We start from the raw sequence: 72,089 nt of genomic DNA on the forward strand, positions 1-72,089 counted from the left end.
TAAAAGGAGTGAAACACCGCCCCACCCCCCCTCCCGCGGTGGTTGGGATGGGGTCCCAAGGGAGGGGTTGGAACTCTGGTGGAGGGAGGAAGTTGAGTGTTTTCCTGTACAATCCACTGGGAAACATGATAGAAAGAGGCACCCTAAAATTTCCTCTTTTTTTTTTTGGCCAAATTGAGGGCTGGAAAATCCAAGAAATTTGGACTTTAAAAGGTATCTGGGTTGAGACTCTTAGGCTCAATAAATCTGGACTTTGAAAAGTGGCTGGGTTGAGAGTCTGAGTTTCTGAGAGCCTGGGCTTTGAAGGGTTGCTGGGTTGAGAGTAAAAACATCTAAGATTAACCAATAACATAAGAGACCTTAAAAATACACGAGAGGATATTAATAAGTAATCTGAAAAGAGAAGGCACCAAATTTTGTGTCATTCGGTTGTGAGTGGGAGAGAGTGAGAGAGAGAAATATTGAAGAAATAAAATTGAGTATAATGAATTAAAGTAAATGTAATATGGGTTGCTAATACCCGGTTTGACTTTATTTTCTGGAGGGGTGGTGCATTGTAATGTATTGTACTGTAAAATATTAGAAGAAAGTGTTGTGTGCCTGAGGTGGGGGGAGGGGAAGGTGGAGTATAGGTGGTTAGGGAAAGAGGAAAACAGGAGTAAGAGACGAATAGATAAAATCTTGGAAAATGGGACAGAAAACAAGCAAGTTAGGTTCAGAGAAGAAAAAGGAGGTAAGAAAATACCAAAAGAAATTCCCCGAGATAGCCCTTGGGGGTCATGTTAGCTAACTGGGATAATAACCCTAGTACAAGAAAGAAAGACAAAGTAAAGATGATACAGTTTTGTGTCATAGAATGGGCAAAAAAGGAAATAAGATCAGACCATGTGTATTGGCCCAGATATGGATCTACGGAAGTGTGGATTTGTCAAGCTTTAAACATATTTGTAAATTCAAAAGAACCATTTAATCCAGAAGAAAACGAGTATACTGCATGCTGGATAGGAGACACAGATGCTATGGAGATAAAAATTTGTTAAGTGGCAGAGACCCCCAAGACAAAACAAGAAGAAAAACAGAGGGAAAAAAGATGGGACCCCATGGAAGTGCTGCCTCCCTTATGCCTTCCTTGTTCCTGCCAGCCGCCCCGCCCGTCCTGGCTCCCATGCAAGCTCCTGCCCCCCTTTGCACGGCGGACTCGCTCTGCCCCAATCCTGTGCCGGCTCCTGCCCCCCCACATCCAGCCGCTCCAGTGGCTCCCGCCTCTATGCAGGCTTTTCCCCCGCCGCTCACGGCCACTCCACTCGGCCCCGATCCCGTGCCGGCCTCTGCCCTGCCTTTCACGGCTGTCCCGTTGCTGTGCCCGCTCCGCCCGCGCCTCCGCCTGCCCTGGCCTTGGCCTTGGCCCCGGCTGCGTGGTCTGTGACACCCCGGCCAGACACCACCCCACCCAGTCCCAGTCCCAGCCACGTGGTCCACGGAAGCCCTGCGGTCCCCATTAAAGATCCCGTCTGTGCCAGCTACGGCCGCTCCGGCCACCCCACCCCTGGCCATGTCCCCCATAGCTGTTCCCGCCGCCCCCAGCCCGATTGCTTTGTCTATGTCGGCAGCAGCCGCCATGAGAACGGTTCGTGTCCCGGTTTGGTTTCCGCCGGAAACCCCCGCCCCTTCGGCGGCTCCGGGCGCAGCCGCCACTTACACCCCCCCCTTCCCCGCCCCCACCCCTCCTTTTCTGACAACCCCAGCAAACCCCGCCTCTGCTGTCATTTCCTTGGCAACGACAGCTCCTGCTGTGCAGGGAAATCCCCTTTTTAAAGAAGATAGAAAATTGACAGAGGGATATGATACAAAGTGGACCAAGGAAGATGATGTTAAATTAGAAGATTTGAAGCTAAAACTGGCCTCAGAATCAGCTTTAAGCTTACCCTCATTAGAAAAAACATTTCATCTACATGTAAATGTGGAAAGTGGAGTAGCTCAGAGTTTTAGTTCAGGAGTGGAGAGGAGTGAAGAGACCAATAGCTTATTTGTCAAAGATGCTAGATCCTGTTAGTCATGGCTGGCCAGTATGTATACGAGCGATAGCAGCTACTGCAATCCTGGTAGAAGAAAGCCATAAGCTTACTTTTGGAAGTAAACTAATTGTGTGTACCCCTCATGCAGTCCAAAATGTGTTAAATCAGAAAGCTGAAAAATGGTTAACAGACTTTAGGATGCTAAAGTATGAAGCAATCCTAATAGACGGTGATGACTTGACACTAGTGGTAAACAAAAGTTTAAATCCTGCTCAATTCCTATATGGAGAACCAGAAAGTAACCTTACACATAATTGTTTAGATAGTATCCAATACCAAACTAAAGTCTGGGAAGATCTTGAAGAACAAGCCCTCCCAGAAGGGGAAACAATATATGTGGATCATTCTTCCAGGTGTTTACAAGGAAAAAGAATGGCAGGGTGGATGGGAAAAAATTGCAAACCCTGGAAAAAGGAAAATTACCTTCAAACTGGTCAGCTCAAACTTGTGAATTATTTGCTCTAAAAAGAGCATTGGGATATTTAGCACATAAGAAAGAGACCACATATACTGATTGAAAGTATGCTTTTGGAGTAGTACATACCTTTGGGAAAAAATGGGAAGAAAAGGGATTACTTAATTCAAAGACAAAGAGATTGATACATCAAGGACTCATTTTAGAGGTTTTAGAGGCATTAAAATTACCTGAAGAAATAGCTATTGTACATATTAAGGGACACCAAAAAGAAATGACCCCAGAAATAAGAGGAAATAATTTGGCAGATCAAGAAACTAAGGATGCAGCTGAGAATGGGATCCAAAGAGTTATGTTAATTTTGACCTCAAACAAGGAAGAATTGGAAATTCCAAAGTTTAGTGAAGCAGAAGAAAAAGAATTAAGTAAGAAAGGGGGAGAGCCAGATGAATCTGGGAAATGGAAACTTCCTGATGGGAGACAGTTACTTAATAAGCCACTCACTAGGAAAATATTAGAAAACATGCATCAAAAAACTCATTGGGGTACCCAAGCATTGTGCGATCATTTCCTAAGGAATTATCGGTGTATTGGAGTTTTTAGGTTGGCAAAACAAGTAACTGAAAGATGTATAATTTGTCAAAAAGTAAACAAAAAGGTAATGAGAAAAACAGCCTTAGGAGGACGAGAATTAGCTCTTCAACTATTTCAAAGTATCCAATTAGACTTCACAGAACTTTCCCAAGTATAGAGGTGGAAATTTCTATTAGTAATAACAGACCATCTAACTCCTTAGGTAGAAGCAGTTCCCACTGTCAGACCTACAGCCAATGTGGTAAGTAAAACTCTTTTAGAACAAATTATTCCTAAGTATGGAATGGTTAATAGAATAGACTCAGACAGAGGAACACACTTCACGTCAAAAGTTTTACAGTAAATAACCCGAGCTTTGGGAATAAAGTGGGAATTGCATACCCCATGGCATCCACAAAGTTCAGGCCGGGTAGAGAGGATGAACCAAACTTTAAAAAGAACTCTAACAAAATTATTGATTGAAACCCAAACGTTGTGGGTAAGATGTCTACCTTTGGCTCTATTGAGGGTCCGAACACAACCCAGGTCAGACCTGGGAGTGTCACCCTATGAGATGATGTTTGGGTTACCCTTTCTAACCACCCAACACAAAACTGCTACCTATGAAGTAGAAGAAATGAGTATTAAAGAATATGTTAAAACAATTGCAAAGACCCTTGAAAATTTGCGAGTAAAAGGGATAATCCCTCAAACCACACCTTTAGACTTTAAAATCCATAATTTCCATCCAGGGGAGTGGGTATTAGTGAAAACATGGAAAGAACAATCTTTAACTCCACAATGGGAAGGTCCTTTTTCAGGTATTGCTGACGACAGAGGCTGCAACCCGGACCAGGGAACAAGGGTGGATCCACACCAGCAGAATCAAAGGACTCCTAAAAGAACTTAAGGAGTGGACTATAACATCTCAACCAGGTGATACGAAATTAACTCTTAAGCGGGGACTGGGTGGTAATGAACTGGGAGAACCTAAATGAACCAAGAAATACACAGAGAATCACACCTAAATGGGAAATAAGACCAAGCTTGTATCAGTGGTTTCAAGTACTGTCTGGACAAATTCTGAGACGCCTCTGATACCCCCCTTGGAGAGGAATACTGCCACTTCAAACAGGAGGATCAGGACTGTTTCAGTCGGAGAGTTCCCATATTCTGGCTTTAGCCTGTGACTTATACAAAGAAGAATTACAACTTCCATCAGTGTCATATCATATACCCTGCCTGATTCATCCTAATACTGGACATGCTAGCTGAGTTAAATGCAAATGTTTAAATTTTAAAAAATTGGTATTGCAGTTCACTAAGACGACACTCTCACTGCATAAAGTGTCAAGTGTTAAATCTATTCCCCATCCAGGTAGAACTAAGAACAGCCGAAATAGTAACTCTGCTTTGTGGATAAGAATTATTAGTGCCTGTTGAGTGAGAAATACTTGAGGAACAGTGAGAAATTACAGTTAAGAAGTGTCAAAGACAATTTGCCTGGAAATTAGCAAAAAGGAAGTGACAAAGAAATAGAGGGCAAGACAAGGATGGCTGCTGTACTTGCCACTGAGATGATCATATACACCTGCTATGGGCAGCAACCCTATAGACAGGGAAGGTGGAGGTATAAGCCATACCAGAACTCTGTTATTCCTTTTATTGTCACTCATTTTTTGTCTTTTCCTTCCTGGGATACCGGCAAAGTCATGTCACAGTGAAACATGATATTGGAAATTAGAGGATATTAATCATAGAAATTAGAAAAAGTTCATTAAAAGAGTGAGCATTCAAATGATGTATTGCTGTCCTTAGAAGTAGAAAAACAGAAGTATGTAGGAATGCAAGGATGCTTGATAAGAAGGAGAATGCTTACCCAAAGCAGGAGACAAGAATGCAAGTGAACCAAAGATACTAAGATAACAGGCACCTTGCACCCCCAGGGACAGATAAAACTGACCTTACAGCTTGAACTATGACCAGAGCACCAGTGAGCATGCGCAAGGCAGCAGGGTCAAAAGTTCATCTCGAGAGGATTCGAGAGGAAGACTTCTTCCTTCATCGCCGAGACCCCCAGAGACCACCACCAGAGAGAACTGCGCAGGCGCAAAAGACTGATGAGCTAATTAGCATACAAAGCGGAGAGGGGGGGAGCCAAAGGATGAATATGCATGAGGGTATTGTGAAACTCAACACATGTAACATTCCAGAGGATAAAAGAAAAATGTAAAGTGAGTGAGGCACGTGCCTTTGAGAATTATCTCACATGGCGTCCAGTGCAGAATAAACCTCATACCTACTTTAGAACTCGCTCTGCCTCCAAGTTTTAGAGTCTTTTCCGCGCGTCAACAGGTGTTACCGAAAGCTGTATATGGAAAGACACCAAGGTCCTTTTTTTATCACACACACTCATGTCAACAGCCACTGTTACAACCCATCCAAATTAAGTAATTGAGTGCACAACGGGAAGAAATACTGGATTGTAGAAAACTTAGGAACAAGTGGTAACAGGTTGGGAAATGAGTGCCCAAAAGGTGACGGATGGATTTGTTTCACATATGCTATTGGGAATAAAGCCCAAGATTTAGTAAAAAAATAACTAGTAAACAAAAAAAGCAAAACTAGCACATCAACTTAATTTTGTGCCAATCTCACTCGGAGATTTGTATACAAAACTTGAACAGCAACTAGAAAAAGATATAGATATCTCAAGACTAGGAAAAAATCTGTGCAATTGGGGGAAAAAATAAGTAAGGGACTTAACCAATTGTTGGGTCTGTGGAGGGGCTTTGATGTCAGAAGAATGGCCATGGAAAGGCAGCAGCTTAGGCCCGATTGAACTCCTTAAGTGGAACCAGATGACTACAGGGGGGAAAGATCAACCAGAAGGGTGGATTTTAAGCTCAACAGTGATAGGGGAAGAATGTCTCTGGAGCACTGGGAAAAATTTCCTTAAAGAAGTGGGAAATACTCCTTGTAAAAGATATAAAATCAGTAATAGAACCTTAACGTGGTGGATCCCAGAGGAATCAACTCTACACTGGACAGAGGGAAAAATAAAAGGAGGAAATTGTAAATATAACAAAATTAGGCTTTTTCAGTCTAATGATACAGGCAAAAATCCTTACTTTAGGATCCCAGAAATCTCCAAATTTTGAGAAAATATGAATCAACAGATGTTATGGGTTAACACAGTTTGGTTTTTAGGTAAAGAAGAATATGGACTATTGCCCTGTTAGGACCTTGGATTTCTTTAGAAAAGCCAAGGACCTATCAAGGGCCAGTTCTTGACTATGGGCATGTGGTTTAACCACTGAGAAAACAGAATGCAACTTTTGGTAATACCCATATAAAACTGGAGCTTTGTTCGAGCCCTCCCTCTCTTTTCTCCCAGTGAGCCACCAGGTAGCATGGTGGGCCACGGCAGGGCCCACCTTGGGCCCACTCCACCTTGCTGCTGCCGCGGGGAGCTGCCCGGGCGGCTGAGCTGAGCTCCTCTTCTCCCTGGCTGCCAGAGGAGGAGACGGGAGGCTCTGGCTTGGCAGGGCTGGCCGCATGCTAGAAACTACAGCAGAGGGGGCCAGGCCATAGCCGGGCCCGGTAGCAGGTGGCAGTGAGGAAAAGGAGCTTGCAGACTCTAATGACAGCCCTGAGCCGAGCTACCTTGGATCAGCTGGAGGGGTGGAAAAGAAAGCATCCACCAGCCTCCTCTACAGGCATGGCTTTGAGATCTTGGCAACTGCCACCCGGTGAGATCACATGACCACTGCAGGCCTGGGCAAGTTTTAACTCTCGCCAGCACATGGAACTCTCAGAGCACTGCCCTTTCCTGGAGTGAGGACAGACAAAGTGATTGAACTATACAGGGACATAGCATGAAACTGTGAAAAATGCATATTATATGGCTCTACGCAGATATTTACTATATGTATTATGCTAGGTTGGAAAGTTATGCTGTATTAACATTTGAATAATATAGTAAATGTAGTTTTGTAATTAAAATTAAGCTTTAGTAGTTAAAATAGAAACTATGTGTGTGAGGTATTCTTTTTATTAGCTCAAGAAAAGGCGAAGATAACCAAGAAATTCTTCGCACAGAGATAACAATTACAGAAACCCCTAAATTTTCCAGAGGAGAGGAATTTATGACTTTCCTTATCAACAGAAACGAACCTCTTCAAGCCTGACTTAGACTCAAAGGCGCCTGGGGGGATTAACAGAAAATTTTTGACAAGTACCAGATGAATTTCTTGTTTTAAATAAAATATATGCATAATCATGAAGTGTTTTGTATATGCAATAGGTTACTCCTCTTAAGGAGTAAATTCTCTTTTAACGGTGTCCTTTTCCTGGCTCGCTTTCGTCCAGGAAGAGGTACCCAGCCCAGGGTGTAACTCTTTGCTATTATTGTCTCATTAATTGTCTTAACTCTAATTGTTTAACCTTTATTACTATATTTGTATTATTATTTTTATAACCATTTTATTTTTATTAAACTTTTATAAATTTCTAAAACAAGCAATTGGTGTTTATTACAAAACTGAAGTCGGTGAAGAGAGAGTGAAAAGATTATTTGAGACAAAGGAAGAGGAGTGGCCTAATTTGGCTGGACATCTCTAGTAAACTATGGATAACAGACCTTTTATTCCCTTGTAACATATGAATGTTTTTGGAGGGGATGTAAAGCTCTAGTTAAAAGTGATATGAAGCTCTCTGCTCTTAAGGAAAAGATTTCTAGGTTTTGAGATGAAGATGATTTTGGAAATAGAAGAGAATCTTTGATTTATACTAGAAGAGGCATCCTTAAACAGTACCCCTAATAAGCAGATATGGCCCATATGCAGTGTTGAGAAAGCTGCTATTGAGAAGGACCTCACAAAGGCAGGTTCTTGGACAGCTGTCTTTGTGAGAGATGAGAGCCACAAGACAACTTTTGTGTTGTTAGTGGAGAAATTCCATAGAAGTTTCTAAGAGAGACTCCTTTCCTAAAAGAACTGATGAAAGATGATTTCTGAATGGTGAAACTGACTGAAAATCACAAGTTTTGTCTCTGTTGTATGTGAGAAAGTAAACCATTGGGGGGGAAGAAGTGCTTTGAAAGGTTTAGTTTTTTTGTTGTTGTTGTTGTTGTTTTTCTTTCCCTCTTTCTTTTGGTGTGTGTTAATAAATCTATTTTTTTATCTTTTAAGTTGAGCCTGTTTTGCCTTTTTCTCCTAATCTTATTTTCACAATAAGAAAATATTTAAACCACTACATTAAATTTAACAAGCAAAGTTCAGCGAAGGTGAAACCTCTACATAATTTGGTGTTTCTGCCCAGTTTTGAATTTAAAACCTTTAGAACAGAGAAATTACTATTAGAAAGCACCAGATGGTTTATTTTGGATATGTAGAAAAAGAGCATACCCAAAACTCCCCTCCTGGTGGAAAGGGAGTTGTACTCTGGGAATCATACAACCAGGGTTTTTTCTTTTACCAAGACCAAATGGAGATCAGTTAGAGGTACCAGTTTATGAAGACCTAAAAAGAAATAAAAGCTATTTGATTGGGGGATTCTAAAAGTGGGGAGATGATAAATGGCCCCCTGAAGGCATATTGGAAAAAGATAGGCCAGGCACCTAAGCACAAGATGTGAGTTGGGGATATCGAACCCCCATTTATATGCTGAATCGCATTATAAGACTCCAGGCTGTTGTAGAAATAATAAAAAACAAAAATAGTCAGGCAATGGAATTAACATTGAGTCAACAACGCCAAACAAGGGCAGAATTATATCAAAATAGGTCAGCTTAGAGTATTTGTTAGCTGTTAGGTGTTTGTAAGAAATTTAATACATCAGATTGTTGTTTAAAAATAGATGACAATGGGGATGCTGTTCTGGATATAGTCAATGATATCAGAAAAATAGCCCATGTACCGGTTCAAAAATGGGAATCAATTCTAAAAGCCAGCTGGTGGGATAAACTATTTGGAACAGAATGGTGGAAGAAGCTAGGCTTCTTCCTTTTGTGCGCTACAGCTAGTTTGATATTTCTTCCTTGTTTGATCCCCTGTTTTATTCGGCTAATCACCAGTGCTGTCTAAGGTATTGTCATGGGTTAACACTGGCCAGATGTTAATGTACCCATGAGTGTATGTTTTTCCTAATGAGCTACTGTGAGATGTGGTCAAGAACAGAGCAGAGCAGGCCAAAAACTTGAAAACAGAGAACAAAACTCTATTACATTACATAAGAACAGAAATAGAAAGGAAAACTCTAAACACACACAAAACCAGAAATGAAACCTTCCCAGAACATTTCTTCTCCTCCCCCAATTTCCACCCCCTACACGTTACCCTCCATAGACCAAAACCTTGGGTTTTAAATCAAACAATCACCACTCAAAAAAACTAATCTTCAGTTCAGCAAGGGAGTCTCTCTCGCACCACAGACTGCTCCTCAGAAAACACAGGTCCACCCCTTATGGGTTTCCATGTCACCCGTGGCACCGCCCGGAGAAGTCTCTTTTCCATGTCCAGTGCTCTCACCACTGTCCATGGGCCAAAGGTGCATATAGGACTCTTTTAAGGATGCTTGCATGCTGAGCTCTCCCCATCTTTCCCCTGGGGCCGAGGGTTCCAAGAGCAGGTTTCCCCTGAGGGCAGAGGGCGCCACCACACCCTCCCCCTCTCTTCTCTGTTTGCTCTGATGCCTTAGGGCTGGGTTTTTCTGTTTTGTCTGATAGCACTGAGTGGTGCTAAGATCTTCACGGGGTGATGGGGGTAGGGCAGTCTTGTTCAAGGACATTGTCTCCAAGCTCCAGGCCGGAGCACAAACAACCCGGAAGAGAAGGGCAAGCCGAGAGGATGGTGTTCGGTGATTCGGGGTTATTGATTGGACGGTGCATTGCTATATGCAAATGAATGCAAACTTGTAAAAGGGGTAAGATCTGGGGACAAGCCCCTTTTTTAGTCTCCATCTTGGAAATATTCGGGCTGGGCCACTTCTGTGGGTCTGGAGACGCAAGGGCATGGGCTTGAATAAACACTCATTTTGTTCCTTTCACTCTGTCTAGCCTCTGTTTCAGCCTCAAGGCATCAGCTCTACTCTTAAAGTGCCAGTCACTGTAGCAAAAGCAGAGGCAGCTGTATCCACCCAAATGCAGTTTATGTTCAAAAGAGACTTGAGTTCAGTCTATGGCTAACATTATGCAAGAAAAGTCCAGCTCAGAAGCCATTCCTCTTCAATCTCTGCCCATCTAAGGTTCTTTTCAGTCGTGCTTTATCATCTCGGTCCCAAGCTGTTTCTCTTTCTCTTCTGAAACCACTAGCCATGAGAATCAATGTCTGGGAAAAAGTTTCCTTCTGCCAAGAAAGGGTTAACAGTTACTGGCTCCCGGCAGGGTCCCAGACTGGGCACCTCTTTACACAGCCGGGAACTTATCCTCTCCCCTCCCCCTGCTCTTTCTTCGCTGCTGGCTGCTGCCAATGTTCGAAACTCTGAAGCAGCAGTCTCTCTCCTTGGGGGATGGGGGGGGCACCTTCACAGTTTTCCACCCCTCCATCCTGGATGGGGCCAGCTCAGCTCCAGTCTCATTCACCCTCTTCCCCCCCTCCCTGGGCATCGGCTTACCTCAGCCCGGTCGCATGGTTCCCCTCCCCCACCCAGCCTAGTAAACTGGGCAGGGGAGGAGGAGATGTTTCCCTGCTGAAACCGGAACCCAAAAGAGGCACACCTTCGGGGACTCCTTGCTTTTAACCCCTTGTGTTCTCAGAGGCGTGTCCAAACCTCCCAGTGGCTACTCTAGGTGCCAGCATAAAACCTGACCACTGATTGGTTTGCCCACAACTTCCTGGAAAAGTCACCTCCCCCTCAACCACGACAGGTATGCAAGTGGTAACAATGCCCATAGACCCAAAACTGGCTACATCTAGAACGGCACAAAAGATCACGGTGTTAAAGAAACAGAATAATATAGAAGACCCTTTTGAAGAAGCAAGAGTGATTTGTGAAAAAATGAAAGAATGATGGAGGCAAGAAAACAAAGAATATTGCTCAAGCCAAATGATTTATAAAAGAGAGAGAGGATTGTTAAAAATGCATATTGTGTGATTGGCTTTTTGCAGATAATAAAATGAATATCCCATGTGTTATGTTGGGAAGTTATGCTGTATTCATATAGTTTCTTTCAGTAATATAGTAAATGTAGTTTATGGTTATAGCATAATAGTAAAATAGAACCTATGTTATGTAAAGATGCTTTTGTAATTAGCTCGAGAAACAGAAAAGATAACCAAAGAAATTTTTTTCACAGTATCCTAGCTGGATAAGAGATAGCAGCAACAACTCTAAAAAGGCTCTGAGGAAAGATTTATGGCATAGCCCGGGCGACAGTATGGAGCCATGAGAAAGCCAGATTTATAGATGGAAGGGAGAAGGGGGGGAGTTGAGATTAAACAGAAACTCCTAAAATTTGAAAGGAATGTTTGAATCATGTAGGTAATGTATAAATATTCAACACACTAGTGTGGCGGTGTGTGAAATTTAGTTTATTAAGTTTGTTATATTTTCCTTTGTTTCCTCCCTAGCCACGTGTACCCCTGTGGCAAGTGACGTAACTGTCAGTTTTCTGTCACTCACAAAGCCCGCGAGTTTTGTATTTCTCCCTGTCCCCTGGTTGGCAAAAGTTGAATATTGCACCTGTCTAACGGTCCCTATAACTCCCTCTATTGGTTGTTTCACCTTTACCCCTCCCTGACACCATCTGTATAAAGGTGTACGCAGAACCACCCTCGGGGCAGTTGCGAGAGCAGACGCAGGCGCGAATATCGCCCTTGCCGCACAATAAACGGTGCTACCTCACTGCCTCCCATCCTGCCTCTGCTTCGTCACTTTAAGACCGCTGCCAAAGATCTCTCGAAACAAGAACCCACAGGAATCAGTATCGTCACACGGCGCACGAACTGATCCTCATCCCGTGTCGCGGTGTCCTGGGCTTGCCGTGCGTGGAGACTCTGAGCACCATGACATAAATTGTGGTGCCCAACGTGAGGCAACAGCAGCAACGACCCTGAGACAAGGATGGACCTAGGTAACACCACCTCAGTGCCTCTCCCCCACCACGCAGAGACCTCGTAAGCCATCACGCTGCCGTTCCACCACCGCAGACCAGCCCAGCGCGGGCCTGGGTCCCAGCCCTTTTGGGCCCCGGCCAGCCTCAGTGCTGCTCGGGCTGCGCAGCCCCGCTGTGTCGAGGCTCCGGCGTGAGCCCCAGCACGGCAGGACCTCTGCTGAGCCGGGGCGGCTCGGCCCCGGCCCGCCACAGCCCGGCGCTGGCGGCGCAGCCCCCTGCTGCCCGGCGCGGGCGGCAAGAGCCCCGGCAGAGAGACAGCCGCGGCACGGGCTGCGAAGCGGTGGCGCAGCGCGAGCACAAAGGCTGCGTGGTGGAGTGGCCCCGGCCCGGCGGGACCGCGCCTCAGTGCGGGGCAGTCCTGGCTCGAGCCAACGCGTGGCCCCGGCCCCGCCGCAGCGCGCACGTGGGCCCCAGCACCTGGAGAACCAGCGCGGAGAACAGGTGCCCCTCCCCCCGCCTGGCAACAGCAGCGAAAAGAGTCCAAGCCCTGCACCTCCCAAACCTCGGTTTTATAAATTCTGTAACCTCCTTCCTCACCCTTACTCCCTCCTTCCCTCGCTGCTCCTTCTCCCTAACCCTATTTCCCTTAACAAACCCCTGAGAGTTAACCCCTTCCTGCTAAACCCTGCACGGCATGGCTAGTGCCATGTGCGATGTGACCGCATGGCCACCATGGCCACGTGCTCTCAGTCCCACCTTCCGCTTTCCAGGTCCCACAAGGTAAACGCTAAGAAACCAAACCGCAAAGCTAAAGTGAATTTGTAATACCAGTTTTACAGCCTTGCATAATTGTTAATTCTACTTTCCCCATGAAGTAGTTTTACAATTATGCCTTTCTAGTTTTTGTGTGTGTTCATATTGCAGATTCACCTGTTTTCTGTTTTAGAAAGCAGAGGCCTTTTCAGGTCACAAGGGTGGATCCAAGGGAAGCAGTTTTTGAATTGTCTTCTTGTAAGGCGTGATTCAGTGGTAGACTATTGAATCAGTAACGCTTTGGGGTTTATGCTGCCCTCAGTTAGTTCTGAGGGTGACTGATAACCTAATATGGTGTCTGAGAAAGTATTTGATGGTTTTTGTAGTTTTTTTTCTTTTTGTTTTTCTTTTGATGACCTAAAACTGGGGGTTTTTTGGTTGAACCAGTTGGAAAGTGAAAGGAGTGATTTGGCTCAGATCCCTGAGTGTCAGTGACTTGCTGTTCAGGCCTTACGGGATCCCGTGGCAAATCAGTGGTAGCTTGAGTTGATTTAAATTCCTCACTGCCCCTGCCCGGCCCCAATGGGGGAACTGCAGCAGGCCACCTGGAGAATCTGAGGCCGTGTGTGGAGCCTGGGGAACTCCACGTGTTTTCCTGTCCCTAGAGTGGGAGCAGAGGTCAGGGCCTCAGACCTAAAACTGGGGGCTGTGGTGGTCTGAAAAGCCAGTTGGAAAAGGCGAGACACTATTAGGCCAGTCACGCTGGAAAGGCTTTGTCAAATTTGTTAATTTGTTTGTATTTGCAATATGAATCCACATAACCCGTCTGCTGCAATTACAAGGTCAGATAAAAGTTCACAGTATAACATAATCTTTACTGCAATTGTATTTAGTTTCATGCTGCAAGACTGTGTAATTACTGTTTCATTTTTAAATTATTAAATTATCCTATGTCATATTTCTCTTCTCGCATTTTAAAGAAAAAAGGGTGAATTGTGGAATTGCATTTTATGGAAATGGTATACTCTCGTTCACCCCTGGAAAATGTATGGTTTATCCCAAGTCTGTACCCTCCCTGCAGTATGGTGTATCTGTAACTCTATTGGCTGCAGAATGTTACCGCGCCCACTTTGAACCTCTGTGTTAAGAGTGCAAACGCAGGGGGCTCGCCCTCTTTGCCCCTCTTCCCCCTGGAGGTCTTCGGACGCTCCTCTTCCCTCTCCCCCCTTCCCCCTCTCCCCTTCCCTTCCCCCACTCCCGCAAGACCATGCTCCCTGCCTGGAGTGAGGCTCTGAATAAACCGTCATCTCATCAGCACCTCAGCAGCTGTCTGTAGAACCCGGGGTTCTCCTGGGGGACCCCCCCTGGGGACCCCCCAAAATTTAAACTACAACACACTAGTGTTTTTAAGAGATGACTCTTTTGTTAAGAGCTGTACCTGCATAGTGAATCCCATGTGAAGGTACCCAGGCACTTGTATAAGAATACTTTTGTTCTTATTGTCTCCTGATTGTCTATTTGTATTTATTTATTAAACTTCTAAATTTTACCAAGTGAACCTCATTTTTCATACTTTTAAAGAATGAGCCTTTTCGTTAGCGTGTCCTTGGCTGAATGCCAAGTCACCCGGCCATGTAATATTTTCTTTATTCAGTTTCCTAATTTTTTTTTTTATTAATTTTCTACATTTTTCTAAGAAAGTGAACCTCGTTTTTCACAGTTATGAAGTAGGTATGTCGTTTATTCGGCCAGGCACATGTGGGATCATTCCGCGAAGACATGCGCATCTACTCACTCCCAGCATTCCTTTTTATCCTCTTAAATGTTACATATGCATTGAGTTTTGCAATACATCTATGCATATTCATTTCCTGGCTCCACCTTGTCCCGCTTTATATGCTAATTCACTTATCAGTCCCTTGTGCCTGTGTACTTTTCTCTGGTGGTCATCTTGGGGGTCGTAGAGGATGAAGTGGTCTTCATCAAAGTTGACCATTTCACCCCATCTCCTTGCACATGCTTACTGATCCTTTGGTCACAGTCCAAACCATGAGGCTGGTCTAATCTGGTTCCGGGGGTCTGAGGAGCCTTGTTATCTCAGTAGCCTTGTTAGGTTTAGTGTACTTTGTCCTGTTTTTGGTGAACATCATCCTTCCCTAATGTCCTGGTTTGAGGGGAAATGAGTTTTTCAGGAAGCTGAGGTCAAACCAATCAGGGGTCAGTTTTGAATGTTGGCACCTTCGGTGGCCACTGAGGGATTGGACACGCCTCTGAGGACACAAGGGGTTAAAAGCAAGGACTCCCAGAGGGACTTGCTCTTTCTGGCTCCGCTTTCAGGAGAGGAGCATCTTTTCCCTCTTCCCCTGCCCAGCTGACCAGGCTGGGTGGGGGAGGGGGGCCAGGTGGCCAGGCTGAGGTAGGCCCGGGCCCCAGGGCGGGGGAAGAGAGAGAATGGGACTGGAGCTGGGCCAGCCCCATCCAGGATGGAGGCATGGAGAACTTTGGAGGTGCCTTCCATCCCCCGGCCCGCCCCCCCTCATCCCGTCTCCCCCCACCCCCCAGGGAGAAGGTGCCGAGCTGCTGCGTGTGGGAGTTGCCGGAGCCTGCGAGTGCCTGAGCCCGTGGCCTTGTCAGGAGCCAGAAGCTTTTAACCCTTTCTAAGGCAGAAGAAAACTGTTCCCAGACATTGATTCTCATGGCTGGTGGTTTCAGAAGAGAGAGGGACAGCCTGGGACCGAGATGATAAAGGACGATGAAAAGAACCCCTCGATGGCTAGAGGTGAAGAGGAGTGGCTTTTGGGCTGGACTTTTCTTGGGTAATGTTAGCCTGAACTCTCCTGAATATAAATAAGACTGTATTTGGGTGGATGCATTTTGTCTCAAAACCAAAGACTTTGTGGCCTCGTTCTTGGAACCCTCGGCCCCAGGGGTAAATGTGGGGGGGGACTGCTTGTCCCAATATGAGAAGATGGCTGGGTTTTGGTACTTGTCCAAACATTCTTAAAAGAGCTCTATATGCGGTTTTGGTCCATGGATGGTGGTGAGAGCACTGGACATGGAAAGGAGGGTGTCACCATGGTAGACTTCTCTGGGTGATGCCATGGGTGACATGGGAACACGGGAGGGTGGACCTGTGTTTCCTGTGGGGGGTCTGTGGTGCGAGACTCCTCTCTCCCTGGATGGATTGAAGATTGGTTTTCTAAGGGATGATGACTTTGATGGGGAACCCAGGGTTGTGGAAGGTTTAAGCAAGATGAGGGTAATGTGCAAGTGTTAACTGTTGAGCATGTAAGGGATGGAAATTGGGGGGAGGAGAAGAAATGTTCTGGGAGGTTTTCATTTCTGTTTCTGGGTGTTTGGGTTTTCTTTTCTTTTCTATTGTCTGTTGTTATGTAGTTTAATAAAGTTGTCTTTCTATTTCAAGTTTTGGGCCTGCTCTGCTCTGTTCTTGACCACATCTCACAGTAGCTCATTAGGAAAAACATACACTCATGGGTGCACTGGCATTTGGCCAGCACCAACCCATGACACCTTATCACACATCCTTGCATTCTTTCATATTGCTGCATGTACACCCTATTTCCCACGTACACTCTGTCTTCTCTTGACAGGCAGTTAGCACAGTAAAATGCAGCAAACATTAAGCAATATACATCATCTAAATATCTATTTCAAATCAATACCCCTCTAATTCTAAACCCCATGTGTCACCTGTCTTTCAAACTAAGACACTTGGGATGCACCACTTTGACTCATCCATTTTCTGATATTTAGGTTTTACAGTATTGCTGCACATTCTGCTTATGGTGGTGACTTGTACCTAATCCAGCAGTATATTAACCCAAGTTCAGTTCTGTTGTGTGTTTTACTGAAGACACTTCTCCACTAGTCTTTAATCTCTAATATTTCTTTAAATGATATTTATTTCATAAAACATGTACTTTAAGACAAATGCAGTTAGAATAATAATATTTAATAGTTCAGTTATAAGGGCTCTACTTTGCTTCACTACATTTGGACTTGTAGAATTAATTATTGTGGCTGGGATGATTATCTAGGGAGAAAAAAAATTCTTCCAGTTGGAATTGTTCTGAACTAGATTTGTTGTCATAATGCTAAAGTGTGTGGACTAATGTTAGACTGTTAAATGGAAGTAGCTGGGGATTTTTGCACAAAAATTCAGTCCTGTGCTCAGTGAAGTAGGGGAGTGTAAGAACCTGAACAAGAGATACGGGACAACAGGCGGATCTTCAAAATGTTGTTTATTACATAGATGATGCTACAGCAGAACTGGGTCATGGGTGATACAGAGCCAACCTAATGCTGTCAGCTACAGCATATAGGCATGCCTGAAGTCACTTTAGTTCTAGCTACAATGCATTATATAGTTTTCTTTGCTGAGCATCTTAATACATAAAAACCAATCAGCATCATACACAATACCTTTACATTTACCTATAGCCTATCACAACTAATATCATTACCATATTATGGTTAGTACAATCCAATCACCTCAAGTTAGTATGTTACAATTTAAACCTAAAGTTGTTTTTCTGTTTCCTTGCAGTGGAAATTTCTTAGACTTTGTTTCTACTTGGTGAAAACATGTTTTTTGTTTGCCTATGGTATCTTTTGCTTTTCTAAGACTTATTTCTGCTTGGTAAAAACATCTTTGCTTGTGGTCAACATATCCTTTGCTCTAGCCATAAAACCTCTTTCCAACTCGACTTAACCTTTGCTTTCTTAGTTGTCTAGTAACAACCAGCTCAGCAATTCTAACTTTAGACATCTTTTATTCTTTCTATATCAAAACTTGCTTTCATTTCTATTCTATTCTTAAGTTCTACATTCAAAGAGCCTTCTGTTAAACCTACATCTCTCTGAAACTTTCTTGTTAAACTTTCAGCTTTCCCAACAGGGGAGTATTTTAGCCTTGGTTTTATTCTGCATAATACTGCAACATGTTTTGAAATCTATTTGCCCATTAGCTTTTGGATCAAACAAGAAGGTTGAATTTTTCAGGATCAGCTGAAATATTTTTCCAGTGTCAATTTAGTCCTAAGTCCCTTAGCTTTCTTTGAAAAATCCAGTCCACGTGCTGGGAAAAACTGATTGTTATTTGGATCCCATATATAGAAGTTTATAAATAGCACCAGAATAAATAATACATATCAGTGCAGTGATTTCAAGTCATATAAAGAACTGTCAGATCCACTTTGTCTAGGAGAAAAATTGAAACACTGACATTAAAACACTTGACCAAAGCCATGAAGCACAAGTCGAATGCTACCAATTTGTATGTGCTGGGACTGCAAGTGTCAAACTTTTGACCATTTTGAAGTGCTTTGAAACATGGAGATGTAATATTTTCTTTCCTTTTTTAAAACATGGAGAGAAAAATAACTGCTAAGGCTTGTGGGTGGATTTATTTCCTAAGAACTTCCAACTGATTAAGTAGAGTTTGTAAAGCGGTTTTCTTAGTGTCATTCAAAGCAGAATAAAGGAACAAGTTGAACTTGCATTTTCATTTTCTGTCCTCAACCTTTTAGCTTAGCCTGTAAAACCAGGAATCAAAAAATAGGATAAACTGTGCAAAAGTAGGCTGGGATTCTCATCACTTATGTTCGAGGGCATTTTCCTTCTTTCCCTCTTGTCCTCACCCTGCCTGCTCTCACTCCCTCCCTGTCTTAGCAACAAGATTCACTGGCTGACTGTAGCTAGCTTGTCTTCTATCCCCTCAAACCAATTAGTTCATCTATTTAAATCATGCATCGAAGAAGCCTGCCCCCTTTGAGCATACAGCTCACTTAGGGCTCAATCCTACAATCTTCAATTTTTAAGGCAGTGAGAGTTTGCAATTGACTCAAATTACATGAGGATACGACCTTTTGTGTTCTAATTTCTTTACAAAAGATGTACCGTGATGATGAGGATGCTGTTGCTATCACTGTTTTCCTTCATCTGCCTTTTTCCTTATTTGAAGAACACAACAGTATAGGGAAAAGTCCTTAAATAATGGAGAAAGTAACTAAAACATCTATTCACAGAACATCTTCTATTCACAACTGCTTCTTATTCATTATCTGTTCCAGAAAATTGCAAAAACTGGATTTGGAGAGCAATTAGAACATTCAGTAGAAAACTCAGAGCATCCAGGAGAAAACAAGCATTGTAGTAGTAATGACAACAGCATCCCTTTTTGTCAAAGCTTTTAATCAAAATCATGAATCCGTCAACAGTCTTCTAGTGCATATTTTAACGAAATGCTAAACATTGCACAGATATCAGAAGGAAGTCTTCTGCTCTTTTTGCACTCCTAACAACCTTTGGCATAATGAGGTGTGACAGATTGATTTAAAATGTAGTTGCAGGAAGAAGGGCAGGCTAGCTTTGCTCTGCCTTGTGGGTATTGTAGTAGTTTTGCAGCCTCTCTGCCTGGGCAGCAATAGGAACCTGGACTCTAAGTCCCACAGCTCCCACTAGAGTCTGTCGCACAGGCTCAGAGCCCATATGCGAAGAGGGGGTGACTACATTGTCTATTGTATGGGGGTTTGGTTTGGTTTGGTTTCGGTTTGTTGTTTTTTGGTGTTTTTTTCCCCTGGCATTTTGCACGTTTCACGGGAGGTGTAAATCGGGAGTAAAAAGCATGGCAGATGAGCAAGAAATAATGTGCAAACTCGAGAGCATCAAGGAAATCAGGTATGTTGGCTTTGTGCCCCATCGGTTACATGAAGCAGCTTTTTCCTCGGGGGAGCGGAAGAGTTGCATCTATCTGAAAGTAGCTATTGTGCTACTGAGGGAAAGAAAACTACAGCTGGGTTTACGATGAGAGCTCAAAATATATTTTCCTAAGCAGGGAGGGAGCATCTGCTGCTGGGAATCGCCGCTGGAATGCGTAGTGGAGGGCGGTAATGGTCATGCATTTCCAGAGCACCAGCCCTGAGTGATAACACGAGAAGGCGGAGTGCGCGAGTGGGAAGGACTGAGCAGCCCCAGCGCAGCTGGGGGGAGTGGTGTCGGGCCACCGGTGTCGCAGGGTTTTGTTTGTTTGTAGTACTTTGAATTAGTATTCCATATTCATGAGGCTCTGAATCTGTTATTTTGCGCCACTCACTCTCGCGTGATTTATTAAAATATGAATATCGATCTAATATCAATATTCAACTGTGACGGACAAAAGACTCTCTAACAGTTAAAGTTAGAAAGTGTATGTTTATTGTGACGCTGGGCAGCACGTGGGATACCTCCCTAATGCGCACTGCAAAGATCACAGGTAATTGCAAAGCCTTTTATTTACAAAAATGTTGAATATACAAAGTACAAATGCATATTCATACCCCTGTCACTTCCTCTTCTCCGCTTCGTATGCTAATTGACACAAAGGCTATTAAGCATGGGTAGTTTGTTCCCTGAAATGGGTCGATGGTCCTTTTGTGAGGAGTGGTCACCAAAAGGAGGAAGTAAAACGAGTCTCCCTCGTTCTAAACTTTCAACCTTTTCAATGCAGATGTGATTGATGGATGGTAGAACTCCCTGTTTCCTGTTTTCCAGGACTATTTCAGTGGGTTTCTGGAAACAGGAGGTCTGGTGTTGTGTTGATTAGTTTCTCTGTTTGACAAGCAATGAGTTATTAAATCCGGGGTAGGTTATCTTAAATCCGGTTTCTTCTAACCATCCTCTAACTTTTAACTGATTTCAGCAAAGCTTATCTATTCATTTCAGCTAAATCAGCAACATCTATTGTTAACTGTAACCTTAGCTTTTCTCAAAGCTTCAAAATTAGTGTCTCATTTCCCCACTTCTTCTTTGAAATGAGTAAATTCTTTTACTCAGTATACAGCGTCTTCTTCATCTATCCAAGCCGTACGGCTGGTGTCTCTCAAGACTAAGCCATACGCCTTTGATAGTGATGTTAAAGCTGCCACTCCTCGTAGCATCCTCCAATTCCAAACAAGTATTACAATAGATAATACTAAACTTATGCTAACCAAAATAAGCAACACAATTATAGGGTGGACTAAGACATTCAGTATACCAGTTGCTGTTGGTGACCATGCAAAAAGCACATCTCACCAATGATGAGACAAATGTTCCTCAAGCCTTTTAAAAACCCCTTTGATGGTCTCAGTGTCACGATGTATTGTAATTAATGTCTTTTTCTCTCTATCTCTAATTTCTTTTAAGATTTCTCTCAATTCGTGATGTTTTAAGAATTGAGCAACTAAAGTCAAATTCATTCTTATGAGCACAGACAGTATCTTCTGCACAGTGGCTAGGTTGGCCTTTATATATTGATGTGATATTACAGGTGCCCGATAGGAAAAATCACATCCTTTAATTCTAACAAAATTGCAAACACACAAATTGAATTGAGTCTCATCTATAATTTGGTTGTCTATCCTTATGATGGGGCATGCAGTCCTAAGACAGACACAACCTTGTCCCGTATGCACAAGTGAAGTTGTCTGTTTGCCTGGATGCATTTCCAAGTGACAAATACTTTGGTTCTTATCTAAACAAGTGTCTTTGTCATCTTCTAATGTCCCTTCACATATGTATATTAGTAGTCTCTTCACAGTACAGGGGTCTAGATTAACAGTTTGTCATTTTCTTTTAATTTTTCATGCTCACATCTTGTGTTCAGAAGAGTACAATACTGTTCTTTCATGGTTTAATTCTAAGGGGACTATGGGATGTATTAGGTTTACTGAGGCATTGTGTATAGTTAAAACAAAGGCTGTCACCATACTAGTCACAGGGTTATGGGTGAAATTGACCAACATCTACCAAGACTGAAGTTCTTTCTCTATATTACAGGCATTGTCTCAAACTGTCACGGTGCTGTGTTTTGAGACCTCAGCGTCTCCACGCACGGCCAGCCCGGACACCGCGACATGGGACGAGGATCAGTTCGTACGCCGAGCGACGATACTGATTCCTGTGGGTTCTTGTTATGAGAGATCTTTGGCAGCGGTCTTAAAGTGACGAAGCAGAGGCAGGATGGAAGGCAGAGAAGTAGCGATGTTTATTGTGCGGCAAGCGCGATCTCTCGCGCCTGCGTCTGCTCTCGCAACTGCCCCAAGGGTGGTTCTGCGTACACCTTTATACAGATGGTGTCAGGGAGGGGTAAAGGTGAAACAACCAATAGAGGGAGTTATAGGGACCGTTAGACAGGTGCAATATTCAACTTTTGCCAACCAGGGGACAGGGAGAAATACAAAACTCGCGGGCTTTGTGAGTGACAGAAAACTGACAGTTACGTCACTTGCCTCAGGGGTACACGTGGATGAGGAGGGAACAAAGGAACATATAACAAACTCAATAAACTAAATTTCACACACCGCCACATCAAACAATCTTGCGAATTTCAGCAGGGAATGTTCCCTCTCCACCTTCCCTATTAACTGCAGCAGCCACTGATTGCATCCACAGTTGTGCTTGAGTACACCCTAGAGCCAGCGAGATGTTTTCACTTGCTGTGCCTAGCGCATTAATTATTACCTCATGATCTTGCTCCTCTGTATTTTCCCATTCTGGTAATATTTGGGTCAATTTCCAAAGATTGTTACCCAGTGCTAGTAGAGAGGATTGCAAAGGTTGTTGTATTTTGACTAAATCGCTCCCTACTGAGGTTAATTTATTCATCAGCACTTCTGAATCTATTGTGTTCAGCACTCCCAGTCCTGTCTCTAGCAACTTAGTGAGATCTTTCTTACTCCTAAAATTAGGAGGCATACTTTTTTGGAGCCAAGTGGTCCAGTCCATAAAGGAGTTCCTGAGAAATGGGGCACTTTCTGGCTGAATGTGAGAAGCATTTACCTGTACTCCCATTTCTACTCGTTTTAAAGACTACTTTGGGTTAACTATCAGCTTTTGAATTCGTCTTCTTAAAAGCATATGGCCCAATTCTGGTAACTACAGGAGTTATTTGTTCCTCTACTTCTGGAATAGCTGGCATCTGGGTGATCACAGCCTTTCTTGGTACTGGTGGAGTAATCTTGGTCTGGTCCTTATGGAGCTCAGTACATACCTGAGTGATGTTAAAGTCAATATCATACTCTCTTCTCTCACACCCCTCTATTTTGAGTCTAAACTGAGGACATTTACTCAAGCATTTGTCACAGCATTCAGGACTAATCCGGATGGGTCTCATGGGTGGGTGGTAAGCCTCATGGAATCCACCCTGTACAAACATATATTTACATCTCTAAACATTTCTTCCTTCCCACAAGCTTGCATTCGTGACTTTTAGCATCTTGTTTAAAGCCTTACGAGAGTAAGGGTCATAAGCTCTTCCTTGGCACCGATATATCCCAGTCACATTATACCTACATGGTATTGCGTTGACTCTTGTTATGGCTAAGGTAATCACTACAATAGTTATAACTTTCCACATAATGTCCATAATAATTATTAGTCTATTTATTCGTGGTCCTGAGTGAGCTTCAGCTTCAGTTCGTTATCGCCTAGTGTGACCTAAATTCTCTCTGGGGCTTTCTTCACTATGGGAGTGATGGATCCAGGCCTTCTGTTCTTTGATCTTGATTGCAGTGAAGGTAGTGAGGAGCACCTGGAATGGTCTTTCTCACTGCGGTTCCAAGGTCTTTTCTGCAAAAGACTTAATGTACACATAATCTCCAGGTTGTACATCATGTACTGGCCCATCTAATTCCCTGTTTTGAGCTCTAGCCACATATCTCTCAATTTCTCTGAGTTGTTTATTTAGGGCTACTATATATCTATGTAGGGTTTCTTCCTCTACTTGAATGGGTGTTGTCCCCTCTTGAACTGCATATGGCCTCTTATACAATATTTCAAAAGGGCTTAGTTTCTCTTTTGCCTTTGGTTTTGTCTGAATTCGCAATAATGCTAATGGGAGAACCTAGGGCCAGGGTAAATTTGCTTCTTGCCCCAATCTCACAATTTGTTGTTTAATCAAATGGTTCATTTTCTCTACTTGCACACTAGATTGAGGGTGGTATGGGGTATGCAATTCCCCGTCTAGTCCCAGGTGGTGACTTATTTGCTGTACAATTTTTGAAATAAAGTGTGGCCCCCTGTCTGAGGATATGGTGGCTGGAACTCCAAATCGTGGTATTATTTCTTGCAACAGTGTTTTGGTCACTCCTCGGGCTTTAGCTGTCTTGGCAGGAAAGGCTTCTGGCCATCCTGAAAAGGTATCAGTTAGCACCAATAGGTAGCGATACCCTCCCTTCCTGGGCAGTTCTGTAAAATTAATTTGCCATTGTTGCCCAGGTCCACAACCTTTCCCAATTTGTCCCACTTTAGGCTTTGGGGTGTTTTTAGGGTTAGTTCAGAGGCAAAGGCTACACTGACGAGTTACTTGTATCACTGTGCCCTGCAATTTCCTAGCCATAATTCATTCTTTCAAATGGTTATACGGGGCATCTATTCCCCAGTGTGTTTTCTCATGTTCCCTCTGTATTAATGACCACAACAAATAAGAGGGTACTACAAGTTTCCCTTCTTCTCTTACAGCCCATCCCTCCTGGTTATAACTTGCCTTTTCTACCTTAATAAGTTTCTTATCCTTTTTATTGTATATTGGCTTGCCCTCAATAGAAATTTTTCCATCTGGAATCAATGCTGCCTCAATTGTCTCATCAGGTATCTCACCTTTTGCTGCTTCTTTTGCCTCCCTATCTGCTATCATATTCCCTTCCTCCAATTCAGAGCTCACTTTTTGGTGCGCTTTAATGTGCATGATGGCTACCTTTTCAGGTAATTGTACTGCATCCAATAGTCTCAGTATTTCTTGGGCATGTTTAATATTCTTCCCTTGTGAGTTCAACAGTCCTCTTTCTTTCCAAATGGCTCCATGTGCATGAACAACTCCGAATCCATGCCTGGATTCTGTATAGATATTAATTCCTTTTCCTTTTGCCAGCTCTAGGGCTCAAATTAAGGCAATTATTTCAGCCTTCTGTGCAGAGGTATTTTTTGGTAATGGTCCAGACTCTATTACCCCTCTGCTTGTGGTAACTGCATACCCAGCATGCCTCTTTCCACTGATGACATAGCTGCTCCCATCAGTAAACCAGGTCTCGGCATTCTCAAGAGGGGTATCCTTCAGATCCGGGCGACTGGAGTAGGTGGCCTCGATGGTCTCCAGGCAATCATGGATCACTGGTTCTCCCATATTCCCGTTGAGGAAGGAAGCTGGGTTCACAGTGTTGGTTACCACAGTCTCAACATCATCTTGTTCTACCAGTATAGCTTGGTATTTCAGGAATCTCTGTGGGGAGAGCCAATGCCCCCCTTTCGCTTCCAGGACTGCAGACACTGTGTGGGGCACTAGCACAGTCATCTTCTGGCCCAAGGTGAACTTGCGTGCCTCTTGGATGTTCACTGCTACTGCTGCAAAGGCTCTGAGACACCCTGGCCACCCCTTAGCTGCCGTATCCAGATGTTTGGAGAGGTAGGCAACTGCCCTTCGGTACGGGCCCAGATTTTGTGCTAGTATTCCTAAAGCAATTCCTTGCTTCTCATGAGAAAACAAAAAGAACGGCTTACCCACGTCTGGAAGTCCCAAGGCTGGTGCTGACATGAGGGCCTTCTTTAGCTGGTCAAAGGCTCGAGTTGCTTCTTTTGTCCATTGAAGATCTCTGCTCCCTTCCGTGATCAAGGCATACAGAGGTTTAACAAGCAATCCATAATTATAAATCCACAGTCTGCACCACCCTGTCATGCCTAGAAAGGTTCTCAGTTCTTTCACTGTCTGAAGCTTTGGGGTCTGGCATATTGCCTCCTTGCGATCTTGTCCCAAGGTTCTTTGTCCAGCACTTACTTCATAGCTCAGGTAAATAACTGTCTGCTTTACCATCTGAGCCTTCTTTTGGGATACTCGATATCCTTGCATGCCCAGAAAGTTTAGGAGACTTACCGTCCAATCCACGCATGTTTCCTGAGTCTGGGTGTCTATTAAGAGGTCATCCACATACTGGAGGAGCTGTCCTTCTCCTGGAGGAGGTTCCTAGGACTCCAAATCCTTTGCAAGCTGCTCCCCAAATAGGGTAGGAGAGTTCTTATACCCCTGCGGTAATACGCACCATGTGAGCTGAGTTTTAGGTCCAGATCTAGGGTTTTCCCATTCAAATGCAAATATTTTCTGGCTGGCTTCTTGGAGAGGTAGGCAAAAGAAAGCATCTTTCAAATCTAAAACGGTAAACCAGGTTAATTCAGGTGTTAAACGGGTTAACAGGGTGTAAGGATTGGCAACTACTGGGTACAAGTCCTCAGTTACTTTTTTAACAGCTCTTAAATCTTGTACCAACCTATATGACCCATCAGGCTTCTTCACTGGCAAAATAGGAGTGTTGAAATCAGACTGACACACCCTCAGTAGTCCTATCTAAAAAGTTTTCAATAATTGGACTAATCCCCTCTCTATCTTCTTTCTTTGGGGGGTATTGTTTAACCCTTACTGGCTGTCCTCCTTCTTTAAGTTTAATCTGCACTGGTAGTGCATTCTTTGCCCTTCCTGGTATATCAGAAGCCCACACTCCAGGTAATGCCTGATCTATTATTTTCCTGAAATTTTCCTCTTCATTTGCAACTTCGATTTCTTTGGTTATCATCATTAAACTTAACAGTTCTACATATTGTTGATCTTTTACTTCCAAAATAATGTCCCCATTCTTAAATGTTATTTTTGCCTCCAGCTGCTCTAGCAGGTCTCTGCCCAAAAGTGCAGATGGAGCTTTAGGCATGTATAAAAATCGGTGAATTCCCCACTGTTTACCCAATTTATACTTCAGTGGTTTGCAAAAATAAACTTTTTCAGATTGGCCAGTCGCCCCTCTTACCATAACATAGTCACTGGTTACAGGTACTAGGGCCTTATTCAGCACTGAAAATGTTGCCCCTGTGTCCATCAAAAATTTCACATTTGTTTCTTTGTTCCCCAGTTTGACTATAACCAGAGGGTCCTCTAGGGTAGGGCCCTCCGGTCCCCCTCAGTCCTCTTTTACATGAGCAATCACTTTCTCCCCTTTCTGACCACCTTTTCTATGTTCATCACCCTTTTTTAGTTCTGGACACTGGTTTTTCCAGTGACCAAATTTTTGCAAAATGCACATTGATCTTTTCCCAGTCAGGGTGGTCCCTGTTTCGGTGGACCTTGCCCACGTTTTCCTTTTTCTCCCTCTTTTACTACTGCTACTAATTTCTTCATCCCTTGTTTATATCCTTCTTCTCGATTACTAAAAACTCTCCAGGCCTCATCCAGTAAAGCTTCTAAATTCCGGCTGTTTGGACCCTGGATCTTCTGGAGTTTCCGCCTGATGTCTCCTGTAGACTGTCTTAAAAATAAATTTATTAATTGCTGCGTCCCTTCATCAGATCCAGGATCCAGGGTGGTGTGTTGGCACATTGCGTCTCGCAGGTGATCTAGAAATTCAGAGGGTGTTTGAGAGGGGCCTTGTTTGATAGCATATAAGGCTGACCAGTTTATGGTTTTGGGGATTGCTCTTTCCAGCCCTTTTACTATCAGTTCCTGGTATCTCTTTAACTGTCCCAACCCCTCATCTCCATTAGGATCCCATTTTGGGTCTTGGAGGGGAAATATATCTTTAACATCCTCCTGTGTTGTTCTACAATCATCCTCGGCTAGATCCTTAGCTACTTTCAAAACTAATTGCTTCTCAGTTTCTGTTAGGGCATCAAGCAGCAGTTGGAGGTCTGCCCAATCAGGTAAATGCTGCTTAATCATAAACTTCATTTTCTTAGCAACCCCTATTGGATCACTTCGATAGCCTTTAGCAGTCTTTTCCCACATTTCTAAATCAGTTGAGGAAAAGGGAATCTTAATCAATTTTGTTTTTCCATCAGAGGTCATTGCTTGCCTTAGAGGTGCTTGTATGACCTCTCTGGTTTGTTTTCGGGTCTTTAATGCTATGGGTCCTTGTGGGGGAAGTTTGGGAGCTGGTGGGGGAGGTTCAGGTTCATCCCACTCACTGTCACTGCTAAGCAGCGGTGGATAAAATTTGGATGGTTCCCTGGGTTCAGGAGTGGATGGAGAAACTCTTACCTCAGCTGCTGTCCTTCCAAAGGAAGATGAAGCTAGAGATGAAGCAGGGGAGGTTGGAGTTAATGATGGTTCTGAATCTGCATCCCCCACCACCCTCCTCTGTTCCTGCCTTTTAGGGGGTGGTTTAAGTATGTCTTCTGTCTCTTGTTCCAAAGCCTCTGCTTGGTATACTTTGTCAGGATGTGTACACCTCTGATTTATTGAGCAGCTGCTACAACACCGTTTGGGCTTTCCCTTAGTAACTTTATGGTCCTTTTCAAGGGCCAACACTAAAGGATCAGATGGTGGCCTCATTCTACAATCTCTTTGCCACTCAGGGTGATCTCTAAGAGTAAAAAAACATCAGCAGAAGCCACTTCCTGCCACTTTTGTTCACGGCGTAGGAAGAGCACTAGCTGCAATAGAGTCTCATAGTGCAGTGTACCATTTGCTGGCCACTTCACCCCCTCTTCCAGCCTATACAGTGGCCACCACTGTGTACAAAACTTGACAAGCTCCCTTTTGGTTTCTGTACCTCCATAGCCTACTAATTCTTTCCAGTGTGTTAAAATACATCCCAGAAGACTGCCTTTAGGAATCTCTTGACTTTCACTTGCTCCTATCGTTAATATTCCTCTGGTATAAAGATAGACTGGGCACTCTTCACCTTAAATATTTCCACTGGCTTCTCTATATCTCCTGCTCCTGGGCATATACTTTTACTGAAGAATGAAGAAGGGTTTACACGCACCCACGCACACACACCATGGGAAGGGAAAAGCTCTTTTTTATTTTAATCTAAAAGGAAACAACAGAACACAGTCAAACAAATTGACAACACACAGACTTGTCCCCTCTTCCTTGCTTAAATTGCTGATTACAAATCGCTATCAAACCAAGTCCTCCGTTATACCTTGCACTGGCTATATGCACTCAAAAATTACAAGCAGTTTTACACATACTGCAGCAAGTGTACAGTTAAAACCTAATGCAATTCCTGTCGAGCTGTAATTAGAGTACAGATGGGGCTCTTGCAGAATACCAACCAATATCTGGCTTTGGCCAGATGTTAACAATCCCAAATGTTATAAATGCCAATACGATATTCCAATTAAAATAATAATTTGGTTTATTAATAAAGATCGAATTACAGAATTTTAATAAACCCACCAACAGCGGAGATACTTGACAGTCTTTTTCCTGGGAAAATGCCAAGGGTGAACCGTGAGACACAGAACCTGGCAGTCTGCTGTCTCCCCTACGGTTCACAAATTTGCCCGGTTTGGGGCTTAGTTTTTATACACTTTATTCTGCCCTCGGCAATATTTCCCAATATTTCCCTTTGTTTCCCGGCTAGCTATTCAAATTCAAGGGTGTCTCTGACTAGGCTGGAAAGAGTTCTTTTCTCAGTTCATATGTTAATGTCCAGTTTTAATAGATCCTTATGGCTGATGAATGGTCGAGATATGGATGATGGTGCCTGATGATCCGTGAGGGTGTCAGCAGAGGTGTGGGTCACTTGGCCACCTTATCTTGATGGGTCTCCTCCCGGTGCTCGAGGAGGCTGACCATTTCCAGTAAACCTTTTGTCTCTTTCTGAATGGGAGTTACTGGGGTGGCGCCTGCTTTTTCAACATTTTTAGTTTCACCAACTGCTACAAGGTACCATGAAACATATACTTTTATACAGCACACATTTATACAGTTTTATAGTTTTTCAATTAACCATAAGAACATGAATTAATCATTTCACATTTTTCACAATTCCCCTATTTCTTTTCTTTTATTAACTATTTAATTCATGTTCGCATCGTCCCCATCATTTCCTGATTCTACTATCTTTTAATCATTTCGCTTTTCTTTTATGTCTCTTATTTCCTCGGTGCATTTCACTTCTCTTACTACCTTCTCTCTAGAAGGAACATCTGACCAGCGATTCCTGAACCATGTCTATTTTAATACTTTTTTCCTCTGATTTTTTTTCCAATTCCCGTGTCCCTGAGTGCTTTTGAGTGCTAGCTAGTTACTTTCTGCAAGTGTAGGGCTGGAGTGCTTACTTGGGTTTTAGCGGGGGTAACTTTTAGCTGAGCTATATTTTCACAGGGCTGGCCCCTCACCGGGTGCACAGCCTGGTTCACACTCCCTAGAGCGATCCGCAGAAGTGTCCCTCTGTCTAGCCTAGCGTCTGTTGGGTAGCATCCAACAACGGGGAAAACCGTCTTCATGACAGCAGGGGTTTTCTGCTCGGATCCTCGGAGTGGTTCAGACGGCATATCTCCTTTTAAAGGCTCCCCACTGAGATAACTTTACAGGCTCTGCCACACACGGCACTTTGTTAGTTCGTCGGCCCTCAGTAGCTAACACCTGGGCCTTTACATCCAATTTTCCCTTTAACCCCTCTTTATATATTGAATACCACCCAGGAGAATCTGGTTCTATCAATCCCAGACGTGTGGCACAGTCTAAGAATCGCATGGTCAAATTCTGTTCTTCAGAACACTTGTGGCATAGCCCCAGCGGTCTCCACCCCCACTCTCAGTGCACCACCCAAATTTCAAGGAAATAATTGCATTTTAAATGGATATAGGGATTGCAGGGGCATCCGGACTCAGTGCAGCGAACTGAAGTTTCTTCCGCCATTTGCTACAGAAGTATAGTTCCACTTTCTGGTCTCCTGGGGGTGTAGCTCCTTCTCTTTAATTTCTGGAGGCACGGATTCACCTCTCCTAGTGTTTCTTCGCACCGGCACCTGTTGTAAAAAGGAACAAAACAGGGGAACCCTCCAACTGAGGGGTTAGCAAAGACTACACCTTTGTCATATGGAGGCAACTTCTTTTACCAGAATTTATCTGATTATATAAGTCAAAATCTTGACATTTTATCGTAGCTAGCTTCAAATTAAATTTATCAATTAAGGATCTATGCATAATGTAAATTTAAATTTGGACAGTACTTTTGAAAAATCTTCAGAAATGCTTTACAGGAAGAAAACCTGCTATGGCTATTATTCAGACAATCTGAATACTTGAATGAGTTTTTCTAGTTCATAATTCACTCATCATCTCTATACAAAAATAATCTATCACACAATTCCACACACAACTCAAAATCTCCTTTCCATACAAAAACAATTCAGCACACAATCTAAAATACAATTCAAAACACAATCCGGAATCTCTTTTTTGTACTAATAGAAAGGGAATTTTACCTCTTATCAAATCATGTTCATAATAATACTGACAAACAACACTTATGTATATATTTCTGATACATCTAAAAGTGCTTATCTACACTTGGGTGTTACACAATATGTAAATAAGCATTAAGACAACTTCTAATCCCACTGACTAGCTCTAGGTAATACGCTTGTAATAAAGAAGAGCTACTTAAGTAAAATCAGTATTTAAACGAGATAACATTTAAGATCCCAACTATAATCTTGGGTAATATTTTAACAAGGCATAGAAAAGCTAAAGAATTGTTTCTACAAATGACAGATCTTAATCTTTTATAACATATGTAATATCTCAACTTCTCAAAATAAACTAAGCATACAGAAGCAATAAAACAAAAGGTACACATAACACTAGCAGCAATACAACTTCTTGCTTCACACATATTACATGATTATTATAGAAATGGCATCACCTCAGACACTTCTCATAGCTCGTTGAGAGTCTGAGCTCTTTAGCTTTTATATAAAAAAGGTAAAAAGAGTAGCAAGACTAACTCATCTGTTTTGGATGAAATGTATCGAAATACCCTGAAATATACCATATATTGCTTAAATTTGAAACTTAAGATACTGGAAAGTTTTCTAAGGCCAAGAGTCACTTTAAAATTTAGGCCCCAATAACCAGCTTTATCTAGTACTATTTCTAGAACACTACCACTACTGCTTTTTTTACTCCAGTCTTCAAAAAAAACTTCCACAAACTTAGCTTCTATTAACAAACAAAACTCGAGTTAACTTATGACTATTTTCCTTAAACCAAAGCAAACTTCCTGTATTTGCCACCCATTCTTTGTGTATTATTAAATCTAAATACAGGGTTTGAAGGACCCCAAGCAAACATTAACCATATTTAATACAAGTGACACAAAAGCTACTTCCCATAAATTACTTATTCTCTATTTTTGAAATACAGGTATCAGGGCAACTTTAAGATTTATATTTTCTTAATTGATGAGCAAGTAAACCAGACATAATATCAAAGGGACAATGCTAACTATCTCCTTCTAAGAAATCAAAAAATAATATTTGACAAAAAAACTTCCAGTCCTCAGCTTCCGGTTTTCAGCAAGTGCCCTGAATTTAGTTACCATTCTAATACTATCCTAGCAGAAAGATTTTGTTTTCAGCTCCTTAAATACTACTTCTTATAAGTAGCTTTTAATTTGGACTCTACTGGTCACATGCTTCAATATAAAAACTTAAGCAGCAGAAAAAACTCCTTGCAATACATTGTCTGTCCCCACAAACGCTGTATTACCACTTCATACTTAAGTCAACAGTCTAACCCAAAAGTGTAGCAACTATTTCAAACATTAATGAGCCACATCTGTCACCATCCTAGCAGCAAAGGTGTGGAGAGCTCAGTGCGGGTACCCATTCCTCCTCAATTTGTTTAACGAGAATAATTTTAGCTTGCACAAAAACTCTCATGCTACAAACAAATAACTACAGTGTTCATTATTTTAGGCATCCAAAAACAGCTACACCTATATAACTTTCTACACTGTTAATAACTATAAAGCAAGCTTTCATATGCCTCTTCAAGGTGATCCCACTTAGCCTCGTCAACACAGTTCTAATTAGCAGAAAACGCATCAGTCTTCAAAGTTATCTTAGAAACCTATGGAAACTGGGAGTTTCATATATACATTCTCCTGCACAGACATATAGGTGTGACTTCTGGTGGCTGATTCTTGACAACAGTTAATAGAAAGAAGGGAGAGTAAGCTATCCAAAAACTAATCTGCACCCTTTTACCATATTAGACAAATTAATTCTAACCCTTTTGTTTGTAACCTACAAATTCAGGTGATCAAAGAGAGGAAGAAAAAAAACATCCTGGCCTTTTCTAGAGTGTTATTTATCTACTCTAAGTGTTTAACCTTCACCACTATCTAAACAACTCTAAACAAGAGGAAAAAGCTCCTTAAAATTTTCTCTTCACCTTATCAATTCTATCTGATTACAAAACACATCCTAGCTACCGCTTTTAAGACTCTTGGTCAATTACGGCTCTATGCTGCTACGGAAAGAAGTGCGCCGCTTGCCCTGCCGCCGCAAAAAAAACCTTGCCGCTTTTCCCTTGTCTCTCGGCAACCAGGAACCTGAATTCGCTCCTTCGCCTGCGGGGGTTTAGTTCCTTTTTCCCATGCTAGCAAAAAAACCTAAGAAACTCTGCCGCTCTCATTCGGAAAAAACTCTTTAAAGCAAAGTACACAATTCTAGGGAGTCTCCAAAATGTATCCAGCCTGAAGTAGAAAGATCTATCACCACCAAAGAAAAGAGTAAGCGAAATTCCTTTTAAGTCCTTTTTCTATCTTTTTCTCTTTTAACGGGCTGGCGAGAAATTTCCCATTCTGGCTTATACGCGTCCCAGCACCACCAATTGTTCTCCAATGCCTCCCAATTCACCTTAGGTAGTTTCTGTTTAGCTCTGCTGTCTAGCTTAACTGTCTTTTTTCCCATTTTTCCTCCCGGATCGCTCTTGCCGCCGCACCAACTGTCCCATAAGAACATGAATTAATCATTTCACGTTTTTCACACCAAACACACACTCAACCAAAAACTTTTAACACAGTCTCGCTGTAAGCCAAAGGACTCAAGCGGAGACACAGCACAAATCCCTCTGCAAGAGGGAAGCGGGGGGGCGACTCCGGCCCCACACCGTCCCGCACTCCTCTGAGGCCAGGAATCACCAGTTCCTATTTAAAATACCACTCCACACACACCGGCAATCTCAAAGCCTCACAAGCAATCAAGTATGTTTGTTGCCTTTGATATGAGGCAATGGCGACTTGGTTTTAAAGAGTCAGCACGGCAACTCGACTCTTCGAGTCACTCGGTCTATTGTTACGCTTACACTAATTTGGTGGACGGCAAATGGCTGTTTATTGTATTACACATGGGGTTAAATAGTCTAAAGGGTCTTCTACTATGTCAGTGGGAGGGCAAAGGATCTAAAGGTCAGTGGTTGGTGGGAAGCTAATGGGGCTAGGAGGGGCCACCACCGAAGGGACGGGGGGAGGGTCCTTATCTTCCCGTGACATCACGTGATCTTCCGAGCGCCTGTCCCTAGCTATCACCCACACATCTCCCCCCCCCCTTTTCACAAAAAAAATGAGGTAGTTAGAGGCATTGGAGAAAAGGGGTACAAGGTAGTAACTTGATAAAAAAAAGAAGGGGTTTGGAAAACTTGAGTAAATTCTGCGAAGCTGACTAGGCAGAACTTTGCAACTGGTAGTGTTCACAGTTTGGTTTACAACAATTGTTGCTGTCTTACAAATAGAATGTTGGCCTGTTCTAGGCGTGTTTGAATAAATGTGACTAGCTTGTTTAACAGGCATGGTCTAATGGCGAGAGCTAAGAGTAACATTGCTAGTGGACTTATCAATGTGGAAATTAGGGTGGTGAGCTATGGCGATTGATTGAACTAGGACTCGAACTAGCTCTGTTGGGCTTCTCTGTTTTTCTTTCTCTGAGCTAGTCTATCTTGGAGTTCTGCTATGGAGTCTCTAACGACTCCTGTATGATCAGCATAAAAGCAACATTCTTTTTTCAAGGCGGCACACAGGCTTTTTTGTTGCATGAACAGGAGATCTAGTTCTTGCTTGTTCTGCAGGACGACTTTTGAAAGTGAGGAAACCGATTTCTCTAGGAAGGAGATGGATTTTTCGATCTTCTGCAAGTCTTCGTTGATAGTCATTTGTAACTGAGAAAGTTCTTGGTGTTGGGTCACGAGGGCTGAGACACTTGTGGCTGTACTGGCTGCTCTCAGGCTGAGCAGCATCGCGATGGTCACACTTGTTACTATCTCTCGCTTGTGGAGCCGGCTCGGTTCTTCGGAAAGTTGACACACTTCTTCGTCTGAGCGGTACAAGACTCTAGGAACAATCAGAACTTGGATACAAAAATCATCAGAGTCATTGAATTTGGCCAGGGACACACAAGGACTTACTCTAGACTGTTGACAAACTTACATTCTGGATGCAGCTGGGATCACCCACTTATTGATCTTCTTGTCAGGTTTGACAACTTCGGTGCAAACATTTCTCTTCTGCTTGGCTAAAGTTGCACTGCTAAAGCATTTTCTCTGACTCGTGACTTGAGGAAGTATAGAACAGTCTAACTCTGTGTCTCTCTAAAACTGAAGCCTTATGACGTGGGGGTCTTGACTGCTATAGAGGCGGCATGTCTTTCAAATTATTAGAGGCTCTTTTTTTATTTTCATGGCCAGGGCCACTCAGGGGTTCTGCTTTGGGGCGTCTTCTGCTGGCTCTGTTGCACAGGCGTGGCTTGCTGTGGTGGTGGGCACGAGGGCACTGCTGGCGGTGTTGTGAAGCTTTGCCGTTGTGTTGCTGTGGGGGGTGCAAAACCGGGTGTCCCCTGTGGGGGCATGGGGTATGAGGGTTCTCCACCCCACTGGGGGTTGGCATAGATGGGCTGCCTTGCATTCACAGCGGGAGGAGGCTGGGTGCGGCCCGCACGCCCCCTCCCTCTCCTGTTTCCCTGAGGCCGGGACATGCAGTCTTTGGCAAGGTGCCTTCTCTTCCCACAGCCCCAGCAGGGCCCTCTCGCATGGGCTTGGTGCGGGGGCATTGCCGGGGATGGCTGTGCTGGCTGGGGACAGCTCATTGCAATGTGGCCTGCTTGGCCACACTTGAAACATGCCATGGCACTGGTTAGGGTGCGGACGGCTGCTTGGATAGGTGTCAATTGCTCTTCTTTTACTACATGTTTAATCATGTCGGCCAGGCTGGCTTCGGCCGGCAAGGAGCGCAGAATGTCTTTAGTAACAGAGTTACATTGTTGCCGCAGGCAATCGGCTACTACTGGACTCTTCGCCTCTGAGGGCAGGGCAGATTGCTCTATGGCTGCTTGGAGGCGGTCTACAAACTGTGTGAAGCTCTCACTCTCGCCCTGTTTTATAGTGGCTCATGGGGGGGGCTTGGACACTACTCGAGAGGCAGCACGAATGGCTTCTCTGGCTGCCTGAGTGGTGGCTCTGACCTCCTCAGCCCGCATGCCTGTGGCTTGCTGCTGAGGGGTTATCAGGTCATCATGTTTACTTAATAACTTCGATAAACTGGAATTGTGCAGTGGCTGCCCTTCTCCAGAGGACTGAGCTAGGAAGTTTGCACAATTGTCTTTCTATTCTTGTTTGAAAACTATCAATCTCGCTCCATCAAATATCATGCGTCTTATCTGCTTGATATTGAAAGGCAGTAAATCATAATTACTAAAAAGGCTATCTAGCAGAGTGGAGACTATGGCAGAGTGCATCTTTTTCTCTGAAATCGCTTTTACAATTGTTTGTATGTCTTTGGGATTTACTGGCGTGTGTATTTTTTGTTGGTTGTCCCCTATTCTAGTAACTCTCACTGGGAAGGCTTTCACTGTGGAAGCCGGTGTCTACTCAGCACAGGCTATTTTTATTTTTCCCCAGTCAGTGACCTGGGCTGGCTCATGTTGTAAACTCTTTTTGGAGTGGCTGAAAGCTTTATTAGGTTTCATTTTAAATCGTGTTGGTTTTGCTCTCTTTGTTTCTGAATCCTAATCTCTGTCTGTCTGCTCTCTGGAGCTGCTGCCGCCGGTACTGTCTGACAAGGAGTCAGAGGCACACTGCTAGCTCACTTCTGGGTTTGAGTGTCGTTCAGTGCGGCTCCGGCTCCGCCCCTCCTCTCGGGGGTGGCTCTACTCCCGCCCCCCCTCTCGGGGGTGGCTTTGCTCTCGCCCCCTGGGCTTGCCCTGCCTCTTGCGGGGCGAGGTCTCTCTTCTAAATGCTGGCAGTGCTGAACGCAGCTCCCGACGGGACACGTGTTCTTCGCGCCCCTCTCGCACGTGCGTGCCTGCGGGAAACTGCGGCCCCGAGGCGCGCACGCGCTCTTCGCCGCTGTCTCGTGCATGCGGGTCCGCAGAAAACTACGGCTCTGAACTACGCGGGCGCTCTCCGCGGCTTTCCCGCGTGTGCACGTCTGCGGGGAACGGCGGCGCTTCCCTGAACGCGCCCTCTCCACTGCCTCCCGGCGCGCACGCGCCCGCGGAAGCCCACGGCGCCGGGCCGGGCGCGCTTTCTCTGCTGCTCTCTCGTGTGCACGCGCCTGCGGAAACTCGCGGCGCCGCTCTGAACATGCACCCCCTCCCCTCATGCTGCGCGCACGCGCCAGCAGAAGCCCGCGGCTCTTGTCTGAGCACGCATTCTTCTCCTTTTTCCCCGGCTTTCCCCTGCGCATGCGCACTGGCGCACACTCACGGCTCTGGGCTCTTCCTACTACAAACGTTCAGACTTTGCTTTTCCTCGCTGCCGCCGGCGCTATTTTCAAACCCGTACGGTGGCGGTGCTGGCCGCGTGCTCTCCTGAGCCACGTGCTCGGCGTCTCTGGCCTCCTCGGCCAGTCCTTGCTAGAAAAATCGGACGCTCTGCTGCGCCTCGGGTACCGAACTACTGATTGACGGCAAGGGGACTGAGGAGGGACCTCTGGATGCCCGGGAAGGCTCTGCAGGCGGGGGGGAAGCCGACGGGCTCGGGGTGGGGGTCGGGGGGTTCTCCGAGGGCACCGGGGGCTTTGGGCTCGGGCTCCGGGAGGGGGGAAGCGTGCTTGGCTCCCGCGGCTTCTCGCACTCAGATAAATCATTTTCAGACGCCATTTGCGTGGTGGCCCCCACTCCCAGCTTAGGAGTGGCCAGCAAACACACACGGGTGGCACTCCAGGTCTCTTGTTCTTCTAGCGCTTTCGGTAAACTTCGCTTGACCCTCCCCCATGCTTTAAGGTGTTTCCCGCTCCTTGTGGATTCCGTATCTTCGGCCATCGCGAGTGTACACTTCCCCCATACCTCCGAATGGAGGATTTCTACTGGGCGCTCTATCACCCCAAGCTCCAGTAATCTTGCCAAAGCAAGTTGTAAATCTCTGGGCTTGCACTCAATCCCCCACTGTCTGTGAATTACACTTACAACCTTTGCGATTGCCTCCATGAGTCTCGCTGGTCCGGGGACGTCTCCCCCGCCGAGGGTCAGTTCCTTTGGCCTGCCCCGGCCGCTGCTCCTGTCCAGGCGAAAAATCCCGACTCCCGAGCGTTTTTCTTGTTCCCGGGTTTCGGCACCAGAATGTTGCCTTTGATATGAGGCAATGGCGACCTGGTTTTAAAGAGTCAGCACGGCAACTCGACTCTTCGAGTCACTCGGTCTATTGTTACGCTTACACCAATTTGGTGGACGGCAAATGGCTGTTTATTGTATTACACATGGGGTTAAATAGTCTAAAGGGTCTTCTACTATGTCAGTGGGAGGGCAAAGGATCTAAAGGTCAGTGGTTGGTGGGAAGCTAATGGGGCTAGGAGGGGCCACCACCGAAGGGACGGGGGGAGGGTCCTTATCTTCCCGTGACATCACGTGATCTTCCGAGCGCCTGTCCCTAGCTATCACCCACACATATGTTCCTCGGCAGTCAAGGCAAGTCTCCACATACAAAACCTTTTGGGGTCGATTTGGGCTGGTAGAAAGTGCAAGACTACAAAACCTGGATCCCTCCGCCGGTTACCAAGGTGATACCGGGCGTAATTTCAAACCTTTCACACCACTCGTTCCTTCACACAAAATAAGCAGCTTATTCACTCACAACTGTCTTCTCCACTTAACAACACACTGGTTAAAATATCATTGCCAGCCACACAAACAAAACTCACACACAGCCCTTCTCCGTGGCACACATTCCAGGAACTGTATAAGCACTACTTTTGCAAACACCAACACAGATATCCCTCCGCTGATCAGGCAGGGGTTTTAAAATTCTTTTACAACTTTAAACATACACCGCTCCTCCAAAACACATACAGCATGCTACCAGCACACCCCAAAAACACACAAATCAAAATACAAATCCTCACAAACTACCACACGTACGGCACACCAGTAATTTCCACAGTGTAAGCACGCAAACTTACAAAACCAAGATCTGTTTACACTACACGCACATGCAGCGCGCACGGGCTGCAATTGTGATCTCCTGCAACCCATAGCGGGACCCCTCTCATCTCAAAACTCGCTGCTGACACCCACACTGCAGCTCACCAAGCCGCTTCTCAGCCACAAACCAAGCCAAATGGAGCCACTACTGCTCCTAGAACACACCAAAACTGGCTGTCCTGCTGCCGCTGCCCCACCCCAGGACACAGGGTACAAACTCCTGGTGCTGCTGCCAGCACCACCTGAAACACAAACCACCAATACCAGACTTCGCAGAGCTTACAAAACCCAATCAGGCCTCTGCTTTGCATAAGACGTCTCTTATGACTTAAAAGCTGCCTCTATTCAAAGGTACCCGTTTCCAATATTTATTAAACATACCTTTTTGTCAGTAGTTTTGACAGGTTCTGGTCTTTCCCCGAGGTGTCAGCGGGGCCGAGGGAGCCCTCTTCCCAGAAAATCCTGGGTGGACGCCCAGAGGGGTCCCAGACCCCTATGTCCCCTTGGCCAGAGAGAGCAGGCTCCTGCCTGGCTCACCAGATGATTTATTAAAATATGAATATCGATCTAATATCAATATTCAACTGTGACGGACAAAAGACTCTCTAACAGTTAAAGTTAGAAAGTGTATGTTTATTGTGACGCTGGGCAGCACGTGGGATACCTCCCTAATGCGCACTGCAAAGATCACAGGTAATTGCAAAGCCTTTTATTTACAAAAATGTTGAATATACAAAGTACAAATGCATATTCATACCCCTGTCACTTCCTCTTCTCCGCTTCGTATGCTAATTGACACAAAGGCTATTAAGCATGGGTAGTTTGTTCCCTGAAATGGGTCGATGGTCCTTTTGTGAGGAGTGGTCACCAAAAGGAGGAAGTAAAACGAGTCTTCCTCGTTCTAAACTTTCAACCTTTTCAATGCAGATGTGATTGATGGATGGTAGAACTCCCTGTTTCCTGTTTTCCAGGACTATTTCAGTGGGTTTCTGGAAACAGGAGGTCTGGTGTTGTGTTGATTAGTTTCTCTGTTTGACAAGCAATGAGTTATTAAATCCGGGGTAGCTTATCTTAAATCCGGTTTCTTCTAACCATCCTCTAACTTTTAACTGATTTCAGCAAAGCTTATCTATTCATTTCAGCTAAATCAGCAACATCTATTGTTAACTGTAACCTTAGCTTTTCTCAAAGCTTCAAAATTAGTGTCTCACCGGCAGGAGCCTTGTCGGGCTGAGAAGGAAGGGGGGATGGCAAGGAAAGCAGAGCCCCAAATCTGGGGGCAGACATGCCCTCGGGCAGGACAGGGCTGGGCTGGGCTGCAGGCATCGGCAGAGCTCCACCAGGGTGCAGGACAGCCATCCATCCATCCATCCATCCATCCATCCATCCATCCATCCATCCATCCATCCCCCACAGAGGGCAGTGTTAAGACCCACCGGGGAGCGGTGGATCCATGCGGGTGAAGAGACGGGAGCGGCTCAGCCTTAGTGGCTTCTCTGCCCTGCCTTTCCCTTTGTCCGAAGGCGGGAGCAACCAAGGGAACCCCTCGGAGATCTCCCACCCTGCTTCTGGTGCCACCCGGGGTGCCTGGGGATGAGGACACACTGGACTGGGGCTGTTTCTGCTGTCCCCTCCTGCCACAAGGCCGGAGCTGCCTCGGGCTGCGGTTCACGCAGTGCAGAACACCAGGAATTTGTACCTAGCATCCTTTATAGGGTGAGTTGCAGGATGCTTTGGAAGAAGGGGCTCATAAAAAGCCAAGCAGGGTACAGCACGTGCCCGCATCGGGAACGTTTTTCATAACTTTAGGTAGGGCATTTCCACCCCTTGGCCTAGGGAACCGATTTTCAGGATTAGGCCTGAGCTGTCTTTAGTTGGAAGTGGTGCAGCCACAAGCCAAAACATGTTAGAGAGGACAGTGATTTTGAATGCAGCTGGGAGGTGGAAGGCATGCTGGCTGGGAAACCCCAGAGCAATGAGAAGTGTTTTGGCACATGACAGCCAAAGAGGGGCTATCAGAGAGAGAGAGAGGGGAGAGGGCTGGCTAGGAATCACAGTTCCCAGGTGATCATGGGGATGTCTGGCTGGTTACAGCATCTCTAAGAAGCACATTTAACAATGGAGCAAGTGAATTAGGTAACAGAGTATGGGCCTCAGCCTTCTTCACACATTACCACAAAGGTGAACAAAGATCAAGCAAAAATATTTGTCTGTCTGGTATCCCCAAACTATTTGTAGTGTAATAAATGCCAATCACTTGTTTGAGAAATTTATGAAAGTTTAATAAAAATAAAATAGTTATAAAAAATAGTAATAAAAATATAATAATAAAGGTTAAACAATTTAGAGTTAGGACAATTAATAAGACAATAATAGCAAAGAGTTAGAGCCCGGGCTAGGTCCCCCTTCCTAGACATAAGTCAGTCAGGAGAAGGACAACGTTAAAAGAGAATTTACCCCTTAAGAGGAGTCACCTCATGATTATGCATATTTTATTTAAAACAAGACAGTTTGCCTGGTACTTGTCAGAAACTTTCTGTTAATCCCCCCAGGCGCCTTTGAGTCTAAGTCAGGCTTGAAGAGGTTGTTTCTGTTGATTAGGAAGCCATAAATCCCTCTCCTCTGGAAAATTTAGGGGTTTCTGTAATTGTTATCTCTGTGCGAAGAATTTCTTGGTTATCTTCTCTTTCCCTTGAGCTAAAAAAAGATCACACACACATAGTTCTTATTTTTGATTACTAAAGCTTAATGTTAATTACAAAACTACATTTACTATATTATTCAAATGTTAATACAGCATAACTTTCCAACCTAGCATAATACATATAGTAAATATCTGCGTAGAGCCATATAATATGCATTTTTCACAGTAGAAAGAGATGTGGCAGTGTAAGAACAATGATTTTCTACTCAACTGGTACACAGGCTCTGTTTTAGAAAACAGATCTAAGTATGGCCTACTACAGTGTGTGGTCCAATTGCTGTAACACTTAATTTAAAATATTTTTTTCAGTGAGAGTGGTATCCTGTATTTGGAAATTTACAGTGCATTCAGTTTTCTGATCACATATTCAAAGGTGATTTACAAACTGCACTTCATGGATTTTTGCTATAATTTTGTGGCATAAAGTAGAGCTAAGGTGATGTTTAGCTTTAGTGTTCAATGAAGTATCAAAAAAGTTGCTTCAATGTATTTTAAATTAAAAAAAATCAGTGTCAAAAAGCCAGTCAAACTTGCAACATTGATGTCCATTTTGAGTCACCTTTAACAAAATCTCATCAAATAAACCTATTCATTCATTCCCAAATCTTTTAAAAGAAGTTTGTATTCTATGAAGAATTTCCTTCAAAATAAACATGAGATTTCCCTATGTTTACAGATTCACCTTTGATAGATTTAGCAGACTTTACTTTAAACTGCATTCCATGTATTCTACAGAGGGGAAAGAAGTCTTCATGAACAAAATCAAAGAACTTGCCTATTTGTGTAGTTGATCTCTGTCATGTATTAAAGGCAGCGTAGTTGGGTTTTGAAGGGATGTGGGAATCTGATTTTGAATCTGGAATTTGATATCTATATCCATATCTGTATCTATAGATAAATACATATAATTTGTAGTCAAGGGAATACTGCTTTCAGTAAATCCATTGTATGGCCACAATCCAAACATATGTGCACATACTGATTTAGATGCATTAAATATTTCCACAGAAATAACCCAGTCATAAAATTAAGTAAATACCTAAAGACTCAGTGTTCTGACCGTGAGGAGATAAAAGAGAGAGTGAATTTACTGATGAGAGATGCAGACACATCATAAATACAAGAGAAGAAACGGGATTTTTAAAATTGTTCTGTTTTAAATCTTCATTTTTATTATCCCTGCCCAGACTGCCTGTTTCTGAATGCATATTGCAGAAGTTATTTATGATACTGTTTTTATCTCTTGCAGCTTTATAAACTCCTGAAGTGAGAGGAAAGAACCCAGGTCATATTACTAGCTATGACATTTGGAATACATAACCATAATTAATTGCCCAAGTGACTGACCCTGCTTTCTCCCATGCTCTTTTAAAACCTAGCAACATTCTATTGATTTCATAATTTAATACAAGAATTCTCTTGCTACTGAAAAGCTCAGCAAAAGAGCTGGCATTGGAATTCAGTATTCTCCTTGTACCTCACCTTCTCTCAGACACATTTAGTCTCATTCTTGTCTATTGCTGCTATATCCTTCTTTCATCTATCTAATCCCATATAAACTGAAACCTCACAAAAAAATGTTTCAATGACTTACTGTGGTCTTTCTATTTTTTTAATTATCACTGGGATTCAGGAATAAGACTTTGCAGATGGAAAAAATAAAGGCACGACTGAAAGCAGAATTTGAAGCCCTGGAGTCTGAGGAGAGGCACCTGAAAGAATATAAACAGGAAATGGACCTGCTGCTGCAAGAGAAGATGGCCCACGTGGAGGAGCTGCGACTGATCCATGCTGACATTAATGTGGTATGCGACAGCCCAGCTCAGGCAGGCTAAGACATAGATGGATATGAATCATTCCACAGGTTGTGGAGTTGTACACAAGTGAACTGTCACTGGTTCAGTAATGTGGACTTTACAACACCATCCTAGGATCCTACAGAGAGTGCAAAGTACATTTACCTCAGGATGATTGTTTTTTCCCTTTGTAGGGCAGGATATGTTGTTATAATAAGCTGTTGCACCGAGAGTATAGATAACCAAATCTAATGTGGCTATGACTTTACCAGTAGCCACAGTGATACCACTCCAGATGTCCCATAGAAAACAATTCTTCCTGTTAGCCTTTTCTCATTTAGCACCCAGAAACAGAAACTTTAGCAGCTAGGTGGGACTAAATGATTTTGAGAAAATACATAGTGTTTGTTAAGTTCATAGTAAGAGCTGACCTTCATCACGGAGTGGAATCACCAAACACCAAGAAGCACCACCATGAAGGGAATTCATATGTCTTGGTTTGGAAAGAAAGGTATCTTTCAGGGAAAACTGGAGTTTCCCTTGGAATGGAGAATGTAAAAAACCCCTCTCTCCAAATTATTACAATTTTGCAATTAGGAGCTTTCAGGCAAAAATATGGGAATGGGAATAAGAGTTCTTTACTAGGAATATTAAAAAAAAAACCAAAATGCAGTAGTACAAAAAACAAACAAGGAAACAAACAAAAGTCCTAGAAAACCCTGAGAGAGTCAGAGATACGACCTAACACCCTGTTGTCAGGGTGTTGGAAGTCCAAATAAGTCTTCTTGGAGTAACAGATGTGGTTCTGTGAAGTAGAGATGATCCTGTAGAAAAAAAAGGGTCCAGTGCTGGTGAGATGAGTCCAGTCTTCCTCCAAGGATTCAGTAGAAAACCAGCTGCTTTAGTGTTTGGGATTGCAGGTTTTATGCTGGTGGAAAGGCTTTGGCTCCTCCTACTGGGTGGAGCATCTCCCAATGGAATGAAGTAATGTTATCAGTCATGTGAGAGGCCTTAAATGGCCCATTCACAGGTGATATCCCTCGGAGGAGGATGGGTGGAGGAAGAGATAAGAAGGCACTGCCTTATCTGGTGTTATCAGTTGTCCCATTAACAGAAGGCATCTACTCTCTTCCCCCACTATAGTTACAAGTGATAAAGAACAATATCTCCCAACCGGTTTCAACAGATGAAAATAGAATACACTATTTTGGTTACATTTTTCAACCCAAGACATAATACAATTATGAAAAAAAAATATAAACAGGTAAGATATGCCAGGTAGAGGGGCTAAATAGGGAATATTTTTTAAATACATTTTTTATGTCATGTTAGGGCACTTACATAGGGTTTTTAGCTCTGAAGGTATCTCTCTTTTGCACCAGAAGAAAAAAGCTCCAACAAGTTAAAAAGTACAAGCTATTACTGAATGTGCAGACTGCATTTATTTATGATTTCAAACGTCTGCTCCCCTGTCCAGCTGCATAACCTCAGCCTCTGTTTCACCCTCCTCTCTTTTTCCAGTCAGATTGTCTTTTTCTCTGCTGCTTTTCCCACTTGCTGGAGTAAGAGAAGCAGAAATCTTTCCTTGTCTTATTTGTTAACTTCTGCCAGTCAGTGTTCTGAACTTAGAAACACATAAAATTAGTTTATGCTTCTTTAAGCTCTTTTAATGTCTCTTGAGAGTTTTCCATAGCTCCTCACATTCCAACTTTATTTGTAGCCTGTCTCTCTGCTTTTTCTGTTGTTCAGAAGGTCTTGTAGGTTGAGTGCACCTTTTTAAAATGAAAATGCATCTCATATGTCACTTTCTGTTGATTCTTCTTTGCCCATTTTTCATCCTCCCAATACCTTAAGTCTGCTTTACTGTTGCATTATCTCAAATCTTTTCCAACTTGAGTGAGAAAAATCTCTTCTTTCTGTTACAATCTGTTGCTCAGAGAGGAACAGTTCTTTAAAAACATGCCCAACCTCCTGTTTCAGATGGAGAACACTATCAAGCAGTCTGAGAACGATCTTAACAAGCTCTTGGAATCTACTCGCCGGCTCCACGAGGAGTACAAGCCCCTAAAGGAGCACGTAGATGCCCTGAGAATGACTCTGGGGTTGCAGAGGCTGCCAGATCTATGTGAAGAGGAAGAGAAACTGTCCCTTGAGTAAGTCTCCAAAGCAAACATTATCTGGCTTTATTCTTTCTTTCAGTTCTACTGGTCATTTTCTCATTTTAATTTTGTTGGTAGGTGGAAAAAAAAACAAACCCAAGAGGTAAGCATGAAAAACAAAAGTTAACAAAAAAGAGATGTGGAGTACATGTATTTGATAACATTCAGTCTGAATTTGTTCCAAGTTAAATTTAGGTTATTCCAAGCTGCAAACTCTACATACCATATGCAAACATTCACGGGTGGTTGATCTTCTAGGTTTTATACTATATGTTGCTTTTTCTATCTTTTTCTTTTTCCCTGAAAATTACTTGTTTAGCAAGCAATAGTAGGAGGCAGTCCAAACAAAGTATTCTTCAGTTAGATTGTGCTGCTGCTAGTCAGAGTTTTACTTTTTGCTGCCTCCACATGGCAGTGGCTTTTAGCCAAATACCTGTGACTGTCAAATACCTGTGACTGTCAACAAGTTTCTGAGATGTGGAATGGATTTGCATAATAAATCACAGTCTCATTTTTATGTATAAACTAGGCAGGGGAGAGTGACAGAATTAATTACTCTTCAAAGAACAGTGTCCTTTGTTTAACAGATCAGTTTTAAATGCAAGGGATGTTTTAATAAGCATATATTTCTCTTATTGCCCAGCACAATTAACAGTTTTCACAGGCACACAGTTTTCAAGATTTCCTTTATATTTCTATAGAAATTTTGGTTTAGATTCCAAACACCCTGACACTACAAAGAGTATATTAATCTGTTTATTAATCTGTTGTGTACAAAAGATAAAATAGAAAAACTGTTTGACAGAGGTGCATCTGAAGCTGTTGTCTATTTTTCTTCTATACATATTGTCTATTTTTCATCTTACTTGATTTATATTCAGTCTGGAATCTAGCTCAAGTGTAGAAATGTGGAAGAAAACACCATATAGTCTATTTATGAATGAGTCAATGTGTAGGCAATTTGGCAGTTTGACTCTAGTGAAAGAAGATGATAGGAAAATGTGATCCACTGTATTTTAACACAAAATATCATTTACAGACTAATGAAATACTCCAGAAAGTGGTTACATTTTTTGTTTGTCCTTCTTTTGTCTAGCTACTTTGAAAAACAGAAAGCAGAATGGCAGACAGAACCACAAGAGACTCCCATCCCAGAGTCTCTGGCTGCAGCTGCAGCAGCTGCCCAACAGCTGCAAGTGGCCAGGAAGCAAGATACCAGACAGACAGCAACTTTCAGACAGCAGCCACCTCCAATGAAGGTCAGGACATGGAATGTGCTGGGTTTTCTCTTTTGTCATTGGAATGCATTATGTTTAGAAAGTGATCAACATTTGTGAAAAGGAAAAATTACGTGTCCTGATTCAGATTTTCCTTGCAGTGGTTCAAAACAAGAGCAAACAGTAGACAAAAGTAGTAGCACCAGTCATCAAGAGTTAAGGATAAAAATCTTTTAGGACTTAAGAGTCACCCTCAGCAGAGATGTAGGCGATTCCCACTCCTCTTGTGTTTCACATGGGAGCAAGGCATGTAAGAAAGAGAAAAAAATCTTGGCAAAAGAAAAAGTAGTGGCTCTTAGTTAATGCCATATGGAGTCATATTAAAAGTAATGCACATATTTTATGAGGGAAATTACCAATGGTATAAATTACCAGGAAAGGTGATTGTTTCTGCACTTGGGATCTTCAAGAGTAACATGTAGATTAATGTAACAACCACAGGCACTTAAGTGACAGTTTTAGTCAGCTCCTTGTGTAGTGAGAAGAGTTAAGTAGTTACATTGGGGTATTCATCCCACCTAGGTTCCAAAGAGTCACTAAGAAGGCAAACTGATGTAGGTACACCCCAAAGTAATATACTTACTATCTGTAGTTAGGCAATTGAAGAGCCTTTCTGCAAGTAATAGGCTTCAGTCAAACATAAATTAAAGGGCTTAGTCTGGAGCAAAAGGGCAAAGTTCTGTACCTTGTGTTAAATATGTGGAATTCATCCATTCACCTGCTCCTGCCTTCAATTCTGTGACGTTGCAGTTGGCCATCACTGTAACTTCTGTGATTCAGCAAGCTATTAGACAGATAAACACCTTTAAAACATCACTGTAACATTTAACACAAAATAGAATTTTAAGTTACTGATACATGTATGAACCACATGTCTGCAGAAATGTAGTTTTAATTCAATGAGATGCTCCTGTTTTTCAGTTGGCCTGAAATTACTATCCACATACCTAGATGGTATAGAATGTAGCACCAGTTTGCCTTTGAAGGCAAGGAGCCTTGTTTTTGTCCGTACTGTAACTTAGAGTGTGATACTCAATAACCCATGTACCAATGCCACTGTGATGTTTGTAACAAGAGGCTGCAATTGCATTTCAGGCATGTTTGTCATGTCACCAACAAATCCATCGGAATGCACCCATATGTCCACTCTGCAAAGCAAAGAGCCGATCTCGGAATCCCAAAAAGCCCAAGAGGAAACAGGATGAATGAAATCCAGAAGACTGACAAACTGTGTGACCTGTCCCAGTACTCTTCCAGTAGAACAGCAAATTTGCCCAGACTTTATTGAATTGCAGTCTCAAGTATGACTGTCTAATTGTTTTCTATTTAAATGCAATGTAAGCACAACGTTCCTACTCTAAGTTCCTTCCAGTCTTTAGGATTTGGTTTTAGGAAAGTAAATATTACTGATGCTACAGTTTAACATTTCAGTTGTTTCATCTTTTGTACTCCTAAACAAACTGGAATTCTTTGTGCAAATATCCTAAATGTCAGGCTATTTCTATTGACCATATGTGATTACCTATCAACAATTGAGAGAGAGACAGGAAGACTGACTGGTGGTCAGAATTCACTCTTTGCTGTGAGCTACAAATGTTTATATATCATTCTAGAAAGGCTAGTATTTTTTTATTACAATGATTAGGTTAAACATCACACAAACAAACATACATTTTGCAACATCTCTTGCTTGCAGAGATTGATTCAATCTTCTTTTCCTGTTCCCAGTCTTGATCCAATCTTCTTGTAATCTTCAAAGCTGTTTGTTCTTGCCAAGGCATCTTGGTTATCAAACTGGCTATGCTAATTAAATCTGCATCCTATGTCCACAATATCACAAATGTTTTCATGTTCTCTTTTTAAAAAACAGATGTTACTAAAAGATTATTCTGTTTTCTCCTGATAATAGGAGACTATTTGAAGTGCTGAAATAGCAGACTGTCTGTTTGTTTCACTGAAGAACAATTTGCTTTCCAATCTCATAAGACTGGGTAGGTTTGGGTATCCAGTGGAACTCTTTTTAAACAGGAAATGTTCAGGGAAAATGAAATTTGTTATACAGAAAATCAATACATTAAGGACACACACATTGGTTTTGATTACTGAAGTTGATTGTACCATTCCCTCAAACTTGACTTAAAACTTGGAAAGGTGCTGGCTGTGTATGAATTGCTAAAAGTTATGTATTTTGCCATGCTTTAACATCTTAACAGGTTATTATTTTTAGCAGTCAAAAGACTGATTTACTTAAGAACAAGGCTAAAATGAACTGTATCAGTGGTCCTCCTAGGCTCTATGGCTGACCAGCACACTCTGGTTCTCTAGGAAACATGCATGATATATCCCAGCTCTCTATGTGCACAGACTGCACATCAGCCATTCTGCATGTCTTCTGTTCCTGGTTTCTATGGCCAAAATCTGTCAGACATATCCTCCACTGGAGCACAGGAAAGTTCAGTAACATGCATGAGGAACAGTGTCAACTAAAAATTATATATTTCACCAGAACCAACAAGCTTTGGTGTCATTGTCCTCCTTCAACCAAAACTTTCTATTTTTTTTGTCTTTTAACTGGTCATTTTCAAATAATTTTTACTTCAGGCCGGTTTGTTTTCTTGTTCCCTGTGTGCCAAAAGAACCCTGACTAAAGCATCTGGAGTAGATCACTCCCTGTATGTCTTCCCTTTGTTTCATGTAATGAAACAACAGTTCTTGCAATGGGGAGGATGGCAGTGATCCACTTACGGAACTGGCACTTAAAATTTACTCATCTCTAATCCCAGTTTTGTGACCACCTTTGTTGCCTAAATTGATCCTCAAGTGTTAAATATTCTTTTCACTAACTCCGAGATGCAGTAACTGCTTGTTCACATTCTTCTCTCTTTAGTCCAGGTTTCTCTCTACTATTATGTTAGAGTGGTTATACTGAGAATTTGGCTTGTTAGATAGGAAGAACAGGGAAGCCCCAAGTCTCTGCTCCAAGAACTTTGTCAAATACTGGCAACTAATAAATCCACGATGCAATTTTGCTGGCCAAATCACATATGTCACCATTAATTTCTTAAGTCTGCCACAAAGTACACAAGTGATTTACTGAATATAGTCCTAAAACTTATGCCAGGTTCAGGAGATATTCCCCCATTTTAATGTTACATAGTCAAATCAACATCTGTCAACAGCAGGCAGAATGTGGACCACCTGCCCTGGAAATTATGTGAAGAGCAGATTCTGCTAGCTGAATTACAGGGATCTGATCTCTGAGATAGCAATAATGAAAGAAAGTCTGGCTCCATGTGTAAGAGCCTGAACGAGAGATGTGGGACAACAGGCAGCTCTCAAAATGCTGTTTATTACATAGATGAAGTTACACCATTTGTTGGGTTGTGGGTAACAGAGCCACGTCTAAAGCTGCCAGCTACCTCTTATAGACAAGCCTGAAGCCACTTTAGTTCTGGTTAAAATGCTTTATATAGTTTTCTTTGCTGAGCATCTTAATACATAAAAACCAATCAGCATCATACACAATACCTTTACATTTACCTATAGCCTATCATAACTACTAATATTACCATATTTTTTTACAGTTTAAGCTCAAAGTTGTTTTTCTGTTTTCTTGCAGTGGAAAATTCTTAGACTTTGTTTCTACTTGGTGAAAACATGTTTTTTGTTTGCCTATGGTATCTTTTGCTTTTCTAAGACTTATTTCTGCTTGGTAAAAACATCTTTGTTTGTGGTCAACATATCCTTTGCTCTAGCCATAAAACCTCTTTCCAACTCAACTTAACCTTTGCCTTCGTAATTGTCTAGTAACAACTGGCTCAACAATTCTAACTTTAGACATCCTTTATTCTTCTATATCAAAACTTGCTTTAATTTCTATTCCACTTTCAGGTTCCACATTCAGAGAGCCTTCTTCTAAACCTACATATCTGTGAAACTTTCCCAACATCCGTGCTCCAAATGCCAATAGTGTGTTATGCATGTTTTGTAGCACAAATACTGGATTCTACTGTTTTAAATGTCACAGTGGTCACATGCTGTGTGCCCTGTTCAGAGCAATTCCTATGGAGTTGAAGGGAAAATGCACAGAGTTAAAAGACAGTATGTGGACTTCCAAAGTGCATACATGAGAGCAGCATACTTTGATGGTAGTTGTACATAAATTTAAGAAGTAGTGACAATGGAGTGGGTGAATAGTCTGCAATGAAGTAGTGTGAATAGAAGGATTGATTTGTAGAGACTTTGACTTACAGTTCTGAAATAGGTAGGGTTAGTCATAGTTGTTCTCACCTCACTGTTACTTTGCCAGGTTCTTTCTTGGGAGATCCTTGAACTGAAGTATACTTAAGAATGCACCATTTACTAATTTAGTACAACAGTTTTGTATTTTTAGTTTTTTAAACTAGTCTCATGTGCTCTTGTGTTTTACAAGGTTAGGGTTTGGGTTTTTTAAAAAAAGTGAATATGACATACTGTGTTTACATCAATTGTACTAGTATTTGCAAATTTTCACTTTCTTTATGAAGTTCTGCCATATGAATAGCATGCATTGCTGAGAGTGAGTGTAACTGGAGATAAGTCAGCAGGGTGCCCTGGCTGCCAAAAGGGCCAACCACAACCTGGGGTACATCAAGTACAGCATTGCCAGCTGATTGTCTCACTCTACACTGCACTGGTGAGGCCTTTAGCACTGGGGGCAGTTTGGGATGCCTCAATGCAAGAAGGACATCAGACTATTACAGTGTTCAAAAGGAGGTGTGTGACCAAGATTGCAAAAGGTCTCAAGGACAAGACCTCCGAGGAGCGGCTGAGGTCACTTGGCTTGTTCAGTTTGGAGAAAAGAGGGCTAAGGGGTGTCCTCATCAAAGCCTACAACTTCCTCAAGGGGGAAGCAGAGGAGGAGGTGCTGATCACCCTCTGATGACCAGCAATAGGATATGAGGAAATAGAATGAAGTTGCATTGAGGGAAGTTCAGATTGGACACCAGGAAAATGTTCTTCTCTGAGAGAGTGGTCTGTCACTGGTCCAGTGACCCAGGGAAGTGTCCAAGGCACCAAGCCTTTCAGGGTTTGAGGAGCACTCGGATGACACTCTTAGCCATACAGTTTAATGCTAGGTAATCCTGTGAGGAGCAGGGAGTTGGACTTGATGATCCTTATGGGTCCCTTCATACTTGAGATATTCTATGATTCTAGCCATTTCAAGGAGATAAAATATGTATTGTGTATTAGGGGACCATGAGTTTGGGGCAGGGAAGGAAGCAGTGTCTTTCATAGGGAAAGAGTATTCTTTTCTCTCACTGAATAATCACAGAAGTTTAACTGAAGAACTTTTCTTGTGACAGCCCCAGGCTCTTTTCTCCCAGGAAACTCTCTCAAGAGACTGGAGGAATAATTATGAAATATTGGTTTCTTGATGTTCAGACAGAAGAGGAAACTGTCTGAAGTTCAGTTGTTAACATAAGTCTACTGCATTTTTGCTTCATGGAGCAACAATGGCTTCTTCCTTTGTACCTAAAGTCTTTGAGGATACTTCTTCACTTAAATTTATTCTTATTTGGGTCAAATTCTCTGAATAGCCATGAGATCCTCCTCAAAGCTTAGGAGACTTTTATATTACTGAAGTCTGGTTTAACCCTGTCTTTGTTGTTCCATTTTTAAAAGGGAATCCAAGTGACAACAAAATAACTGGATTCTCTTGGTATAGATGGTTTCCAGGATCTTCTCCTGGTTCATCACTTGCCTCAAAGGATAGTCCTGTTGTTCTGCAACCAAACAGAAAAAAACCCAAATAAAATTCCAAGCCTTTCGCCCTGACATAAAACCTAAGGTCATAAGTAAAAAGATGCAAACACTGTATTGTATCTAAATGCTTTGCTATAGAAATTTTCATACCCAAGCTGGGGTGGATCAGTTGTCCAAACTTTAGTGCCACGGACACCATTAACTACAGAGAAAACATAATGAAAATTTAAATACTTGCACTTCCTGAATTCACCCTTAGTTTTATAAACAAGACCCTGACTGAACCTGACAGTGGCTTCAATTTACATAATCTAAATTTGAAAGAATAGACGTTGATGTGTTACTTTAAATAGCATACTATTCAAGAAATTGACTTCACTAGCACTTTAAATAAATAAAAAGTGCTCTATTAATTTATTTTACAGTTTTCTAATTCCTCCAGCATACGTTTTCATTTTAGTATTTAGGTATTCTAGCAATATCTGGTGTTTTCACTGGCTTCTGTGTTTTAAGTATTTTACTCCTGTGCCTGATAGGAGTAACAGTGTGAGATCTGTTTGTCTGTACAGTCCTTCTGAATAAATGTTTGTTTCATGTCATGCTTTCCTCCCGCAGAGTATTTTCACATCTGTTATTTGCTTATGCTAGTAAGAAGCCCAGGTGGTAAAACTCAGCTCTCTGATTATACAGAATACGCTTAGCCACAATTCAATTATACCTTTATAGAAACTTTATGGAAATAAATATGGGGAAAGAAAGATCCCTTCCAATGAGCTTTAGAAAATAGAAAGGAAAAGGAGATAGCATGACAAGTTTTAACCTAGCCAGATTTCTCAGTTTTGCCTTCTAAAGTTAAATTTGAAAGTGGCAACAAACACATTACCTTCTCCAACTTAAGGTACAGGATAGCTGTTTTTTCAGGAGCCCTGCTTTGCCATTAGGAGATTATATCTACCAGTGCTTGGTAGAAGTTGCTTCTCTCATCAGACCTGGAGACTGAGGAGTTTATGGGAGCACTCCTGTTGCCATGATTCTTCCCAGTTTCCTGAGCATTCATACTAAAGCAGAAGTATGCAGCTTCTCACGCTCCTTACTATAAACATTGGCCATGTTTTGCTAACTATTTCATTGTTTACATATTTCTAGGTGGGAGGAGAAAGGTGATTGACAGTTGGCTTGACCAATGTGGATTGAGAGGTGGAATTCCATCCTCCAATCCACAGGCCCCATAGGAAATGTATAAAACTGAGTTTTGTAAATAAACTGGGGCTCTGGCTTTCCTGCCCTGCTGCTCTGATGAACCCAGACCTCTGTCTCCAAGTGTGTCCTTATCTAGCAAGGCTTGCGGTGATACACTCCCTAACCCAAGTCTGTCAGGAAAGCCCACATATGCTGTATACTGCTAGTAAAGGAGGTAACCTACTGCATGGTAATGAAAACAGTTCTGAGAAACAGCATAATCCATTGGCATAGCTGGATTCAGAATGTCCATCCCAGACCTCACAGAGCCTGGAACCTGAGATTGGTTAAATATAAGAGGGTGTGGGTTTTTTTTTGTTTTTTTTTGTTGTTGTTGTTGTTGTTTGTTTTTTGGTTTTTTGGGTTTTTTTACATAGGTACTGTCTTCAAACACACATAAACCACAAAATCAAACAAGTACCCCAATCTTCCTTTGTACCATACCTAATTCAAGAAAAAATAAATAATTTTGATATCTGTTCATTTTGTTTAGCAATATGAGTTGTTCAGACTTAGACACAACCTGCCCTAATTTCTCTTCATCCTGCTGCTTTTTTCAGTTCCTTAATCCTAATCTCAGCTGTAACATTACTTGTAACAGTAGCCACAAAGCTAATACACATTCATATCTTCCTAAGAACTAACCCTGAAATATTCCCTGTAACTAACATCAGCTTCCATCACATTTTCCTGAGTTTAGCAAGATTCTGTAGTAAAATGAGTTGCAAACCCCTGGATCTTCCTAAATCTAATATTAAAGTGTAGCATTAAAAATCATCTAATATATTTCAAGAAAAAAAAAACCCAAACCAAAGCACCAAAGCTTGTCTCTCCCTTAAAACCACTACTTAAAAATTTCTATTTGCTTTACTCTCACTAGCCTTACTCTTAACTTCCCCTCTTCACTCTATTCAAGTGAAATGGTTTAGTGGTGGACTTAGCAGTGCTGGATTAATGGTTGGACTTGGATGATCCCAAAGTTCTTTTCCAACCTAAATGATTCTAAGGTTCTTTATCTTTGTCCTGCTCCCTTTTCCCCCTCACTTGGTGTTCCTCTCTCCTTTTCCTTATCCCTGTGTTTTCTGTTTTTCTCTGTCCCATTCCCAGTCTTGTGCTTTCCCTGTACAACCCCACCACCAAGCTGGTTTCCTCTTTCCTCTTTTTCCTCTTTCCTCTTTTTCCTCTTTCCTCTTTTTCCTCTTTCCTCTTTCCTCTTCCTCTCTTCCTTCTCCCCTCATCACAGGCTCTGCTGCTTGCTCTTTGTGGACTCCACCTCTGTCCACCAGCCCATTGCTCCAGGAACTGACCAACTGTCAGTTCCCCTCCAGACTGACCAGTGCTGCTTCACAAGCAACCACTGAGGTGTCCCGTGGGCAGAGGCAGAGGCAGGGCCCCCAGGTGAAGGAATTTGTGGAAGGAACTTGTCATGAGCATGACAAAATAAACCCTTATCAGCTACCCTTGCTGTGCCTTTGCACTGGGCAAGGGGCTGTGAGGGAGCCCTGGGCAGGAGGTGATGCCCAAAGAGAATCTGACAATGGCCTCCTGTTCCTGCTGGGCCCCAGCTGTGGGGCCTGATGGCATCTCTGGTCCTGCACTCATGGTTCTTAGACAGATTTTTTATGTCTCTGGGTCACATTTTTTGTTTTGGTTGTACAAATACAGATACATAGGGGCTTGAAAATACAAATACAACTTTTGTACATATAAATTGCATAAATGAAACAATAAAGGGCTTGAAAATGGGAGAAAAGACGATTTCTTTGAAGGCAACAGGAATAGCTCCGTGTGTTCAGGTTTTGTGTCACTGCAAGGATGAACTCTCGGCTGGGCCCTGGATCGCTGCTGCCACCTGGTGACAGCCCGCGGTACTGCTGCCGCCCACAGGTCAAAAGCAGCACTGCACCAGCGGAACGCCTCTCGCTGCCACTTCCCCGTCAAAAGCGGCGCTGCAGCCCAGAAATCAAACCCAAAAACTGTGCACGTCACCGCGACCTGGCAGTGCTCATGCATGCACCGGGGCTTTGTACACTTTGTACACCTTTTACCATTTTTAACCCTTTTTACACTTTTTACACTCAGTGCTGCCGCCCGGAGGGAAACTCTCAGTACTGTGAGCCAGAGCTGGCACTGTCTGTGGCTGCTGCTGCCTCCCACCTGCCCTGCCACCCACCCGGGGCCCGGGAGCAGCATGGCAGCACCACATTGTCCCTGAGCAGCAGAAATCTAGCACTCAAAACCCACAACAGTCTCCCCTCCGAAGCCAGGCAGAGTGACCACCCTCAGTTAAGAAACTGACAAAACAACCCTGCTCCCCTCTCTCCCCCAGAACCATTTCAAGAGTATGTCAAGGCACTCTTTTGTCTCTTGATGGCTATTTTCCATCTCCCTGACAACAAATGCAAAGAAATTCCCTGAAAAAACCCAACCCCCAACACACAGAAACTCAAATAGTGAAGTGCCATAGCTGAGATTTTTTCCACAGCTTGAATTCAGTGTGTCACATCATCACGACTTTTCTCATTCCCTGTGGCTGGGGAACTTCTTAAATCAATAATGACCTTTTCACTAGATATGAACAACAACTGTGCAAAAGCTTTTCAGTTACACATGATAGGGTGAGACTCATAGCTCCCGTAAGTGGATATAAATTGCTCCCTCCCGCTAGACCTGGTTGTGCAGGCAGGGACCCAAACCACAGGGACTGTCACCACCAACAGGACACTGAACTGTCACACCACCCTTTGCTTCTCCCAAACAGCTTCTGATATGTTGTCTATAACACGTTGTCCTAGGTTACAATGTAAGATGTGCTCAAAGTATGTATTCTATCACCATCTTCAGGAGCTGTTAAAACCAGGTGGGGCAGTGTTTCCCTTGCCCCCTCCTGCTGGACTATCTTCTGTTAATGGGCCCATCAATGCCTTGCTGCATGACTCATAGGTAACTCCCTCCGGGAGCTATCTCTGTTTAATGGGCAATCAAGGACCCACTGCATGACTCATAAAATACATCATTCCATTGTGAGATGCTCCACCCAGGGGGAGGAGCCAAGCATTCCCACCTGGATATAATCTGGGATTTGGGACAGCACAGCAGGCTTTACCCACTGGATTCCCAGAGGACAAGAACTACCAGACCTTTCTACAGGATCACTGCTTCAACAAGACTGCTTCATCTGGACTGCTACCACCATCCTAACTAACAGGGTGTCAGGTTGTATTCTGACTCTGTCAGTGGTCTTTTGTACTATTGCTTTTATTTTATTTTATTTTACTTTTTTTTCTCTCTCCTATTAAATTATATTTCTGACTTGGAGTGTCTCACTGGTTTTGCTTTCAAACCAGCACACACATCTTACAGGGTATAATTTATTACAAGGTTTTATTAATGAGCAATGCTGGGAGTCTTTTTATTTGATGTCTTGTTAAGAGTGAAGTTATTTTGCTCATTAATTACAGGTACTAGATGTGAATGGGAGGAAGGGCTTGTTTTTTCCTCTCTGTTCCAGCTAGTTAACCACAGTATCTGGTGAGAAGAAAAGGAAAGGAAGAAGAGTCATGCAGAGGTAGATCCTGGGAGATTGAAATGCTGCCTTGTGGCCTGCCTTGAAGATGCTGGGGATGCTGGTGCACCTCTCATGCCAGCAGATCCCAGTGAGTCTCCATTTCACAAGCTGGAAAAAGGAGCCATGCCTTCCCACCAGGAGGTCCTCCAGACTGGGCTTGCAAGTGGCCCTCAAAGGGAGAAAAAGGAAGATGAGACCCTCTTGAAGGATGGAAGGATGAAGGCCAGAGAAGCTGGATGTTGTTCAAGTATGTCTCAACCCATCCTCACCATCACACTGGGAAAAGGGGCCCTAGGGTTGGTCCTGAGCAGGGCTCTTGTCCTGGTTGCCAAAGGGATTCCTTCACCCAGATGACAGCACAACAGTGCCCACATCACCAGTGTCTGCTGAGGCTGGAAGGGTCTGTCCTGTGGTTTCTGATTCCTGCCCATGGCTGTGGCTGTTTTATCCCTGCCACCTCAGGCAGGGCAAACCTCAGGCAGTTCTGTGGTTTCATTCAGACACATTTATTGTAAGTGCATCCTCATGCCATCCACACTCTGCTGAGGATATTTTGTTTGGGAATTTCTCCTTTAACTCTTTGAATTCCTCTGTAAATAGGTAGCTGCCTTTACTTAGCAACTGCCTGAGACATTTCCTTTCTAAGCAATCCTCTGGGTTCACTCTGCAGTGCTGTGGAAGGCAATGATTAGAGTGCCACGACCTTCCTGGAAAAGCGTCCTTGGAAGGACGACCCAGAGGCACAGGCACTTCTGCTGCCTGATGAATGATTTTAAGCTCTTCAGTGAAATCAGCTCTTCAGAGCAGCACTGAGTGATTTCAAGCTCTTTAGTGTAATCAGCTCTTCAGGGCAACGCTGAAGGAAGAGATGGAGCCTTCGTATGGAGTTTCACAGGAGGCTTTATTCAGCTTCTTCCTCAGAGGAGTCCATTGACAAAGTGCCAAGGGGCCAGGGAAAGTAGAGGGTTATATAGGGAAGGCAGGGGGCAGGGTAGAACATCTGAGCCACTAGGGTGGAGGATTGAGAAATGAACCAGTCAGGGGAAGGATAGAAAACAGACCAATCGGCTGGGGTAAAAAGGAGGAAGTAGGGAAAGAACCAATGAGGTATAACTGATTAACATATTTACTCACCATAACAGAGAGCTATCTGCCAGGGTTTCTCCCTTAGGGGGTTGTGTTTATATGCTGTCTGGTTTAACTGCTCTCTCTCCAGGGGAGCATGTTTACATACCATCTGGCCTGACTGCCCTCTCTCCAGGGGAGTGTGTTTATGTTAACACTGTCTGGCTTAGCAGCCTCCACACTGCAGTACTTCCTCTTCACATTTTCTACATCTTCTGATATTTTCCCCTTTTTAGCTGAGGCAGGCTGTTAAAAATAGCAACGGGATTTCACAGCGTATTTGTAAAATCAGTACTACCACCCCAAAGATCTCTTTATGTCCCTTTTTAGAATAATTTCCATTTTCAGTTGTATAATTAAGTCTTGAGGCAAGAGAAAGGTTACATTTTAGTGGTCCTAAAAAAACCCCATCTTGATGAAGATATAAACTGCTTCAATATAATTCAGATTTCTGTTTTGAAATATTACTTAAATAGTATTGACATAAACAATCTTGTCAAAATAGGAAAAACAGACTTAAGGGATGAAAGCTTTTTGACACCTTTTCATTTTCACCAGATGCCTAGAGGATATCAGAGAATCAGAGGTTGGAATTTTTAAGATTGGAAAAGACCTCTGAGTCCAGCTGTTAACCCTGCACTGCCAAGTTCATCACTAATCCATGTCTCCAAGTGCCACATTCACACTTTTTTTTTCAGAACTCCAGGGATGGTGGCTCCACCACTGCCCTGGGCAGCTCGTTCTGGTGTCTGACAACCCTCGCAGTGAAAAAAAAAAATCTATATACATACATATAAATATTGAATATACTGGTTTTCAATACACTCTTCTACACTAGTTGACATAAAGTATCACCTAGAACTGTCTTAATATAAGTTTCTTTTTTGCTGTAGAGAGATACCAAATTTCTAGGATGTGAAAGCCCAAACCCTGTAAGTCAGTGGAATAAGAAGTGCTGCACTAACCAAGATCATTTCAGGGAGAAAAAAAAAAAAAGAAAAGCCCTGGTTTTAGGTCAGTTGCAGTAGCATTGCTTTAAGAAAAATGTGTCCCTGTCCCATTTCAGGGCAAGGACCTTGCTTAGACTATGGAGACTAAGGCTTAAATATGAGACTGTGCAGGCCCTGGGTCTAACCCATCCTCAGAAATGGCCAAGGAAGCCTCTCTGTCAGAAGCACCCAATCCAGTTTGTCACTGCTCTGGGCAGAAACAAGCCATGGCCAAAAGTGTGTCTGGAATTCCTGGGTCACAGGAGATGCTTAAATCTAAACCTGGATCTGACCCCTGCTGAAGGATGTACCTTTGCAGTCCCTCAGAATGTCCCATCTGCTCTGCTCAGAGTATTTGGGAACTGAAGCAAACTTTTAATTGTGCTCTTCTAGCTCACTTCTAATTGAGATTTGCTTTAATGTTTGTACATTAGAAAGAGTGATAATTGAAGGGGTGGGGACCCTGATCAATTCATGAAAGTGTATATTCAGTTGATTTATAGCAGGTATTGACCAGGGCCTCACTAAATTGGGTGAGCCCACCACAGGAGGGACTATGTTAGATCTGTTGTTTGTAAATAGAGATGGGCTGGTGGAAGATGTGGTGGTTGGTGGCTGGTTGGGGCACAGTGATCACAAAATTATAGAATTCTTGATAACTGGTGAAGTCAGGAGGAATATCAATAAGACTTCTACATTGGACTTTCAGAGGGCAGACTTTGGCCTATTTAAGAGGATTATCCAAAGAGTTCCTTGGGAAGCAGTCCTTAAAAACAAAGGAGTTCAGGAAAGGTGGACGTGCTTCAGAACAGAGATCTTGAGGGCACAGGAACACTGTCCCTGTGTGCCGAAAGAGGAGCCCAGGAGGCAAACGTCCAGCCTGGCTGGGCATGGAGGTTTTGAAGGAACATAGGAACAAAAAGAGGATGTATCATCTTTGGAAGGAAGGTCAGGTCTCTTGGGAAATATTTAAGGGGGCTACTAGAACATGTAGGAAAAGAATTAGGGAAGTCAAAGCTCAGTTTGAACTTAGAATGGCAACTTCTGTAAAGGATAATAAGAAATGTTTTTACAAATATATTAATGATAAAAGGAGGGGTAAGACCAACCTTTATCCTTTATTAGATGTAGGAGGGAACTTAGTAACTGTAGATAAGGAGAAGGCAGAGGTGCTTAACGCCTTCTTTGCCTCAGTTTTTAGTGGGAAGACTAGCCTTCAGGACAATTGTCCTCTTGAGTTGGTAAATGGTGTCAGGGAACTGAATGGTCCCCCTTGTTATTCAGTGTTGCAGCCATGAGGCCTGAGAGGCCTCCCTGGCGATCAGTTGCCTAAAGGCAAAGAAATGCCTAGTCATGGTGGCTGGACCAAATAAACCTTCTCCTGCCCTCAGACCCTCTCTTATCCTCCTGTAAGACAATAGGTCACTTTTTACCCCGACTCATACCGTTGGACCATTTCTCAAAACCTTGATACCCTATATAAACCCCACTTTTGCCCAGTTCAGTAGAAGAGCTGTCACTGAAACCCTTCGCAGAGGATGCCAAAAAAGACTCATCTGTGGAACCTCATACAGCGCTTCTCCTCTCTCTCCCTGCATCTGCTGGAGGCACTTAGCAAGCTCATAAGCTGAAAATCACTATAGAGCTGAACCTGCAAAGAGCTGAAATCACTAATAGCTGAGCTTGCTAAGTATTGCCTGTGCCTGGCAGCTTTGCACCCTCTGTCCAGGAATACTTACGACAGCTGGGATCAGACTGATCCTGAAGCTCCAAGAAGGATAAAAGTGGTGCACTGAACTGGGTAACAAGCCTAGGAGAGCAGCCTTTGTCTCGAAGAGTAACTGCCTTGGTTTGCAACAGCCTCCTGAAGATAACTTCTCCGTTATAGAAGAATCTATCTACAGAGGCCATCTGACGACCCTCTAAATCCAGCCCTGAGGAGTCAGAAACTGGCAGACCACCCACCAGCAGTCTTTTGACCCACATTCGGCTGAAGAGTAAGTTATATGACAGCCTTTTCTGCACGCTTCTTTACTTGGGTCTCTTTGGACTTTTTCTTCTTTTTTTTCCTCTTTTTACTGCTGCGAGGGGAACGGGAACCACATTAGAATGGGATCAAAAACTAGTAAATTAAAACGATCCCAGAATGAGAGAGACTTATATTTACAAATCTTAGAAATTCTATCCCTTAAAAACCCTTCTTTCTCTAAAGGCAATTTCTCAAAAACTAACTTGAAAAAGTTTATAAAATGGATTATTTCCCAGTTTCCAGATACTAACACACACTCTATCACTTTAGATTCTTTTTGGGACTCAGTGGGGATAAAAATATACACTTCCCAAATTAATGAAGACTTCTCTGTTTCACGATTTCTACCTATTTTTCATATTATTACCAAAGCAGTAGAACAAACAAATATTAAGAGCTCTCAAACCCCCCCTGCGGAGAGCGTTCCGACCTTATCTCTCCTGCCAGACACTGTCTTTTCAAATGCTAATCTTCCCTCTCTCTCTCCAAATGCCGGCCGCTGCAGGGGTGTCAGGCTCGAATGCGCTGCACCCGCCACTCCTGCCCCGCTCCCGCCCCACTCCCCTGGGACGACCGTGACCTCCGGCACCCCCACGCCCTCTTCGCAAGTCCCCCGCCCCTCGGTCCCCCTTCCTATGGTCGCTCCACCTTCAGCCACCCCTCCAGGGATGGGGAACATGGACTCCACGATGCCCCCATCCCCCTCCATCGCGTTGCTTCCAAACCCCTCCTCCTCACTTGCAAAGCCTGCTTATCTCGTGGCGTGTGTTCAGCGCCCTCCCCGCGCGGTACCTCCAAATGTAACTGTGCCTGTTTCTATCGAGTCTGCACCCCTCCACCCCAGCCTCACCGCTCCCTCTGTGGCGAATGTCGCTCCTGGCAATCCTACCCCCCCGCTCCTCCCTTATCCCCAGACCCTGCAGCTGCACGCCCCTCATGGCTCCCTAAATGGCACTTCTGAGACACCTCATAGTAGCATCCCGCTTTCACACACACCTCAACCCTGTGCCAACTGCACTTCCCATAATGCTGCCATTTCTACTTTGCTGCTGCCTCCCTGTAGCCAGGTCTTGCCACCCTCTCTCCAGCTCCCCACACCCTCGCACGATCTGATTCTAAAACGCCACAAAAAGGACTCTCACTCCTCCTCTGACGACATTAGTGACAGTGAATCCAATTCTGATGCATAGAACATTGATCCATGGGCTGTAATTAAAATGGAAGCCACTCAACCAGGGGACTGGGAGCTGGCTCAGAAAATTTCTGCCTTCCCAGTAACTTATATAAAGGGAAAAAGAGGTGGTGCCTCCACTAGAATAACATGGGAACCTAACAAAAACAAAGAGCTCATAGAACTTTGAAAAGTGGCCAAAGAACATGGCAGAAGTTCACATATTTTTAAAAATTTCCTAGAAGCTATCTTCTCAGCACGTTTTAATACCCCACTCTGTTAAGAATATTGCCCACTGCCTCCTATCCCTGGCAGAATATATGCTATGGGAAAGGCATTGGAAAAGACAATTAAAAATATTATCAGACACATACACTAAAGGTGCTAATAGGCCAAATTATACAGTTGAACAGATGGCTGGAGAAGGGAATTTCCAGAAACCCTCAGATCAAGCTAACACCTTGTCTGAGGCAGCTCTACAACACCTGGCTATGGCAGCAAAAACCTCCTTACTTCTTACCCCAGATGACTCTATCCCTACCCTACACTTCTCTAATATTAAACAAGGAGATGAAAGCTTTATCAAATTTGTGGACAGAATTAAAGATGCTCTGGATAAACAGATAGAGAGCATAGAGGCAAGAAAAGAGCTGTTATGCAAACTTGCCATGAGCAGTGCTAATGAACGGTGTAAAACAATTCTGAGAGCCTTACCCTTCGATACAGAACCTACCATAGAACAAATGGTGGAAAGCTGTACACGTCACCTCTCCACTGAAAATACAGTGGCCCAGGCAGTTGCTAAGGGTATTGCAGAAGGAGTTTCTGGTGCATTTGCAGTAGTGACTTCCAAAGACCAGACCCTCTGCTTTCACTGTGGAGACTTTGGACATTTTATAAAGGACTATCCAGATAGGTCACCTACCCGAATCTCCCGTAACACCTACCAAAAACCCCAGAATCAACAGCACTTCCAGCAGCGTTCCAGAAACCACCAGCGGAGCGTGGTCAGGCTCCACGCCAAGACAACAAATCAAAAGCCATCCAGACCCAACCATGCATCATTCCAGGAGATTCCAGGTCACATGAAGAGTATCCAACATACAGAGCAATACAGATGGGAACCCGGCGCCAGCTGGTAACTGCTTTATCCATTGACTTTAATAAAAGAGATGTTTATCGTGTCCCCACTGGCAAGTATGGGCCAAAAGGTGGCCCTTTTGACATCTTAATTATAGGGGATACTTTTCATGGCCTGGAGGAAATTTTTGTTTTTCCAGCAGTACAAACAGTGCACCCAGGTCAAGAAATCTTGGTCCAGCTGTGCTGCACAGACTTACCATTTTTTTCTTTTAAAGAGAACTCCAATTGCACAAGCCTTTCTACTCCCAAAAAATCACAAGGAGCAGCTTCCTCTCAACCCTATAGCAATGTGGACACAAGTTTTGGGACCTAATAAGCCTACCATCGAGTGTGGCCTATCTTGCAAAGGGGAGAAGATCCACCAACTAGGGCTGCTAGACTCCGGCACGCACGTGAGCATCGTTGCCCGCTCAGAATGGCCACCAAACTGGGAACTACAACCGGTACCAGGTATGATTTCAGGGATCGGTGGAGCTATAGTGTCTATGCGAAGCAAGCACAATGTGCTCTTCGAAGGGCCTGAAGGCAAGTTGGCAACTATCCGCCCATTTGTGGTAAGGGCCCCCATCACCCTTTGCGGAAGGGATGTTCTATCCCAATGGGGAGCTTCCTTACAAATTCCCAGTCGGGATTTCTAATTTGGGCCACTGAGGAGCGTGCACTACCAGATACCCCTCGGCTCACCTGGAAATGCCAAACCCCGATCTGGATCGAACAGTGGCCCCTCTCTAAAGTAAAACTGCGCTCACTACAAGCCCTTGTAGAAGAACAGCTTGCCAAAGGTCACATTGTCAAGACCACCAGCCCTTGGAACTCCCCAGTCTTCGTACTGAAAAAGCCTGGAACTGACAGGTGGAGGTTCCTCCATGACCTGCGTAAAATCAATGAGGTAATTGAGGACATGGGCCCCCTTCAGCCTGGACTGCCTTCACCATCGATGCTGCCTCGAGACTGGACACTTACCATTATAGATATTAAAGACTGTTTCTTCAGCATTCCACTGCACCCCCAGGACGCTCCACGATTTGCTTTTTCTGTCCCCTCTCTTAACAGAGAGGCTCCACTCAAAAGATATGATTAGTACTATCTTCCCCAAGGTCTAAAATCTCGCCGACGATATGCCAGTGGTAGGTTGCTCATGTTTTGTCTCCCATTCGGAGCCTATTTCCAGATGCAATCATCTACCACTATATGGATGATATCCTGGTCTGTGCATCAGACAAAGCTTACCTAGACAAAGCAGTTACAAAGACCGTTGAAACCATAGAAAAAGCAGGATTCGAGATCCATGAAGACAAAATACAGTACACCAACCCATGGACTGTTGTGGTGTGGGTTTTCTGCTTTGAGTTTTCAGGCTAGCTTTCTATTTCATTTGTGTGCTATGATTTAAATTATACATACCGTTATGTGTCAATTCTCTGTATCCCTGCCTCTATTTCTAGAACCTTCCTTGCCAATCTTCCCTAACCTGATATACCATTTGCTGTTTTATATCATTACACTGCTTCTGCTATTCCCATTGGATTTAGTTCTGTACCTCTGCCTTAGACTCCTCCCTGAGGGCATTCTCATTGGTTGTTTGCTTTGTATTGCCTGTGTATAAAATCCACGGTGGGACACGTGCTCCCAGTCTTTGGGGTCCAGCTTTTAGTTGTTATGTTTCAGTTATACTTGTAATATATCTCCTTAGTTTACCCAAAGACCCGTCTCGCCTCTGATATATCTCTGCGCCCCAGAAGCAACTGCCGAGACCACCGAAGTCCAGAGTGGGGAGGAAAAGTCTCCCCGGGGGGATGTGTCGCTCCCTGATGCTGCACCCTGGGAAAAGCACACCGTAACAATGGACTTATCTCAGGTTCCAGATCCCTGGGAAAAGCACACTGTAACAATGGACTTATCTCAATTTCCAGATCCCTGAAAGGACCATCGTACCCCAGCAGCTCGTCATCCGAGACGACCCAAAAACCCTGAGAGAGTTAGACAGTCTGTGCGGACCCATCAATTTGGTACGTCCCCTGCTAGGAATTGCAACAGAGGACCTCGCTCCCCTATTCAACCTTCTCTGTGGCAAAGGAGGCCTGGACTCTCCACACACTTTCACAACAGAAGCTCGAGATGCCATCACCAAAGTCCAAGAAGCCCTATCTTCACACCGAGTCCATCGCTTAGAGCCTAGCCTGCCTTTCCACTTTGTCATTCTAGGAAAAGCACCCTGGTTCCATGGACTGATTTTCCAATGGGGTACTCAACTTCGAGACCCTTTATTGATACTTGAATGGATCTTTACAAACAACCAACCTACAAAGACAATTACCACCTTCCAAGAAATCATGGCACATCTTATAAAAAAGGCCAGAACTCGCCTCCGTTCTCTCGCAGGGTGTGAGTTCACATGCATATACTTGCCATTAACCAGCGGAGACCTGGAGCATTTGCTTCAGACCAATGAAAATCTCCAGTTCGCCCTAGATGGCTATACAGGCCAAATTTCCATCCATATCCCAAAACAAACTTTTTAATATAACCTTTAATCTGACCCCAAAATTAATACAGAGTAGAACACCTCTCAAAGCTCTAACAGTCTTTACAGATGGCTCGGGTTCATCCCACAAGTCTGTAATCACATGGAAGGACCTTAAGACCCAAAAATGGGAATCTGATGTCCAAATAGTGGAGGGATCTCCACAGATTGCAGAGTTAGCAGCTGTTGTCAGAACCTTTGAGAAATTCAAAGACGAACCTTTTAATCTCATTACAGACTCTTCATATGTTGCAGGTATAGCTATGAGGGCAGAACAAGCCCTTCTCAAAGACGTTTCCAATCCAAAGTTACACCAATTGATTTCTGCATTAACATGCTTAATCTCCCGCAGAAAACAACCTTACCATGTAATGCATGTGAGGTCACACACTGACCTCCCAGGTATCATTGCAGAAGGGAACAGGAAAGCAGACGCATTGGCCATGGCAGTAGAAACTGCTAACATCCCTGACATCTTTGCTCAGGCAAAGTTGTCACATGCATTTTATCACCAAAATGCAGCTGCCCTTATCAGAATGTTCAAGCTCTCAAAAGATCAAGCAAAAGCTATTGTTGCCACATGCCTGAACTGCCAAAACTACCAGATACCATCTATGGGGACAGGAGTCAATCCCCGAGGCCTTAACAGCTGCCAGCTGTGGCAGACAGATGTCACTCACTTCCCACCTTTTGGAAGATCAAAGTATGTGCACGTATCAGTTGACACATTTTCTGGAGCAGAGTTTACATCATCTCATCCAGGAGAAACTACACAGCACGCCATAAAGCACTTCTTCCTTGCCTTCACTACCCTGGGAGTACCAAAACAGATCAAAACAGATAACGGACCTACCCATGTCTCTCGTAAGTTAAAAGAGTTCTTCAGTGAGTGGGGAATAGAACACAAGAAGGGCATACCTGCAAATCCCACAGGACAATCCATCATAGAGAGAACACATCAAACCCTCAAGAGTCCTCAATCAGCAGTGAAGTGAAACAAAAATCATATCTCCAGTTGAAAGATTCTGCAAGGCTCTCTGCGTCATCAACTTCCTAAATGGTACAACATCAGAGCCTGACCCCTCAGTACTTCGCCACTTCGCAAATACCACCCAAGCAAAGCTTGCTGAGAAACCACCTGTGCTAGTGAAGGACCCAGAGACACATCAAATTTCTGGGCCTTTCCAGTTAATTACTTGGGGGAGTGGATATGCATGTGTTTCACTACCATCTGGCCGAAGATGGTACCCAGGAAAAAACATAAAACCATACCTAGGCACTACAAACACTACTCAGTCAAACACTGACAAGAATTCCTCTGAGTCAAATACAAGACCGCCTCAAAACCAGACAAGTTCTGCCTGGAGATGAAGGCCTCGTCTAATGTCCACATACCGAAGAAAAGACCGTCCCATCAGACGACAGCAGATGAAACAGAAAAGGTGAACAACATTCTGCTGCATCAGTCAAGCCATAAGCCAGACATAGCCTGAACACAAATTATTCTCTGAATTACATGTTATTAGCCCTTTTTTTAAATTTTACCCTAAAAAACCCTATTATTCCCTTTCTCAACTTTTACCTGTCTTTATTTGAGGGGAAGTGAGTTTTTTCAAGAGGCTGTAGTCAAAATAATCAGTGGTCAGGTTTGAATGTTAGCACTTTTAGTGGCTACTGAGGGGTTGGACACGCCTCTAAGGACACAAGGGGTTAAAAGTGAGGCCTCCTAGAGGGACTTCCTTTTTTCTAGCTCTGCTTTAAAGAGAGGAGCACCTTTTCCCTCCTCCCCTACCCAGGTTGGGTGGGGGAGGGGGGCCACGTGGCCGGGCTGAGGTAGGTCCGAGGCCCCAAGGGGGGGAAAGAGAGAGAACGGGACTATAGCTTGGCCAGCCCCATCCAGGATGGAGAGGTGGAGAAATTTGGAAGTGCCTTCCGTCCCTCCGTCCCCGTCCCCCTCCCTGTCCCCCTCCCCCAAGGAGAGAGACTGCTGCTTCAGCGTTTCGAGCACTGCTAGCAGCCAGCAGAGAAGAAAGAGCAGGGGGAGGGGAGAGGATAAGTTCCCAGCTGTGTAAAGAAATGCTGAGTCCGGGACCCTGCCAGGAGCCAAGAACTGTTAACCCTTTCTTGGCAGAAGGAAACTTTTTCCCAGACATTGATTCTCATGGCTAGTGGTTTCAGAAGAGAAAGAGAAACAGCTTGGGACCGAGATGATAAAGCACGACTGAAAAGAACCTTAGATGGGCAGAGATTGAAGAGGAATGGCTTCTGAGCTGGACTTTTCTTGCATAATGTTAGCCATAGACTGAACTCAAGTCTCTTTTGAACATAAACTGCATTTAGGTAAATACAGCTGCCTCTGCTTTTGCTACAGTGACTGGTACTTTAGGAGTGGAGCAAACAGAGAAGAGAGGGAGAGGGTGTGGTAGCGCCCTCTGCCCTCAGGGGAGACCTGCCCTTAGAACCCTCGGCCCCAGGGGAAAGCTGGAGAGAGCTCGGCATGCAAACATCCTTAAAAGAACCCTTTATGCAGCTTTGGCCCATGGACAGTAGTGAGAGCACTAGACATGGAAGAGTGTCACCACAGCAGACTTCTCCGGGCGGTGCCATGGGTGACATGGAAACACATAAGGGGTAGACCTGTGTTTTCTGAGGAGCAGTCTGTAGTGCAAGAGAGGCTCGCTCTCTCCCTTGCTGAATTGAAGATTAGTTTTTTTGACTAGTGATTGTTTGATTTAAAACCCAAGGTTTTGGTCTATGGAGGGTAACATGTAGGAGGTGGAAATTGGGGGAAGAGGAGAAATGTTCTGGGAAGTTTTCATTTCTGTTTTTGTGTGTGTTTAGAGTTTCCCTTTCTATTTCTGTTCTTATGTAATGTAATAAAGTTTTGTTCTCTGTTTTCAAGTTTTAGGCCTGCTCTGCTCTGTTCTTGACCACATCTCACAGTAGCTCATTAAGAAAAACATACACTCATAAGTGCATTAACATCTAGCCAGTGCTAACCCATAACATTACCAAAAACCCCTAACCTCACACTCACTTACCCATCCCTTGCTTATATATATACAAAAAAAAAAAAAAAAAAAAAAGGGGGGGCAGGGGGAAGGAACAGAGGAAAGGAATGAGGGAAAAAACCCTAACCCTCCCCTCCCATCATAAAAGATAACAAATTTTGCTTATATTCCCTATCAGAAGCCCCATCCCTGTCCAGAGATGAAAATTGGTGCTCTCCTCACTTCTGCTTGGATGCTCTTCACCGTACCGTATGCCTGCGGCTGGATTAGCCCACAGGCTAGCCATAATGTTTGGGTAACCTTAGCAAAAACATTGAAACAGGATAATGTGCTTATCCATGGGCAGCGTTGATAACCCACTTTCCACATGTCTAGTAGGGATTCCTTTCATAGCAGATGACTGGCCCGTCTATAATTCAGAGCTCCTCCGCACCACAGGTAAGAGACCCAACGCAGTAGATACTTGGGATGAGTGGACAAAAATGTTACCTAATGCTCTAGAGGAACCCCAAGAACTGGACTTGCTGGGGTCTACCAAAGCAGCATACTGTGTCAAATTTTACTTTAGACGTCCAAAGAATAACAGGCCAGAAATTGACCAGTTAAAAACCGCATACAGAAAAGACATATCACCCATTAACAAAGCCTGTAACTATACGGATTGGTGCAATTACACCACTCACGTGATATCTGTATCCTGTCTCCATCCCAAAGTACTACCCAAAGGAATGTTTCTCATCTGTGGTGACCAAGTATGGGCTGGGATCCCCTCACACCTCCAGGGAGGTCCCTATAGCCTTGGGAGACTTTCTACCCTCACGCCAAATATTACCTTGTTACATAATTGGAAAAAAGAAAGTGAAGCAAATTGCCACAAAAGATCCTACACAGAATTTGATGAAAATTGCGATCCCAAATTATACAATTGGAATAAACCCAAAAGAATTGCTGTCTCTCTATTCCTACCATGGGTACCTGCAGCTAAGGCCCTTGGTGAAATAAATCACCTAGGCTGCTGGCTTAGTAAGCAAGCCAGCGCTACATCTGCTGCACTGAGCGAGCTTTTAAAAGATGAGGAAACCACAAGACATGCATCTCTCCAGCAGTGATTGACTTCCTGCTGCTCGCCCACGGACACGGATGCCAAGAATTCAAAGGGATGTGCTGCTTCAATCTCTCTTCACGCTCAGAATCCATCCACGCAAACATCCAGAAACTGTGGGAACTTGTGAAGGACTTAAAAATAGAAAAGAACCCAGACTGGGTCAATGACCTTTTCGGTCAATGGAGATTAACAGGATGAGTTGCATCTTTTGTTAAAGAAATTCTGTGGATTTTCATTGTAATTGTCATTGTATTAGCTATGTTCTTATGCCTTGTCCATTGATTTAAAAGAACTATTGGGAACGCCTTTTTATTAAATACAGAAAGTGGAATTGTTGCAGCCATGAGGCCTGAGAAGCCTCCCTGGCGGTCAGTTGCCTAAAGGCAAAGAAATGCCTAGTCATGGTGACTGGACCAAATAACCCTTCTCCTGCCCTCAGACCCTCTCTTATCCTCCTGTAAGACAATAGGTCACTTTTTACCCCGACTCATACCGTTGGACCATTTCTCAAAACCTTGATACCCTATATAAACCCCACTTTTGCCCACTTCAGTAGAAGAGCTGTCACTGAAACCCTTCGCAGAGGATGCCAAAAAAGACTCATCTGTGGAACCTCATACAGCGCTTCTCCTCTCTCTCCCTGCATCTGCTGGAGGCACTTAGCAAGCTCATAAGCTGAAAATCACTATAGAGCTGAACCTGCAAAGAGCTGAAATCACTAATAGCTGAGCTTGCTAAGTATTGCCTGTGCCTGGCAGCTTTGCCCAAGGTACTTGGACAGGAGGCACTGAGCGGTACCCTCTATCCAGGAATACCTATGGCAGCCAGGATCGGACTGATCTTGAAGCTCCAGGAAAGATAAAAATTCAGGAGGAGATGGTCAGAGAACTGTTGAGATTTTTGGATATTCATAAATCTATGGGCCCAGATGGGATCCATCCCAGGGTGATGAGGGAGCTGGCAGATGAGCTTGCAAAGGCTCTCTCCATCATTTACCAACAGTCCTGGTTCACTGGTGAAGTTCCAGATGACTGGAAGCTGGCCAATGTGACACCCATTCACAAAGAGGGTAGGAAGGAGGATCCTGGTAATTATAGGCCAGTTAGCCTGACCTCAGTCCCTGGTAAGGTTATGGAGCAGTTTATATTGAGTATTATCATGCAGCACTTACAGGATGGCCAGGGTATCAGACCCAGACAGCATGGGTTTAGGAGGGGTAAGTGGTGTTTGACCAACCTGATCTCCTTTTATGACCAAGTGACCTGCCTGGTGGATGCAGGAAAGGCTGTGGATGTTGTCTATTTGGACTTCAGCAAGGCCTTTGACACTCTCCCACAGCATACTCCTAGATAAGCTGGCAGCCCACAGCTTGGACAGGAGCACTCTTTGCTGGGTTAGAAACCGGCTT

At 43.6% G+C, this 72,089-nt stretch overlaps 1 protein-coding gene across 1 annotated transcript; it reads left to right on the forward strand.

The window, feature by feature from the left end:
• The first annotated feature begins 19,368 nt into the window (after positions 1-19,368).
• On the forward strand, positions 19,369-54,499 carry LOC134565236 (zinc finger C4H2 domain-containing protein). Its single transcript, XM_063424732.1, has 5 exons — positions 19,369-19,570; positions 43,434-43,605; positions 45,577-45,749; positions 46,852-47,014; positions 48,128-54,499. The coding sequence occupies exons 1-5, from the start codon at positions 19,518-19,520 to the stop codon at positions 48,239-48,241; spliced, it is 675 nt and encodes a 224-aa protein (XP_063280802.1). The 5' UTR covers positions 19,369-19,517; the 3' UTR covers positions 48,242-54,499.
• Positions 54,500-72,089: the final 17,590 nt, after the last annotated feature.

The sequence above is a fragment of the Prinia subflava genome (assembly GCF_021018805.1).
Source record: "Prinia subflava isolate CZ2003 ecotype Zambia chromosome W unlocalized genomic scaffold, Cam_Psub_1.2 scaffold_41_NEW, whole genome shotgun sequence".
Lineage (NCBI taxonomy): Eukaryota > Metazoa > Chordata > Aves > Passeriformes > Cisticolidae > Prinia > Prinia subflava.

Coding starts and splice junctions, on each gene's coding strand:
- LOC134565236 (XM_063424732.1), top strand. CDS start 19,518: ATGGCAGATGAGCAAGAAATAATGTGCAAACTCGAGAGCATCAAGGAA. Junction 43,606..45,576: donor TCCATGCTGACATTAATGTG/GTATGCGACAGC, acceptor CTCCTGTTTCAG/ATGGAGAACACTATCAAGCA. Junction 47,015..48,127: donor AGCAGCCACCTCCAATGAAG/GTCAGGACATGG, acceptor ATTGCATTTCAG/GCATGTTTGTCATGTCACCA.